Genomic DNA, 71,399 nt, shown 5'->3' on the forward strand with positions numbered 1-71,399 from the left:
CGCTCGAACTCCCCTTCTCCTTCCCCTTTGAACGCCGGCCACGCAGGCTACAGTTTGGGAGGCGTTTGATGCATAAAATGTCGTGTTTAAAGCATTGTAGCCCGCCGACAGAATGTTATGCAAAAAATACGAAAGTTATTCAAGTTCGATTCAAGTACATACAAGATCATTCAAGCGGCGTATTACGGTAAATTTTAATTAAGCTGCCTCAAATTGTAAGTACTGTCTAAATATTACTTTGCGTAGCTTTCACCTGCATGAAATTATTGATGCCTTGCTGGAGGACTGCAGTCATCATAACGTATTTTTCCTTGCTCGCTTAATCCGAAAAAGAGACAATTTATTCGACCTGTAAAGTATATAAGCAAACGATTTTCCTATTTTGACGTCTTTATTCTTTGACCTTCTGAAAATGGAAAAACGAATAAGGGCCGGAATTTTGAACATTTTGCAACATTAACGGTAAACGGACCGTTTAAATTTAGGGACTGGTGGGATGGGGGTGGGTCAACAGTTTTTGAGCCCTCGAAAAGGGGTGGGTTATGTAATTTTGAACTACACGTAGGGGGTGGGGCATCTTATTTATTAACTAACTTTAAATTTATCAGTATATAAAACTGATAAATTTCTCCAAATGAACATTTTTAAATGAATTTCTAGCCATTTCAGAAGGCCCAAATATAAAAATTTCCCAGGGGGAGCAAACCCCCTGACCCCCCTAGATGGCTTTTGATCATAACATCAGGTTTGCCTGTTTTTCTTCGACCTGCATAGAACCACGCTCAGCTTTTAGCCTTTTAATACCAGTAAATTCAAACTCTTTGCAAATATGGATGATGGACAGTGGTTTAAGTTTCTGTTAACAATTTCCGTATAAAAATATGAACTCTTAAATAGTTGTTTATGAATTAATATTGCATACACAGTTTCAGTTTTCGCATATGTTTTTGTCTGGACAAAAATACGGAGCCTTGGTATTAACTGAAAAGTTCGAGAAATAATGGTGTTTTTTAAGTTTACTTTAAGCTGCCTAGTTACATATGAAACTCCCTTCAAAACTCACGAAATGTTATTTCTGCATGTATAATTTTCAAAGTTTCCAGGGGAGGCATGCCCCCTGGATCCCCAGTAGGTTACATCTTCGGCGTTCACGTTTCAGATCTTTGGCGCTCCGAAGAACCGTCGTTTTAAATCATGCGTATAGGCCTGCTAAGAACTGGAAAAGTAGCATGCATCTAGAGGAATCATTTTAAGGCGATAACGTCAGTCCATCGCCTTATATAATAGACGGTCGCTTCTGCATGCATTGCGTGCCGTGTATGATACTCTGATCGACAACAACGTGCTAGAATTGCAGAAGATTTCAGGAATACAACCCCGGCGACTGATTCACGTCCAAGTGCGTATTGACAGTGTCAATAGTATGATAACTCATTGGCTCATTGTGACAATTACATTGCGGATCTAGTGGTGGTAATAGAACGAAGAACGCTCGGGGATCGCAAAACGGCCCGTTCGCCATATAACGCGAATGCTTAAAAGGACTTTTATCATCACCCTTACCTGGTGAAAAAAAGTAATCAACCTGGTGGATATTTGACTTCCCTGGTCGATTTTGGTTAAAAACCTGGTGGAAAATCAGATGTCACCAGGTCTGTTACAGAGGGGTGTTAAATACCAAAAGGCAACACACGTATGGAACGTAACACAGTAAAAATACTAAAACAATATACAAAATAGTGACTGAAAACAGATTTTCTGTATTTGTTGATGTCAATGGCGTTTTGATAAGTTTGCACTTGACTTTGATGTTCGCGTATGATTTTAAAAACTTTGAAATAAGCAAAGACAGTGAGAACAAAACAAAGTGCTGCCCCAGAAACTAGAGTTACAATAAATGCACTGAAGAAATCCTTCGTAAAATACCAATTATACATGTGACCAGCGAAGAACGCAATCAACAATATAATAGACGCGATATAAATAATAACGAGTCGACGCACTGTAAGAAGAGATCTTCGGCTCATATGCAGACATCTTTCTACAGCTATTATTGTCATGACCAAACCTGTTAGTGTGGAAAGGTAGTATGCAACACTTGCTGTGATAGCACCAGAAATGCAGAACATCTTGCTGTTTCCAGCTAATCTCGTCAACTGGTATATAACAAAAAATGGTTGACATAACAATCCACTGCAAAAGTCTGTAAAGGCCAAACCAGCAAGAAGAATATAAGATGGAGTCCTTAGAGACGGGTTCTTCCAAATTGCCGCCATGATCAAAGTGTTTCCCACCACTGTCATCGGTGCTAGAAGTGAGGCGAAAACACAGGTTGTTAGAGTTACCTGATAGTAAACTGAGCTGCTTTTACTGTCGTTTAAGAGAAAAAGAAACGAACACCAGCTGTCCTGTAAACGAGAGAAATTGAAGGCCATTATTGTTTAGAGTAACTCTGAAACCTCGAACTGCTTCACTGAACAGGACGTGCACAGTAAATCGTGGCTTTTCCACTGCTATGGTCCTTGCTAATTCCCTTACGCCTGCAATTCCGTGAACAATATTGTGTGATATTTACTGAATTTATAAAAGTCTCTGCATATCGAATTGGTTGTAGATCAGTATGCCAATTAATTGAACTGTTTGGCGTTGAAAAGGTAGCCAAGCTAAACTAGAAATCACAAATAGGACAAAACAACTTGGGGGATCTTTGTAGTAACACAGTGGATTTTGGCTTTTATACTTTTTGATGGTCGATCCATGCTAATTCCCACGGCTATGAGTATTCTTTCTAGGCAATTCTTAGAACGCTATCTTATGGTGCCTGATTTTTAAAATTTTGTATATTTATTCGATGTGGGTCTGTTTTGCAACTGAACTGTGTGGTGTTGAAAATGGATCTTCTGGTCAATGAGCTAAACTTTTAAAAAATCATACAACTATTACAAATAGCTAGAAACAGCTTAGGGTAGCGGCTTTAATCATAAGATCGACTTCATATCATTGTTTTGTTTCAGTGACATTGTTTTATTAATTTTTTAACTATTTATCTTTCCTTATTTTTTTTCTTACGAAATGGTCCTCAATCCAGGAGGGTCGAGTGAGTTTTTGTTATTTCCCAGTAGAACTATTGACAATATTTTTTACGGACATTAGGCAAAAAACATAAGGCTTTCAGGCTTCGACATGTAGGCTGAATATTCGTTTGCTGTATTACAAACAGAAATTGATTCTGTTGAGAAAATTGCTATTGAAGAAGATCACACTGGCAAAAAGAAAATGACTCATTTCGAACACTGCAGGTTAAACAGGTAAATTGATTTTTGAAGCCCATGGGAAACACGAATATCAAGAAACATTGTGACTCTTCAGGAATCACTCCATGTTTTTATGCTATAAAAAATCAAGGATTCTAACGACATCTCTGCACGGGCGTGTACAAAATGCATAAAGTAACAACTAGACGCACTGGAAAAATATATTCTTTACAACTTTGGAATGAATTGACAATTGTGATCTTCTTTCGGTGCAACTGGCTGAAAAGCAAGGAAAACTTGCCAAAGGTTTGTCTCCTTATTTAATTACGGAAATTGTTTCCCATGAGAAAATTGCTACTGAAAAGGAGCTCGATCTATTAATAAAATTACTCATACAACTCGGATTAATATTAATCCGCGGATTATAATAATCTTATTATAGTAATAGATTATTATAATCCAGTAATAGATTAAGGCACGGCAAAAAATTGGAAGGATTGGATTATTATTTACATTATAATCCGGATTAATATTAATCTCTATTATAATCCTGATAAAATTCCGTGAATGTTCGGATCACAGCAAATCAAAAGATATGACTGAAGTCTGATGACTGATAAGGCCGCCTTAGATAGTTAAATAATGTCAATCTTCGGAAGCTTTGGACTAGAAATGAGTTGTTGAGATTTATTATTAAGTTTAATATTAATCCGATTAATATTAATCTTACATAAGATTAATATTAATCCTAATGGATTAAGGCACGGCTCAAATCTCAGTAATAGTCTAATCTATTACTGGATTATAATAATCTATTACTGGATTATAATAATCTATTACTAGATTATAATAATCATTAGGATTAATATTAATCCGATTAATATTAATCCGAGTTGTCCTGTAAAGACAAACAAACGTCAACTTTATAGCCATCCTCCAGGAATGACTCGTATTTTTTATTAAAACCTACATGTTATAAAACTGATGGTTTGTTACAAGGGTCTCTCTTCACGAGTCGTAATAAGATTCAGTTGAAGATCTAGTGCTAAGAGCTTTGCTTATGAAGAAAATTCTAGTATTTTGGAGAATTAATGAATAAATTGGTTTTATTTTAGACATTTTCCTGATGGTTGTCGACTAAAAGGAATCATTCCCGATCATGTTGCAGCAATGGCTTTAAACATTCGTTTTTACAAAGACCAATTTGTACAGGAAAACTAAATAAAACAGATTAATTTAATCTAGCGGAAACGTTTCATTACAGATCAAACTATATCAAACTATACTTATCTACAAATGAAATCGTAAAAGGATATTGTTTTTCTCATTGGGCTTGCCAAGCGATGGCTTAAATAGAATTAATAAAAATTACAAGTTTGCTAATAATTTTGAATGAGGTGAGGGGCGCGGGGGCAAAAAATTGCAAAGAAAAGGGGGGTGGGCTTATATAAAACAGTGACTATCTATCAAATCCTCCCCACCCCACAACAAATGAGCGGTCCCTTACACGAACCAACCCTTCGGTGGTCTGTTCAAGATAATTTGGTCCTTTTAAAAAAAACTAAAAGCTAGTTTTCTCTTCCCTTTTCTATACTCTAACACGTAAAATCCCTTCCCTATTTTGTAGCAACGTTTAGATTCCCCTTCTTTTTCTTTACAACATAAATTCCTTGCGATACTTCTTACACTATTTCTAATTTCCTTGATCCTTCGATAGTAAAGCAAGGAATTCATAAACGACGAAGAAAACACAACGGCCGCGCAAGCATTAAAGGCAGCTGACGATGATTTATCTCTAAATTTGTCCATACTGCCTACTACCAAAAGGGAACGTAACTCAGTAAAAATACTGCAAGAATATACAGAATTGTAAATACAGATTTTTGGTACTTTTTGATATCAATGGCGTTTTGATTTGTTTGCACTTGACTTTGATGTCCACGTATGATTTGAAAAACTTTGAAATAAGCGAAGAAACTGATGAAAATACAAAGTGTTTCCCCTATCATTAAAATGACAATAAATGCACCAAAGAATCTTTTCGTAATACCAGTTGTATATCTGACAAGCGAAAAACGCAATAAGCAAAAGTACAAATGTGATATAATTAAATAATAACGACCCGACGCACTGTAAGAAGAGATCTTCGGCTCATAAACAGTGTTGAGGACCTCGCATGCAAAAACGAATCATTCTACCACGTTTAAAATACTCAAATAATTTTTAGCCATCTCTAAATAACTGTTGAAATGATTTTGGTAATTATTGCGTTGTTCTTTGGCAAGATAATTCAGAGCGACTTTCACGATCGACCGAGCAGCATCTTGATTTTGTGGCAGAAGTTTTTGCTCATTAAAAGGTAGTTTATAGACTCTTGGTTTTAGGCCATCGTAACTTGATTAAAAATATAACACAAACAGCGGTGATAAACATTATGAAAAATCGCATTTTTATAAACTTGACGTTTCGTATGCTAAGCTACATACATTTTCAAAAGTATGACCGTTAAAATTTTGGCAATTATTTATATATTGTTATAAAAGGGGTCTTGAACCGAGACTGAGACAATTGATCTTCAGCAGTCACTTAATATAGTTTGTTTCCCATAGAAGTCTTTTAATTTCGAGGAAATAAAGAAAATCGTTTTTGGTGGTCGAAAACACAAATTTCCCAAATTTCAAACCCGAAATTAGCTATTATGAACACTTCTCGCGTTCGCTTACAAAACCACACAGAGAAAACTGGACACTTCGTATCAACATTAAAACTCCTTTTCTTTTGCTAGAATGTAATTTCATAGGTTTAGAGCAATCTTTGAACTAAAAAATTGAACTGATGAGGAATACTTTTCACGATAACAAAAATTTGAATTTAATAGAAATTTTCAATGGCAGTATTTAGCATGTGGTATAACTCCAATTTTTTTAAATTCTCACTCAAACAGGCATATAGATATTCATAATAAACGTACCTGAGAATTGGCTTGGGTTTTTGGAAGGATTCTCTCCTAGGGCCTGTTTACATGGAGGGAGGGTGCCCCGGCTCACTAGAAGGGGTGAAACATAGCCCGCCTGGAGAATTCACAGCCCTTCTACCCGAGTTGAGGCAGCGTCATTAATTGAAGTGTGTCACAGCGTGGGAAAACCATGTAGCAATTTGCATCGAAGTAATTATGGCAACCAAGAAAGTTTTTGTCAATAGAAAAGAACCCGATAAAGGAAAATGGCTAGGGATGAAGATGCAAATGGGATTTTGGCACTTAAGAGCTGCTTTGTTGTATTTTGGAGCCAAGAAATGTTTAGCTGTTAGACAGGCTATATTGGTCGGTATCATAACATTTTGTGGGACTTCGATGCACTGCCTTCAACAACGCAAGAAGCCGGCGTAGCAGGCGTTGAAAGGGGAGGTAGGGGGAGTTGGAAAGAGGGAGAGAAAGAGGGGAAAAACGGAGGGGGACACTTGAGAAATGAAGCGGGAGATTTTCTTTCGGCTCAATCTTTAAAATTGCGTGAAGGACCAAAAGACAGACAGATGGCGTTAATATACGCCCTCGCCAATCAGGCATACTCCATTATACAAATGAATTGAACATTTTGTATTTATTTATTGCTCAAGACATTCCATTATTTGGGTAACATAATGAATTATGTACCTCAATAATATAGCTGAAATAAGAAAGACCCAATTCTGGACCCCAAGGCGAAATCTCACTAATTCACTGTTTTTTTAGCAACCAAAATGGGATACCCATATAAAATTCTTTGTACTTTTGGGTACAAAGATCAAAAGTTTAATGAAAAGACAAACGCAAATTTTATTAAAAGCTTAAAAGGTGTTTATATACGGTCGTAGATCTATGCATGAGCCGGAACGAGGAAGGAAATTTACAGCGAAATCTCAACGCTAGCCAAATACCTCGTTTCCACGGATCTGTAAATATTACATCCTTTTTATTAGACGCACTTTTCCCTTAACATCAGTTGTCAAATGCTAATGACAGTCAGACTAATTCCTGATACAAGATATCTTATTACTTTTTCTGTATTGTTTTTTTTCGGCATATTTTAAGTATCTTAACTGCCCTACAACATTAAAATTATTACGATTCCTTTCCGTTTTCGTTACAGAATAACTTCCTTACCATATGCCTTACACTATCTCTAATTTCCTTTATCCTCCAATAATAAAGCAAGGGATTTACAAATGACGAAGAAAACACAACGGCAGCGCAAGCATTGAAGGCCGTAGAGGACGATTTTCCGTAATCTTGTAAAACAAAGAACACGAGTGTGCAACACAAATAAGGAAGGTAACTCAACACAAAAACTGCAAGAATATACAAAATTGTGAAGATAGACTTTTTGTATTTTTGCATGTTAATAGAGTTTTCATTTGTTTGCACTTGACGTTGATGGTGATGCACGATTCGAAAAACTTTAAAATAAGAAAGAGCCATAACAACGACACATATTGCTGCTGCGAACAAGAAGAGAGTGATCAATGCATTTAAGATTTCCTGTCTTTCGTGCCAGTACATGCGAGCAGATATCCCGAAAACTAGCAAAATTGCAACCGTTATAAAAAGGGTAGCAACTCGATGCACTGTAAGAAGAGTTCTTCGGCTCATATGCAGCCATCTTTCTACAGCTACCATCGTTAACAGGACGACTGTCAAGGAAGAAAAATAAAGTGCGACGTTTTCAGTGACCACTCCAGTAATGCAGAACATTTCGAAGTTCCCTGTTAAGTCAGCAAACCGGTACATAACAAAAAACGGCTGACTTAGAAATCCAGTGCAAAAGTCTGTAAAGGCCAAACCAGCAAGAAGAATATAAGATGGAGTCCTGAGAGACGGGTTCTTCCAAATTGCTGCCATAATCAAAGCGTTTCCCGCTACCGTAAACGGTGCTAGAAGTGAGGTGACAACACAGGTTGTAAGATTTACCTGATAGTAAACTGAGGTGCTTTTACTGGCGTTTGAGAAAAATAAAAAGAAACACCCGCCGTGCGGTAAACGAGAGGAATTGAAGGACATCGCTTTAACACATTGAACCGTTTTAAACCAGCTTCAAATATGATAAACTGGGCTCAGTTCCTCGGAATAAACTTTGTCGTAGAAAAGAGAAAGACGTTCTTGAAGACTATCAAAAAAAAATTTATACCGCGGACATCTGCTCTCCGGTACAAAGAAAATGAACTCCTCCCACTGTCAGAATAGTTCTATTGAAGTGTTTTTAATTTACAGTCGGTCAGTTGGACCCCAACTTTATTCTACATGCTGCAGTGTAAGTACATTTTACAGAATCAAAATAATTTATTAAGTTCGACAGAAACAAAAACATTTGAAATAATTTTGTTTGGGTGTAAACTTTTGTTTGAAATTATTGAATGAAGTGTCCGGTGGAAAACCAATAAATACAATCACTGGCAGCTTGTGTAAAAGATAAGTCTGTCGCCTTCCAACCGTTGCTCCGAGACAATCGTTTTCATTAAACAGATATCTTAATTATTACAGTGAATAACCTTGTTTATCCAGTTCACAACGAAATTAAAATTGCTATTTATTGAAACGTTCACATCTCCAATGGCGAGAGCCAACAAGGTCCGTCTTCTAAATTTTGAGATAATTAAGTTCGAAGTTCATCAAAATCTTGAAAGGAAATGATAATGATTATACTAAGTTAATTTAAATTTTTTTGTCTTCATTAAAGCAAAGAGAAAGATGGACCTACGGTGCATGGCAAAGCCAGTGAAAAGGCGTCCCGTTATCGAGGAAAATGTTATGTAAATTGAAAATACCCCAAAAGAAGTAAACCTTCTCGAAATTGTTACGATTCCTTCCTGTTTTCTATGTTTATAACAATACTTTCTCGAGGCTACTTCAAACATATTACAATGTCATTTTCTTCATGGCCTGGCAGTGAAGCAACGAAAAGAAAACAGTCAACGGAAAACAAAAACACCACGGCCATGGAAGAAGAGAAGTCATGATAATAAGTTTGTATAACGTTTGAACACTACACAAAAAGTTAACTTTTTGATACAACAGTTCGTGCGATTGGTCTTTCTGTGTTAACTGGATGGAAACTATCCCAAGGTTGGGTTATGTCTACTTAGAGAAGACAGAGCGTGTGAAGGGATGGTTAGGGTCGATAAATAAGTTCCTCTGCTTTTTCTTTATTAATTTTACTAGTATTTTTACGATGTTAAGATTATTACGATCCCCCTCCGTTTTCGTTACAGAATAACTTCCTTACCATGCTTCTTACACTACTCTCTAATTTCCTTTATCCTCCAATAGTAAAGCAAGGGATTCAAAAACGACGAAGAATACACAAAGGCCGTGCAAACATTGAAGGCCGCCTTGACCGATTTTCCGTAATCTCGTAAAACAAGGAAGACTAGCATGCAAAACAAAAACGGAATGTAACTCAATACAAAAACTGTAAGAATATACAGAATTGTGAAGAAAGACTTTTTGTACTTTTCCATGTTAATAGCATTTTCATTTGTTTGCACTTGACATTGATGGTGACGTATGATTCGAAAAACTTTATAATAAGAAAAAGCTGTAACAACTACACATACTGCTGCTCCGAACAAGAAGAGAGACACCAATACACTTAAGTTTTCTTTCCTTCCGTCCCAATACATGCGAGCAGCTATCCCGAAGAGTAAAACTAGGAAAATTGCAAACGTGATATAAAGAATAACAACTCGATGCACTGTAAGAAGAGATCTTCGGCTCATATGCAGCCATCTTTCCACAGCTATCATTGTCATGACGATGACTGTTAGAGAGGAAAAGTAGAATCCAACGTATTGTGTGATAAGACCAGCAATGCAAAATATCTTTCTATTTCCAGCTAATCTTGCCACTCGGGAAATAACAAAAAATGGTTGAGTTAGTAACCCAGTGCAAAAGTCTGTGAAGGCCAAACCAGCAAGAAGAACATAAGATGGAGTCCTGAGAGACGGATTCTTCCAAATTGTCGACAAAATCAAAGTATTTCCCACCACTGCCAACGGCGCTAGAAGTGATGTGACAAGACAGGTTGTAAAGCTTACCGAATAGTAAACAGAGGTGCTTCTACTGGCGTTTGGAAAAAATAGAAACGAACACCAGCTGACAGGTAAACGAGTGGAATTGAAGGCCATCACTTAAACACAGTGAAGCGTTTTTATACAGCTTCACACAGGTTAAACTAAACTTAGTTTCTCGGAATGAACTTTTTCGTAAAAAGACAAGTACCTTCTCGATGACTATTGTAAAAATTTATCACGGGCTTCTGCTGTCTGGTCCAAAGATAAACAATGATAAATAACTCCTCCCGCTATTAGAATACTTCTATTGAAGTGTTTTTAATTAAAAGTCGATCAATTGGATGTCATCTTTTTGCCCCACACACTGTAGTGTATTAAGTACATTTTCAGAATAAAAATAATTCATAAAGTTTGACAGAAACAAAAACATTTGAAATTATTCTGTTTAGGTGTACAATTATTTGAAATTATTGAAAGTATCATGAAGAACCAGTTAAAATGCAATCGCTTATAGCTTTCGTAAGATAAGTTTGTTACCTTCCGTTGCTTTGGGATAACCATTTTCATTAAACTGATATCCTAATTATTACAGTGAATAAACTTGCTTATCCAATTCAAAACGAAATTAAAATTGCTGGTTATTAAGAAAGCTCACATCTCCAACGGCGAGAGCCAACAAGGTCCGTCTTCTAAATTTTAAATTAATAAAGTTTTAAGTTCATCAAAATCTTCATAAAAAATGATTTTGATTACCTTCAGTAAATTTAAATTTATTTTGCATAAGCACAAGACAAAATACACATACGGTGTGGTCAGTAGCTATTGCAAAGCCAGCTAAAAGTCAGTGGTTGTTGAGGAAATGTTTTATAAATTGAAAATATCCCCAAATAAGCAAATCTTCTCAAATTTGTTACGATTCCTTCTCGGTTTGTTTATAACGTATATATTTCACGAGGATACTTGGTACTTTCAGCAGTAAAGCGAGGAATTGAAAACGACGAAGATAAACCGAAAAAAAAGACCAACACAACGGCCATGGAAGAAGAAAAGGCCACTAAGGGTGATATTGCACTATCTTGTATAACACTTCAATAATAAAGATGAGATGTTCAACATGACACGAGCTTGGGACAAAGAAAAATTCTGAGTCCCCGACGGGAATCGAACCCATGGCCTCCCAGATACCGGTTGGGCGCTCTAACCAACTGAGCTACGAGAGACCCGCTGTGGAGGAATGTCGAACCTTCATGCTATGAATGCCTTTGCTTTCGCTCAAACAGTAGTGTATTTCTGATGAGAAAATCTCTCAGCTGAAAAAACAAATGACCAGATTCTGGACCCTCAAGGCGAAAACTGATAATAAAATAGGTTAATTAATTATTTTTTAGCAACACAAGAAGAAACGCGTATAAGTTTCTTTGTACAGTTCAGATAGCATACAGACCTATACCGAATTAAAAATACACAGACTTTTTAGAAATTAAATATCATTAGATAGAGTTCCAAGAATTGGCAGAAAAGAGTAGTTATAGGGGAATTAGCAAGGATCATAAAAAATTGTAAAAGCCGAAATCCACTATGCACGTCCTTTTCAGTGGAGCTGTTCAGTGGAACTCTCGGTAATGGCCGTTAATTCCTCTCGTTTACTGGACTTACTGGACAGCTGGTGGTCGTTTCTATTTTTCTCAAACGACAGTAAAAGTACCTCAGGACACCGTCTCTCAGGACACCATCTTATGTTCTTCTTGCTGGTTTGGCCTTGACATACTTTTGCACTGGATTACTATGACAACCATTTTATGTTATGTACCGATTGGCTGACTTTAAAGGTAACATAATGATGTTCTGCATTGCTGGTGTTATCACAACAAGCGTTGGTCACTACTTGTCCTCACTAACAGTCATCGTCATGACAATAATAGCAGTAGAAAGATGGCTGCATATGAGCCGAAGATCTCTTCTTACAGTGCGTCGAGTCGTTATTATTTATATTACGTTACACTAATTGCGTTTTTCACGTGTCACATGTACATTTCAGTACTACAATGAAATTCCCAAGGAAAAATTATACGTAAACGCACACGTAGCATCCCATCCAGGGGGGAGTAGCAATACTCCTAGTCGCTTAATGCTACGGAAACCGGGATAAGCTCCGGCCTGTATGGGCCACTAGGCTCGAAGCAGACTTTACCTTACCTACCTACTTCACTTTCAAGAGCGATCAAGCACAGTGACATTTATTTCCAGCTTAAATAAACTCCTCATCTTGAAGTTCTTTCCTGACGGAGCCGTATTTTTTAGCATTTCTTTTAGTTTTTGCCAAACTTTCTGTTTTTTCCTGCAGGATTTACGTGGAATCGCTTCCATCGACACGGCGCTACTTGCCAAAATTTTACTTGAACTCTTATAACACAAATTTTGATTGGTTCATTTGTTGTCAAATGCGTGTTTTGAGAACATCTATTTTAATCAAGAAGTTAATATACCAAATCCTCTTCATTAGTCGAATTATTTTTGAGAAATATTTTATAAAAGCAATAGAGGACTTTAATTTTTTTCCGTGTTTACATAGCCTCATCTAAACACTCGGGTGGTTGGAAGAATTCTCTAAAGTTATGCAAACCTTCGACTGCGTCTCGGGTTTGCCCAACTGTTTCTAATTCTCCCAACTCCCCTCGTGTTTAGACGAGGCTATCTTAACACAGAAAAAAAGTCCTCTATTAAATTGCTGACCGCGAGACTCAGTAATCTTTTCCAATTAGACAGTGGCTTATATAATTTTAGAAAACGTGAATTTGTTCAGCCCCCATTCTCTTCGGTAACATTTGGCAAACACTCTCTTCGATACCTAGGGCCCAAACTATGGAATGCTCTCACACCTAGACTAAGAAATTTACCCTCTTTAAAACAATTCAAATGTGTTATACGTGGTCGGGACCTCACTGCGATGGCTGCTAATATCAGTGACTGTCGGGGATGCAAACTATGTCAAGAATGACTGGCAGCCAACATTACATGACATAATTTTTACTTTTAACATAATTTTAATTTTTTATATTTTAATATAGTTAAAGAAACAGAATTTTAATATATTTGTACTTAGGTTTTTTTTAAATGTATATAAATATTTTCTATTTTATATATATTAATTACGTTTTTTTAGTTAGGCAGGTTAGGTGTCTACAATTAGTAGAGGGGACTTTTCCCCTCAGCTACTACAGATTTGACACGTCAATAAAGTTGTTATTGTTATTATTATTATTATTATTATTATTGCATAAACATAACATAACATCCTAACATAACATAATAACATAACAAAACATAACACAACATAACTTTATTTTCCTCACACATTTTGTAAGCAAAGCTCATAGCTATACAGGCTCAAGCAGAAAAACTGTTATAATACCTGTATTTTTACAGCATACAGCTTCTAATGTTTAAAATCTGACAGCTGTATCTTCTTTGCTATTGATTTGCATCGAAAGAAATTAAAAAAACAACAACAAACAAACAAAGAGTTTCTATGTCCCCTCCTGGGATAGCCCCTTCAATAAGAGAAAGAATCAAATGCGAAATATTTAAACGACCCTCCGACTTAAAGCCAACCCAAGTTGCTTTGAGCTGTTTATGATGTTTATATGATTTTTCAGTTCAGCCTGGTCTAAAAAGCGATTCGCAATGAATTAAAAAGACATAAACAAGTTACTTACGAAAAAAATCATTACAAGACAGTGTTCACAGAATTCCCAGAGACGAGTAGGAACAAAGCAAAAAGCAAGTGCTATTAAAAGATGGAAAAAGCACGATTTCACTGCTCGTGTCCTCTCCGTGACGCTGTTCGATGTTTCAAAGGCAATGGCCTGCATTCTTCTCGTTTATCGGACAGCTGGTGTTTGTTTCTATTTGATCTATTTGATTCAGACGCCAGTAAAAGCAACTCAGTTGACTATCAGGTAACTCTTACAGCCTGTGTTCTCACCTCACTTCTAGCACCAATGGCAGTAATAGCAAATGCCTTCGTTATGGCGGCAATTTGGAAGAACCCGTCTCTCAGGACTCCATCTTATGTTCTACTTGCTGGTTTGGCCTTCACAGACTTTTGCACTGGATTAATAAGTCAGCCGTTTTCCGTTATGTACTTATTGGCGGAATTAGCTGGGAATGGAAAGATTTTCTGCATTGCTGGTGTTATCACGCAAAGCGTTGGATACTACCTCTCCTCACTTACTGTCATCGTCATGACATTAATAGCTGTAGAAAGATGGCTTCACATGAGACGGAGATCTCTTCTTACAGTGCGTCGAGTCGTTATTATTTATATCACTTTTATAGTTTTGCTTATTGCGTTTTTCGCTGGTCACATGTACAACTGGTATTATACGAATAGATTCTTTAGCGTATTTATTGTCATTTTCATTATAGCGGCAGCAATTTGTTTTTTTATCACGTTCTTCGCTTATTTCAAAGTTTTCAAAATAATACGTGAACATCAAAATCAAGTGCAAACAAATCAAAACGCTATTGATATCGAAAAATTCAAAAAATCTGTAATTACAATTTTGTATATTCTTGCAATATTTTTACTGAGTTACGTTCCCTTCGTGTGCTGCCTGTTGGTAGTTAGCATAATGGACGAATTCGGAAATAAGTCATCGACAGCGGCCTTCAATGCTTGCGCTGCCGTTGCGTTTTCTTCGTCGATTGTGAATCCCTTGCTTTATTATCGGAGGATAAAGGAAATTAGAGACAGTGTAAGAAGTATCATAAGGGGCTTGTGTTGTAAAGAAAGGAGGGAGGAGGGAGGGATCATAAATAGGATTTTAATGTTGTAACAGTTGTTAGAGACTCTCTTGGTTGAGGAATGATGACCATCAAATTTCCTCTAAAAATATCCATGCAGTCATGAGAATAAAGCAGCTACACACAAATGGGAATTGCATTTAGAAATACTTAATTGAAATTTCACAAAGTAATCAGTGGAAGCCAGGGTTTTAGGCTACCATAACGAGAAGCAATTGTCGTTTCCCCTGGAAGCTCGAGCAATCGGGATACTACTGTATCTGGTTATATGAAGAAGATCCCTTGACCCGTAATAAAAGAGCACCTTTTGCTGGATTAAATTAGTTTTTATTTATTTTTCCTTTAAAATGAGTTCTTAACTCAACAGTATTTTAACCTTCATTCCAAATAAATATGGTTTGTAATAAAGCGTTCTCAAGAAAGCCTTAAAATGTTTGCCAAAATGTGCTGAAAAAAATTATTAATCTCGAAAGTGCAAGAATATTATTCATGGGCAAAGATCATACCAGTTCATGCAGAGAGACCCCTACAATTCCTTTTTCTGTAACAATAATAATTATTTAGCTTTTAATTAAACTATGACTCATTCCTGCACGGAAAAAATGATTTTTTGACGTTTGCTTGTTTCTTTGGGCTCTAATCTAATTTACCATTTGCTGTATTTAATTAGTTATTATTTAGCTTTCCTCTATGTCGCGTTTAAGCGCAATATCATGTTTGTTCAAAGGATTGTCACAAGGTGGTTTGTAATAGAGCCTTTTCGTGGCAGCCAAAAAAAATCCAGTTCATGCAGAGATGGACAGAGAGGCCCTTATGATAGCCAATATTATAACATTTAGCTTTTAATTAAAATGAGTCACTCATGGAAGATTGAGAAGTTTTGATGTTTGTTTGTCGCCATGTGCTCCAGCCCAGAGTGTCCACAATGACTCTTTTTACAAGTGTGCTCTTTTACAATAGCAATTGTTTCACCAGCTAGTAATCAAATGAAATTAAAATAAACAGGAAATGTGAAAATGTTGTACATTGCCATAGTGGCCACAGAAAGCAATGCCCGCTATTTTTCCTCTCTAACAGCCTTCGTTATTACAATAATAGTCAATCAATCAATCAATCAATCAATCAATCAATCAATCAATCAATCAATCAATCAATCAATCAATCAATCAATCAATCAAAACCTTTATTTATACACGATGGGATAAAAAAAGCTACATAGCTTGTGAGGTCGTGTGTAAATAAAACATTAAAACTAGTAGATAAAAAAACATTAAAACTATATTAAGGTAAAAAAGGTAAAAAGCTGAGCTAAAAATAGATAAATTGCTAAAATTGTTACAATGATAGAAAGATAAAAAGCGCTAAGATCTCTTACAATAAAGATTGTTAAAATTGGTTTTTTCAATTATATTCGACTTGTTGGTCATTGTCACAAAACTCCTGAGGGACACCGCCTCGTGACACTCTCCTGGTAAAAGGTTTCAGAGCACTGCCCCTCTGTAAGATGTTGAAAGTTTCATTATATTAGTATTAAATGATGGGGGAATTAGTCAATGTTTTTTTCTAAAATTGTACGAGTGTTGAAACTTGGTTACAAGTCGAGCCATGCAAGAGGGGGAGTCATTATGGTAGATCTTATAGATAAGTTTCAGAATCGAAAGTTTGTACGTGTTTCTTAAAGTGTCCCATTTAGCGCGGTCAAGGACTTGACCGAGTTGTAGACAGATGGCTGCATATGACCCTTTCTTACAGTGCATCGAGTCGTTATTTTATATTTTATATATGACATAATATAAAATATACACTGGGCTACAAAGTCAGCCGTTTTTCGTTAAGTATCGATCGGCGGGATAAGGTGAGAACGGGAAGATACTCTTGTGGCTGGTGTTATCACACAATACGTTGGATACTACTTTTTCTCTCTAACAGTCATCGTCATGACAATAAAAGCTGTAGAAAGATGGCTACATATCAGCCAATGATCTCTTTTAACAGTGCGTCGAGTTATTATTATTTATATCACGTTTGCAGTTTTGCTTATTGCGTTTTTCGCTTGTAAAGTGTACAACTGGTATTATGCTAACGAAATCGTCGGTGCATTTCTTTTCCTTTTTTTGTTAGGGGCAACAGATCAAAACGCCATTGACATCGAAAAATACAAGAAATCTGTATTTACGCCAATTCTGTATATTAATGCAATATTTTTACTTAGTGACGTTCCTTACGTGTGTTGTCTAATGGTAGTTATCATTACGGACGAATTCGGAAGTAAAGCATCGACAGCGGCCTTTAATGCTTGCGCCGGGGTTGTCTTTTCTTCGTCGTTTGTAACTCCTTTGCTTTACTTTTGGGGGACTAGGGAAATAAGACAATGTGTAAGAGGTGTGATAAGGAACTTCTCTTGTCAGAAAAACGGAGAGAATTCATAATGATATTTAGTTTGTAACACTCGTCAGTTACTTTAGAAAAACAAAGAGTGGTCAAAGATTGATCGCCATCAAATTTTTGCTCAAAATATCCGTACAACATGACTCACACAGTTATGAGAAGTTAGCGACTGAAATTGCATTAAGAAAAAAAGAAACTTTGATAATTACATTTTACAACGTAATAGTTTGTAGCCAACTGCCACTTTAGATTAAACTAGGAGAAATTTTTTAACGCTTTTGCTTTTCGAAAACTGGTTTTCTGAGCGTTTTTTCTGTGAAACTTAATTCACTTAGCACGTCCTTTCCAGTGAATCCGTTCATGATCAAGGCCTTAGAGTAATTAATGACAATGACTTTAAATTCCTCAAGTTTACCGGGCAGATGGTGTTTGTTTCAATTTCATTTAAATGTCAGTAAAAGCCCCTTAGTTTACTATCAGACAACTCTTCAAGCTGTGCTCTCATTTTGTGCTCTCATTTTGACGGCAGTTTGGAAGAACCCGTCTCTCAGGACTCCATCTTATCTTGTGAGGAAGGAAGGTGAGGGGGGGGGGGGGGTATTCCTTTTTTCAGCTGATTGCTTGGGAGATTCCGAAAGTTTGTATGAACCCTGGGGGAATATAAAAAAACGAGCCGCTGAAAAATATCCTCTGCCCCCCCCCCCCCTCTGTAGCATACATAATGAATGCAGCCTAAATAGAGCCTTTTTACGACGTAATCAGGGAAAGCCAGGGTTTAAGGCTACCACAACGAGAAAGACGATTCTTGTATTATTCCATTACTTACTAATTATGTTGTTATGTGAAGATTATTGTTTGACTCGTTATAATAAAGAACCTTTTTGCTAGATTCAATTAATTTTTATTTAGTTTGTCTATACAAGTAATTTATTATCTCATTTGATCTTGCATGGTCAACCGGGGAGAGGGGAGGGGGGGGGGGGGGCGGTATACCGATATACCTGAAAACATGCACTCAAAATACCCAAAATTTCACCTCAAATCATGCAAATTACCTAAATTTGGAAACGCAATGTATACTCTATACCCATTAACTACTGTATTCCAATCCTGTATACTGTATACCCCCAAAAACCCTGGCCGACCCTGATCTCTTTTAGGGACATTGTCATAAGTCATAAGTGTGTAATATGGGGTTTCCACGACAGCCACAAAATGTTCTGCTACAAAGTACTGAAAAAAATAATTTCATTAATCTCGAAAGTTCTAGTAAATACTTCATAAGCAAGGCTCATAGAAGTAGATTTTTAATTCAACTTTTTACCGGTTCATGCAGAGAGACCCTTATTGTCCCTTTTTGTAACATTTAGCTTAAAATTAAAACGTGAGTCCCCGTGGGCTCCAAACCAATTTTCCATTTGCCGGATTTAATTAATTATCATTTCGCTGTATGTCGCGTTTAACCTCACAGAATTTTTATTTCAAAGGTTTCTCACAAGGTGATTTGTAATATTTCATATCAGGCAAAAACTCTCGTGCTAAAAACTAAAAAAACAAAATCAGTTTATGAATTTTGGAAAAGGTAGCATTCCCTTCAAGAGAAAACCGTGATGCTTTATTCCACGTTCTACCAGCTCATGCAGGGATCGACAGAGATGCCCTTATACATGTAATACGCAATACCATAACATTGAGCTTTTAATTAAAACGATATACTCCTGGAAGAAGAGGAGGATTTTTGATGTTTGTTCGTCGCCATGGGCTCCAAACCAACATCAGAACAACATATTTCTGTAAGATAGTGAGCCAACACAATTTAAACAAAAATCTTACTCTCACGTTAATCGGTCTATAGCTTTTCCAAGCCTGACAGCTGTATTATCTTTGCTTTTGTTTCAAAGAAAAAAAAAGAGAATTGTAAAGCGTTCCTATGGTAGAAAATCACAAACTAATTTCCTCTCCTGAGTCAAGAACCCCTTTCCTTGGGAAAAACGTGAATCAAATTAAACGAGCACAATGAGATTAAGAAGATTTAATGGCTAAAGCTCCCCCAAGTTGTTTTGTGCTAGTTGTGTTGTTTGTATGATTTTGTTCAGCCTGCTTGCATTTCGAAAACCAAACAGTTGAGTTGCATGGCGTGCTGACCCATACAGTTCTACAAATTAAAAACCTTGTTAATTTCGGACAAAACTACCAAATGAGGCCGGAATAAGTTCTAATAAGAAAGTCAACAAAATCATAAAGAAGTGGAGAATCCAAAACTCAGTGCAAAAAGCTTTGCCTTTGATGCCGTTCAAGATTACAAATGACCGTAAATTCCTCGATTTTACAGGACAGTGAGTGCTTCCTTATATTTCAGGCTGCAAACGCAAGTAAAAGCAGCTTAGTTTACTATCAGGTAACTATTACAATCAGTGTTGTCACCTCACTTCTAGCACCGATGACAGTGGTGGGAAATGCTTTGATTATGGCGGCAATTTGGAAGAACCCGTCTCTCGGGACTCCATCTTATGTTCTTCTTGCTGGTTTGGCCTTCACAGACTTTTGCACTGGCTTACTGAGTCAGCCATTTTTTGTTGTGTACAACTTGGCGGGTTTTACAGAAAATATAAGCATGTTCTGCATTGCTACAGTGGTCGCACAAAGCGTTGCCTGCTATTTCTCCACTCTAACAGCCTTTGTTATGACAATAATAGCTGTAGAAAGATGGCTGCATATGAGCCGAAGATCTCTTCTTACAGTGCACCGAGTCGTTATTTTATTTATTACGTTTGTAGTTTTCCTTATTCCGTTTGTCGCTTGTTACATTTACAGCCGGTTTAATACAAATCACACGAATTACTCAGTCTGGCGTGCAGTTATTGTTATTTTCTTGTTGGCAGCAGCACTATGTTTTATTCTCAATGTCTTTGCTTATTTTAAGGTTTTTCGAATCATACGTCACCATCAAAGTCAAGTACAAACAAATCAAAATGCCATTGATATAAAAAAATACCAAAAGTCTGTATTCACAATTTTGTATATTCTTGCCATATCTGTAACGAGTTACGTTCCCTTCGTATGTTCCGTTCTAGGTGGTGTGATTACGGGTGCAGATTTCAGAACCGCGTCATACTTAGCCGTGAGAAACGCTTGCGTTGCCTTACTGTTTTCATCGTCGTTTTTCAATCCCTTGCTTTACTATTGGAGGATAAAGGAAATTAGAGACAGTGTAAGAAATATGGTTAGGAAGGCATGTTGCAAAGAGAATGTAGAGGAATCATGATAAATTAAAATATTGCAATAATTGCTAGATAATTGAAAAAATCTATGGTTCAGTGATGACTATCTGATCTTTTTCTAACTATCAGTACAAATTGAGCTTCACAGACATCAGTGCGAGTTTGGCTACTGATCACAAAAACAAATTGCTTTTAGAAATAATAGAAACGTTGTACGTAACGTTTTGAAATAATCTTTGGAAGACAGGTTGTGGCTAGCGCTAAGAGGAGATAAACTTTTGTTTAAAGATTTAATTTCCTACTTGTAATGATACTGTGAGATGAATAAAGATTGTTTGATCTATAATCAAAGTTGTTTGCTGGTTTTATTTTTTATACATATTTCTCTGTACAGATCACAACTCCTTAATTAAAATATTGACTTCTTTATCTAGCAGAAATGGGCTACAAAGTCAGCCGTTTTTCGTTAGGTATCAATTGGCGGGATAAGGTGAGAATGGAAAGATACTCTTGTGGCTGGTGTTATCACACAATACGTTGGATACTACTTTTCCTCTCTAACAGTCATCGTCATGACAATAAAAGCTGTAGAAAGATGGCTACATATCAGCCAATGATCTCTTTTAACAGTGCGTCGAGTTATTATTATTTATATCACGTTTATAGTTTTGCTTAATGCGTTTTTCGCTTGTAACGTGTACAACTGGTATTGTGCTAACGAATTCGTCGGTGCATTTCTTTTCCTTTTTATGTTAGGGGCATCACTTCGCTTTTTAATCACTGTCTTCACTTATTTCACAGACTTTCAAATCATACGTGAAAATCCAAGTCAAGTGCAAACAAATCAAAACGCCATTGACATAAAAAAATACAAGAAATCTGTATTTACAATTCTGTATATTAATGCAATAGTTTTACTTAGTTATGTTCCATACGTGTGTTGTCTAATGGTAGTTATCATTACGGACAAATTCGGAAGTAAAGCATAGACAGCGGCCTTTAATGCTTGCGCCGGGGTTGTCTTTTCTTCGTCGTTTGTAACTCCTTTGCTTTACTTTTGGGGGACTAGGGAAATAAGTCAAAGTGTAAGAGGTGTGATAAGGAACTTCTCTTGTCAGAAAAACGGAGAGAATTCATAATGATTTTAGTTTGTAACACTCGTCAGTTACTTTAGAAAAACAAAGAGTGGTCAAAGATTGATCGCCATCAAATTTTTGCTCAAAATATCCGTACAACATGACTCGCACAGTTATGAGAAGTTAGCAACTGAAATTGCATTTAGAAAAAAAGAAACTTCGTAGTTAAATTTTACAACGTAATAATTTGAAGCCAACTGCCACTTTAGATTAAACTAGGAGAAATTTTTTAACGCTTTTGCTTTTAGAAAACTGGTTTTCTGAGCGTTTTTTCTGCGAAACTTAATTCACTTAGCACGTCCTTTCCAGTGAATCCGTTCAAGGCCTCAGAGTAATTCACGGCAATGACCTTAAATTCCTCAAGTTTACCGGGCAGATGGTGTTTGTTTCAATTTTATTTAAATGTCAGTAAAGCCCCTCAGTTTACTATCAGACAACTCTTCGAGCTGTGTTGTCACCTCACTTCTATGGCAGTGGTGGGAAATGCTCTCATTTTGACGGCAGTTTGGAAGAACCCGTCTCTCAGGACTCCATCTTATGTTCTTCTTGCTGGTTTGGCCTTCACAGACTTTTGCACTGGGTTACTTAGTCAGCCATTTTTCGTTATTTACCAATTGGCGGTATTAGCTGGGAACAGAAAAGTGACCTGCTTTGGTGGCGTTATCACACAAGGCGTTGCATACTTCTCTTCCTCTCTAACAGTCATCTTCATGACAATAATAGCTGTAGAAAGATGGCTGCATATGAGCCGAAGATCTGTTTTTACAGTGCGTTAAGTTAGTTGATATTATATTTATAGTATTTTTCGCTGGCCACATGTACAATTGGTATTATTGTCATTTTCATTATAGCGGCAGCACTTTGTTTTCTTATCGCTGTCTTTGCTTATTTCAAATTTTTTAAATCATACGTGAATATTAAAATCAAGTGCAAGTAAATCAAAATGGAATTGACATCGAAAAATACAAAAAAATATGTATTCACAATTTTGTATATTCTTGCATTTTTTTTACTGAGTTGTGTTCCCTTCGTGTGCTGCATGTTGGTAGTTATCGTTATGGACAAATTTGGAACGAAAGCTTTGACAGCGGCCTTCAATGCTTGCTCGGCCATTGCGTTTTTTTCGTCGTTTGTGAATCCCTTGCTTTACTATCAAAGGATAAAGGAAATTAGAGATAGTGTAAGAATTATTGTAAGGAGCTTGTGTTGTAAAGAAAACTGAGAGGAATCATAAAAATGCTAATCTTGTAACATTTGTTAGATACGTTTAAAACAAAGTGTGGTCGAGGATTGATGAGCATCAAATTTCTACTCAAAATATCAATGCAACGTGAGTCACACAGTCATGAGAATAAAGCAACTAGTCACAAATAGAAATTTCATTTAGATTGGTAATACCAAATAGAACCTTTTACGAAGTAATAAGTGAAAGCCAGGGCTATAGGCTAGCACAACAAGAAAGACGATTGTTTTAATATTCCATTACCTTCTAATTACGTTGTTATACGAAGACGATCGTTTGACCTGTAATAATAATAAAAAAATATTTGCTGGATCCAAAACTTTTTTCCTGTCCAAGTAATTTCTTATCTCAACAGAATTTTGACTTTTTTCAAAGACATTGTCACAACATGATTTGTAATAAAGCGTTTTCACGACAGCCACAAAATTTCCCGCTAAAAAACACTGAAAAATTGATTTCATTAATCTCGAAAGTGCTAAAATATTCTCCATGAGCAAAGCTCATAGAAATAAATTTTTAATTCAAGTTTTTGCCGGTTCATGCGGAGACCCTAATTATACGTTTTTGTAACATTTAGCTTTTAATTAAAAAGTGAGTAATTCCTGCAAGAGAAAAATAACTTTTTGATGTTTGTTTGTCCCCGTGGGCTCCAAACCAATTACCATTTGCCGCGTTTAATTCATTATTGTTTAATTTTTTCTGTATGTCGCGTTTGCCCGCAACAGAATGATTATTTTTGGCTTGTAATAGAGCATTTTCATGGCAGTCAGAAACCTCGGCTAAAAGGAAAAAAATCAATTCCTCAATTTCGGAAAAGGCAGCATTCCCTTGAAGAGAAAAGCCCATATGAGACTTGATCTATAAAACAACTTTCTTCCAGCTCATGCAGAGATCGACAGAGAGTATAACATTTAGCTTTTAATTAAATGTGTCGCTCCTGAAAGGTTGAGAATTTTTGATGTTGTTTGTCGCCATGGGCACCAAACCAATTAAATCAGCTGTTTAGCCTTTAGTGTCCAAAAGACTATTTTTTTACGAGTGCGCTCTTCTAAAATAACAATTTCTCACCAGAATCCAGATATTTTTGTTAGATAGTGAGCAACCACATTGTTAACAAAAATCTTTGTCTCAAGTTATTCGGTCTACAGCTGTTTTTTCTTTGTTATTGATTTTTATCGAAAAATAATAGAAGAAAATCAGTGTAAAGGGTTCCTATGGGATAAAATCACAAACTAATTTTCCCCTCCTGAGTTAAGACTCCTTTCATTAAGGGAACAAATTAAACGAGCACAATGAGATTAAGTACATTTAATGACTTAAGCTCCCCCAAGTTGTTTTGTGCTAGTTGTGATTTTTGTATGATTTCGTTCAGCCTGCTTACATTTCGAACACCAAACAGTTGAGTTGGCGTACTGATCCATACAGTTTTACAACTTAAGATCCTTGTAAATTTCAGACAAGACTATCATATCATTGTTTTTTTAATGGAGAGGAAGGAGTGCGAATAAGAAAGACAGCAAAATCATAAAGAAGTGGAGAACCCAAAACTCAGTGCAAAAAGCTTTGCCTTGAAGCTGTTCAAGATTTCAGATGGCTGTTTCCGACTCATCTACTTTACAGGACAGTGAGTGTTTCCTTTTATTTCAGACTGCAAACACAAGTAAAAGCACCTCAGTTTTCTACCAGGTAACTCTTACATCCTGTGTTGTCACCTCACTTCTAGCACCGATGACAGTGGTGGGAAACGCTTTGATTATGGCGACAATTTGGAAGAACCCGTCTCTCAGGACTCCGTCTTATGTTCTTCTTGCTGGTTTGGCCTTCACAGACTTTTGCACTGGGTTATTGAGTCAGCCATTTTTTGTTATTTACCAATTGGCGGGTTTAACAGGAAACATAGAACTGTTCTGCATTGCTACAGTGGTCACTCAAAGCGTTGCTTTCTATTTCTCCCCTCTAACAGCCTTCGTTATGACAATAATAGCTGTAGAAAGATGGCTGCATATGAGCCGAAGATCTCCTCTTACAGTGCGTCGAGTCGTTATTTTATATATCACGTTTGTAATTTTTCCTATCCCGTTTGTAGCTTGTTACATTTACAATCGGTATAATACAAATCAGACGAATTACTCTGTTTTGCGTGTAGTTATTGTTATTTTCTTGTTGGTAGCAGCACTTTGTTTTATTCTCAATGTCTTTGCTTATTTTAAGGTTTTTCGAATCATACGTCACCATCAAAGTCAAGTGCAAACAAATCAAAATACCATTGATGTCAAAAAATACCAAAAGTCTGTATTCACAATTTTGTATATTCTTGCAATATTTTTAATGAGTTACGTTCCCTACGTGTGTTCCGTTCTAGTTAATGAGATTATGGGCGCGGATTGGAGCTCGGAATCAAACTTAGCTGTGGCAAATGCTTGCGCTGCCTTACTGTTTTCATCGTAGTTTTTCAATTCCTTGCTTTACTATTGGAGGATAAAGGAAATAAGAGATAGTGCAAAAAATATGGTTAGGAAGGTATTTTGCAAAGAGAACGTAGTGGAATCATCATAAATCAGTTTTCATATTGCTAGATAATTGAAACATCTATGGTTTAATGATGACTATCTGAACCTTTTTTAAACATCAGTACAAATTGAGCTCACAGACATGCGAATTTAATTAGGTACTGATCACAAAAACAAACTGCATTTAGAAATGATAGAAAATTATGTACATAACGTTTAGAAATAATATTTGGGAGTCAGGTTGTGGCTAGCGCTAAGAGGAGGCCGGACAATTTTTGTTTTAAGATATAATTTCCTATTTGTAAAGATACTGTGAGATGAATAAAGATTGTTTGATCTGTAATCAGAGTTGTTTGCTGGTCTTATTTTTTATATATATATTTATCTTTACAGATCACACACCATAAACTAAAACGTTGAAATTTTCATACAACAGGAATTCTCTAATTTCCACCATGAAGAAGGAAAGTGACCTTTACATGAATATCACGTAATACACAAACACAATGATTTTTTCTCTCTTAAAAATGATGTAATTTCCATCTCCCTTACAATACACTTCCATAACATGCAGATTTTTTATTTAAACTAGGAGTGATTTGAAAAAGATTTTTCTTTCAGAAAACTGGGTTTCTGAGAGCCTTTTATGTATGTGCTACTTAAACAAAGAATACAAAATAACATAACAACTTAAGAAACACTTCCTATATTCTACCTTGAGAGATTCAAAGCCCAGGAGTGCTCTCGTTCCTTTTTATTGATGATTATTCTTTTATAAAATCCACTTTAAAAATGATATTAGTATAAGACCATAAGGCCGATTAAATCAATAAAATTAAACTCCCCCAAGGTGTTTTGTGTTCTTTGTTATCTTTGCATGATGCTTAGTTCAGCCTGATAAAATTACCTACACCCGACGCTTCGGTTGGCTGACGGATCCACGGCGAATTAAAATGCACACATACGTACCTTTCAGAATTTATTTTAATATCAAGTCAGTTTGTTCACTCAAAACATTGCAAGGGAAGAGTAGGACTAAGGCAATTAGCAAGAACCATTAAAAAGTGGGAAAGCCAGAATTCAATTGATACGTACGTGTTTTTCAGTGGAAGTCGTTCGAAGTTTCAATGGCCTTCATTTCCTCTCGTTTAGAGGACAGCTGGTGTTTGTTTCTATTTCATTCAAACATCAGTAAAAGCAGCCCAGTTTACTATCAGAAAACTCTTATAAGCTGTGTTGTCACCTCATTTCTAGCACCGATAGCAGTGGTGGGAAATGTTTTGATTATGGCAGCAATTTGGAGGAACCCGTCTCTCAGGACTCCATCTTATGTTCTTCTTGCTGGTTTGGCCTTCACAGACTTCTGCACTGGGTTACTGAGTCAGCCGTTTTTCGTTATGTACCGGTTTGCTGACTTAACCGGGAACAGAAAGATGATCTGCATTGCTGGTGTTATCACACAAATAGTTGCATACTACTTTTCCTCTCTGACAGTCATCGTCATGACAATAATGGCTGTAGAAAGATGGCTGCATATGAGCCGAAGATCTCTTCTTACAGTGCGTCGAGTCGTCATTATTTATATCACGGTTGTAGTTTTGCTTATTGTGTTTTTCGCTTGTCGTGTGTACAACTTGTATACGAAGAGAACGTCCAATGCATTTTTTGTCCTTTTTATTTTAGGGGCAACACTTTGTATTTTTATCACTTCCTTCGCTTATTTCAAAGTTTTTCAAATCATACGTGAGCATCAAAGTCAAGTGCAAACAAATCAAAACGCTATTGACATCCAAAAATATAAAAAATCCGTATTCACAATTCTGTTTATTCTTGCAATATTTTTCTGAGTTATGTTCCCTTCGTGTGTTCCGTTTTGGTATTTAGCATTATGAACCTAATCGTAAATGAATTTTCAGCAGCGACCTTCAATGCTTGCGTGACCGTTGTGTTTTCTTCGTCGTTTGTGAATCCTTTGCTTTACTATTGGAGGATAAAGGAAATTAGAGATAGTGTAAAAAGTATCATAAAGAAGTTATGCTGTAAAGAGAATTCATAATAATGTTTATTTTGTTATGCTTTTTAGCTACTTTAAGAAACAAGAAGAGGTCGAGGAATGATGACCATCATATATTTACTCAAAATATCAGCACAACATGAGCCACATTTATGTTTATGAAAAGTTAGCAACTGATCGGAAATAGAAATTATACTGAGAAATTAAAAAAAATGTAATATACTTTTACATGGTGCAAACCATGCTTATTGGCTAGTGCAATAAAGAATACGTTTCTTTTAATGTTTCATTTCTTATTGCTTTTAGTGATACTGTAAGATGAGTGTAATACAAAAAAATAGCAGGATTTATTTATTATTATTTACCTTTCTGGCACACGTCACTTTGTCTAACAGTTTTGATTTTAAGAGTAATATTGGAAGATGTATTGTAATTAACGATTACAAAGTAATATATTGTAGAAGCAACAGAAGTTTACTGGCTAGTGAAATAATATATTTTACTACTTATAAACAGGTTGCCTTAAAATGTGTTTCTTCTTGTTAACACTTTATCAGATCTTCTGTATATTATTATAACCTGTTTTTAATTCTTCAAGTTTTTCTAGTGAGGGGACCAGTTCTTGTAAGGTTTTCAGACAAGTTATTATTTTTTCCTATAGTTGTCAGACCGTCTGACTCTGATTACAATCGTAAATAAAACGATAAATAAGTCGTTGACCTTCAATAAAGAAAAATGACTTTGTGGATGTAATAAACTTTTATCGTAGTGTAATTCTCCTGTACGCGTCACTTTTTCTGTAGACAATTATTACTTCATAGACAATGTTGCAAGATGGTTACAAATGTAAAACTTTTAAGGGCAGCAATAAATCAAATAAATTGAGTTTTTTCAGTATTTCTTCGAAAAGCAAAACAATTCATCTTGAGCAAAGCTCGAAGCAAAAGTTCCTCAATTTAGCTTTATGTAGAAAGACACCATCATAACGACCGATTTTGTTATTTGCACGCAGTTTTCGGTAAGACAAGCAGTGAATCCTGAAAAGTTGAAATGGTGTTTGATGTTCGTTTGCCTCTAGGGGCTTCAAAAGCAATTTAACTTTTTAACGTCTTCGATTTTTTTTTCGGTGTTTTAAATTAGTTCTTTCCTACCAATTTGCTTTTTTTTTTCAATAGCAATTTTCTCCTTAACAAGTTTTTAACAAAATTCCGGGATGTCTCAAGTTATCCTACAGTTCGAAACTTATCACCTGTAATTTCTTTCCAATAAAATTGTACAGTACTGTAAATTGAAAAGTGTGGTGTGGCATGTACACTTAAGGGTTTCTATGCCAGATAATTACAAAGTTACCTAAGATCCCTTTCATTAGCGATACAATTGAATGCGAAATTATTTAAACTAGCCCACTAAAGCAAATAAAATGAAGTAAAGTTAAAGTAACTAAAAAGCTGCCCCAAATTGTTTTGTCCTATTTGTGATGTTCAAATGATTATTAGTTCAGCTTGGTACCTTGTCAACGCAAAACAGTTCAGTTGGAAAGAAAACACCTTCAGTTCAACTTTGCAGAGACCATAATGGCAGCGCGTTTTTATATCATTATTGAGCTTTTAATCAAAATATAACAAATATTTCTGTAGGGACACAAAGCTTTTTGCTGTGAGCTTGTCTCTTCGCCTGTGAGAACAAACTATTTAATTTGAAGTGTCTGAAATGAGTGATTTTAAAGATAGCAAAGAACATTTTTTGTGGATAGCGTTGCCTTTGTTCAACAGTTTTAAAACCTGGCAGCTGCTTCTTTCCTTGCCATTAACTTTAATTTCAATAATGTAGCAGCTGTTAAATAATTAAAAATACAATCTGTTGTTCAATTGTGACTATAAAAACAATTAAAATTTCAACACAAATTATTTAATTTAGAATAATGACCCACGCTTGAGAACCTAGTATGTGCTACCTAAATGTAAGAGAGAAACTGTAACAAGAAATATGCCTATATTCTACATCGAGAGTTTCAAAGCACAGCAGCGATCCCTGTCTTTTTTAATTCCTTTATCGAGAGAACAACAGATCATATGGAAGAAAGTTAAAACCATATTTATCTAATCTGCTTTTACCCACTCGAAGAAATATTGAACAAGTAATCATCTTCTATAAAATTGAATTTGAAAACAAATGATAGTATTGTGCCCTTACTCCCATGTAATTAAAACAATTTAACTCCCCCAAGGTGTTTTGTGTTATTTTAAGTTCAGCTTGGTTTACATACTGATCCACGACGAATTAAAAGGATAAAATTTCGAACTTAATTTTTATACTGTAGTGTCTGCGGAATTGCAAAGGAAGAGTAGACATAACGGAATAAACGAGGAATATAAAAATTGGAAAAGCCAAATTCACTGTGTACGTCAATAGCCGTGAAGCTGTTCGAGGTTTCAGAGTAACACCCGGCAATGTCCTTAAATTCCTCTCGTTTACCGGACAGCTGGTGTTTTTTTCTTCCTCCTCCAAATGCCAGTAAAAGCACCTCAGCTTTCTACCAGGTAACTCTTACAACCTGTGTTGCCACCTCACTTCTAGCACCGATGGCAGTTGTAGCAAATGCTCTCATTTTGGTAGCAATTTGGAGGAACCCGCCCCTGAGGACTCCATCTTATGTTCTTCTTGCTGGTTTGGCCTTCACAGACTTATGTACTGGCTTACTAAGTCAACCCCTTTTCGCTATATACCAATTGGCGGTATTAGCTGGGAACAGAAAGATGACCTGCATTGCTGGTGCTATCACACATATCGTTGGATACTACTTTTCCTCTCTAACAGTTATCGGCATGACGATAATAGCCGTAGAAAGATGGCTGCATATGAGCCGAAGATCTCTTCTTACAGTGCGTCGAGTAATAATTATATATATCACGTTTATGATTTTGTTAATTTCGTTAATCGCGTACCACGTGTACAATTGGTATTATACGAAAGCTTTCTTCAGTGCATTTATTGTAACTCTAGTTTCTGGGGCAAAACTTTGTTTTGTTCTCACTGTCTTCGCTTATTTCAAAGTTTTTAAAATTATACGTGAACATCAAAGTCAAGTGCAAGCAAATCAAAACGCCATTGGCATCGAAAAATACAAAAAATCTGTTTTCACTATTCTGTATATTATTGCAATATTTTTATTGAGTTACCTTCCCTTCGTCTGTTGTCTTTTGGCATTAAGCATTATGGAAAATTTCGGAACTAAATTATCGGCAGCAGCCTTAAATGCTTGCACGGCCGTTGTGTTTTCATCTTCTTTTGTGAATCCCTTGCTTTACTATTGGAGGATAAAGGAAATTAGAGATAGTGTAAGGCCTATGGTTAGGAAGTTATCTTGCAAAGAAAACGGGGAGAATTCGTAACAATTTTAATATTGCAACTCTTGTGAGATACTTTAAAATTAAACAGTGGTTGAGGAATGATGACCATCAAATTTCAGTTTAAGATATAAATTCACAAGGAATGAAACAGTCATGAGACTTTATCAAGTAAACAGAAAAAACAGAAATAGAAATTGTATTTAACGACATTATTGTACACCAGTGTTATTTCCCTTTAAGAAGTAGCCAGTGGGAGTTAGGGTTTCTAGCTACCAAAATAAGAAATACAACGACTTTGTTAATATTCCATTACCTAATAAACACTATTATACGAAGAAAATCGTTTTACCCCTAATAATAAAACCCTTTTTGCCAGGTGTAATTAGTTTTATTTTTCCTGTACAAGTTACTTTTCATCCCAACCGAAGTTTGATCTTTTTTCCAAAGGCACTGTCATCAGATGGTTTGTAAGAAAGCTTTTTCAATAGGGCCATAACATTTCCTGCTAAATTTTTTGCTGACAAATTGTTTCAATTAATCTGGAAAGTGCATGACGAGGGTTCTCGGTGGCGGAGGGGTGCAGGGCGGGAAGGTTAAGGGGTCTAAATCTTATTTCCCAGCCCAACAATCTTAGTCCCATTCCCATTTGGTTTGTGATTCCCAGTGCCAGTGACCCAAATCCAACTCTCCCAGTGAATAGATTGGCAAATCCCAGTTCCTATTTCACCCCTTCAGGTACCTCTGATTTTTCTTTATGAGCAAAGCTCGTAACAGTAAATTTTAAATTTAACTTTCTCCCGGCGCATGCAGAGCGACCCTTATCATACCAGTGTTTGTAGCATTGAGCTTTTTATTAAAAGAGGAGTCATTTCTTGGAGGGAAAAATAATGTTTGGATCTTTTTATGTCGTTGTGAGCTCCAAATTAAACCAATGTACTATTTGTCGTATTCACTTATAATTATCCATATGTTTTCCTGTATGCTCCTTTTTGCATCAGCAAAATTTTTATTTTAAACGATTGTTACAAAGTGGTTTGTAATAGAACGTTTTTTATGGCAGTCATAAAATCTCGTGCTAAAGGGGAAAAAGATAAATTCATTGATTTTGGAGAGGGCAGCATTCCTTCAAGAGAAAAGCTCTCATAGGTCTTGATGTTTAATTCAAGTTTTTACCAATTCATGCAGAGATCGACAGCGAGGCCCTTATAATACCAATATTAAACCATTTAGCTTTTAATTGAAATGAGTCACTCCTGGAAGGTTAAAAATTTTTGAAGTTTGTTTGTCGCCATGGGCTCAATTTAACTGTTTAAACCAGAGTGTCCAAAATGACATATTTTGATGCGCTCTTTTTTTAAAGGCAAATTTTCACAAGAATAAACCAAACGCATTTTCTCCGTCTTAAGTTACAGTATTCGGTCTATAGCTGTTCGAACCCTGACAGCTGCATTTTCTTTGCTATTGATTTATTTCGAAAAAAGAACAATAGACAAAATTGTAAAGAGTTCCCATAGTAGAAAATCACAAAGTAATTTTCCCCTGCTGAGTTAAAACCTCTTCAGGAAAGTATGATTTTTAATTCTCTTCTAGGCAAGATTTTCTTTTTATTAATTAAAATGAATAAAAAGAGAACGAGGGTACTACTAGGCTTTGAAACCTTATATTTAAGTTGCAGAAAAAAATTCTCATAAACCTAGTTTGCTGAAAACAAAAAATCTTTAGAAATAACTCCCAGTTTAATTAAAGTGGCATGTTATTGGTGAGATATTCCAGGATTTGCACATCCAAGATGAACTTCAAACAGAGACTCCGATGTTTTTCTTCACGACTTCTTCAGCAAGGCTTCAAATCAGCATTGTTTCTTAAATCGTTTAATAAATTCTTAAAACGCCACGGCGCATTAATTGAAAAATATTGCGCTGTGATAAGAGAGGTAAGATCGGCAGTTCATCGTTAAAAACCATAGAAGTATTCTTTGCTTGTTGGTAGTTTTTATATCTTTTTAATAATCCTAGTTTCTCTGTTCACGCATCGTTTCATCTCACTATTATGTAGGTGCGCGCGCTAGTCTTGTGCTTGTGATATCATGCGCGCGCTTTGCTTAATTTATTTGACGTGTGCGCTTAGTTCGTAATTTAATGGTTTACATTTATTTACGTTATTTTCCTTATTATTATTTTGTCTTGTCTGTAACTGTGTTCACATCGTGGTTGGCTCCTCCTAAAATGTTCTGCAATTGGTATAGGATTTGATGGAGCCGAAACCAATTGTGGAATTGTACGCATTTTAGGCATCCTACTGATGAACGGTTACGGCAATTATATATTTTCAGGAGCGCCATTACGTTCATGGTCTGTCCCCCTAGGATAGTAATGAGATATATTGGAAAGGTCGCTCTGCCTTCTTCGTTATTGAAATTGCAGCATTTCTATGAGATAAAGAAATCCCTTTTTCAGTTTATTGTGTGGGTGTGTGTGATCTACATAAGAAAAATAAAAAAATAAAACCAGCAAACAATAGGCCATTTCCGAGTTACCCTTTGCCTCTGTTTCAAGACGAGTCTACGAGCAAAACCATTCAAATGAAAATGAGTTTGATTTGCATGAAAATGGACCTGAAGGTAAAACTCATTTTCATATGAATGGTTTCGCACGTAGACTCGTTTTGAAATGGAGGCAAATGGTAACTCGTAAATGGCCTATTCTCTTTATAGATAAAACAATCGTTGTTCATTCCACAGTATCAATATAAATAAGAGATAAAACCTTTAACAATTGTGCACGAATTCGCGGTGTTAGACTTCGGCCTCGGCTCATAACACTTACCTCGCCCTTGAGTACTAGTCTGTATATCACGACAAACCGAATCCAATATAATTATTATAATACTGTAAGATAAATGAAGATCATTTGACTCGTAACGAAACTTATTAGCTGCACTTAATTATTTATTATATAGTTTTCATGTGCAAGTGACCTTGTCTAATAACAATTCTGATTTAAAAGGCGTGTTTGGAAGATATTTTGAATTAAAGATAAAAAGAAATAAATTAATTTATTTCTTTATTTTTCCAACTGGTAGAACTTCCAACATAAATAAGCTCAAAACACAACACGTTCAGTTCAACTTTGCGCCAGCATGTACAGAGAGATCTTTATGTTTGTGCGTTTTTATATCACGATGAAGCTTTTAATAAAATATTACAGATATTTCTGTAGGGTCACAAGATTTCTTGCTGTGTGCTTGTCTCTTCGCATCTTGGAAAAAAGTATTTAATTTCGAGTGCCTAAAATGAGTAATTTGAAGGTAATAATGAACATTTTTGCGAAAAGCATTGCCTTTGTTCGGCAGTTTCAATCCTCGCAGCAGTTTCTTTCCTTGCCATTGATTTCAATTTTAACATTCTAACACTTGTTAGGTAATTAAAAATATAATATGTGGTTCAATAGTGATATTTTTATCTTACCTCAAAATATCAGAACAACGCATGGTTAGAGTCATGAGTACTAAGCTACTGATCACAAAACCGAATTGCTTTTACAAATAATAGAAACGTGCATGTTTGAGTGGTTTTTATCGGTAGCTTAGCCTGTTAAAATTTTGGCACAAAATAATTCAGTTGCCATACTGACCTACACTTGAGAACCTTGTAAGTGCTTCCTAAAATATAGGAAAGAAAAATTAACAAGAAATAGTACTAGTATGTAGTCGGCTACATCGAGAGTTTCAAAGCCCAGCAGGGTTCTCTGTCTTTTTTTATTCCTTTTCATCGAGAGAACAAATCTTATGGCAGACAGGTAAAAACCATATTAATCTAATAAGTGTTTTACCCGCTTGAAGAACATTAAGCAAATCGTCTTTTATAAAATCCAATAAGTAGTATGCCATTAGAACGATATAATCAATTGAATGTGACTCCCCCAGGGTATTTTGTGCTATTTGTTATGTTTGTACGATTTTTTCGTTCAGTTTGGTTAAACTCTGACCACAAAATACTTCAGTTCACGTATTTTACTCGCCCACAACAAATTGAAAAGGCACAACATTTAAGAGCTTTGTTTTATACTATAGCAAGGACAATAATATAGTGGAAAAGTTACGATTTACTGTGCACGTCCTTCTCAGTGAAGCTGTTCGAGATTTCAGAGTCACTCTCCGCGATGGCCTTCAATTCCTCTCGTTTACCAGACAGCTGGTGTCGAATTCTATTTGTTCCAAATGCAAGTAAAAGCACCTCAGTTTACTATCAGGTAAATCTTACAGTTTCTGTTGTCACCTCACTTCTAGCACCGACGGCAGTGGTGGGAAATGCTTTGATTATGGCTGCAATTTGGAAGAAACCGTCTATGAGGACTCCATCTTATGTTCTTCTTGCTGGTTTGGCCTTCACAGACTTTTGCACTGGGTTACTAAGTCAGCCATTTTTTGTTATTTACCGAGTGGCGGAATTAACAGGAAACATAAAGTTGTTTTGTAATATTGGTGTTATCGCAGAAATCGTTGGTAGCTACTTTTCCTCTCTAACAGTCATCGTCATGACAATAATAGCTGTAGAGAGATGGCTGCATATGAGCCGAAGATCTCTTCTTACAGTGCGTCGAGTCGTTATTATTTATATAATGTTTGTAGTTTTGCTAATTGTGTTTTTTTCTTGTGGCCTGTACGGTAGGTATTATATGAGCGAACTCGTTAGTGTAACTTTTGTTATTTTCCTTTTAGGGGCAGTACTTTGCTTCGTTCTCCATATCTTCGCTTATTTCAAAGTTTTTCAAATCGTACGTGAACATCAAAGTCAAGTACAAACAAATCAAAACGCCATTGACCTAAAAAGATACAAAAAATCTTTATTTACAATTCTGTATATTCTTGCAATATTTTTTCTGAGTTACGTTCCCTTGGTGTGTTGTCTATTGGTAGTTTTCATTATGGAGAAATTCGAAAATGAATCATCGTCAGCGGCCATAAATGCTTGCGTGGCCGTTGTGTATTCTTCGTCGTTTGTGAATCCATTGCTTTACTATTGGAGGATAAAGGAAATTAGAGATAGTGCGAGAGGCATAGTAACTAACTTTTGTTGTACACCAAACGGAGAGGAATCATAACATTTTAATATCGCAACACTTGTCAGATACTAACAAACAGTGGTTAAGGAATGATGACCAACACATTACTACTCAAAATACCAGTGCAACAGAAATCAAACAGTCATGAGAATCAAACTAAGCAACTAATCAAAATAGAAATTACATTTAGAAATACTAAATAAAACCACTGTAATAAATGTTACCTTTACGAAGTTATCAGTGGAAGCCAAGATTTCTGACTACCACAAATGTAAATACACCTAATATGTTAATATTCCATTTCTTACTAATATAATTATACTGTTATTTAAAAAAGAGTTGACCCGCAATAATAATAAGCTATTTGCCGAATGTAATTAGTTTTATTTGATCTTGTTATCAAAAGCATAGTCACAAGATTGATTGTAATAAAGCGTTTTCACGACAGACATAAGGTTTCCTGCTAAAAAGTACTAAAAAACTGATTTGATTAATCTCAAACGTGTAAGAAGGGGGCCCAGGAAGGGAGGGGAGGGGAGGGGATATTTGTCTGATTTAATTAATTTTAATTTTGATTTTAAAGGCATTGTCACAAGATGGTTTCTAATTATGCGACAGCCATATTGATTTCGTTAATTTCAGAAATGCAAGAATTTCCTTCACAGGCAAAGCTTATAGCACCAGTTCTTCATTTCAACCTTCCACTCGCTCATGCTGAGAGACCCTTATAATACCCAATGTCCATAACATGTGGTTTATAATTAAAATATGAGTCATTTCTGGATTAAAGGTATTTTATTGATCTGTGTTTGTCCCTACAGACTTCCAAACTAATTAAACAGTTTAGCCAAGAGTGTGCAAAAAGCGCAATTTTCTACCAGGGTGCCTTCTTTCAATACTAAATGTTTAATCAGAATCAATTCCTGTTTGTAAGTGAACAAAAAAATTGTTAACAAAAATTCGAAACCTGACAGCTGTATCTTCTTGCTATTGACTTGCATCGAAAAAATAGAATAGTTGTAAGGAGTTCATGTGGCGGGATATCACAGACTTATTTTTTACTCGTGAGATAGGGCCCCTTTAATTAGAAAAAAAACATTAAGAACACTTCTCTGGGAAAGTGATTCAAAACACCCCTTTATTTTTGTGTGGAAGTAGGTTACCTTGGGGGATGAACAAAAACAAGCATATCCGAGCATATCCGAGCATATACTCCTGGCCATGAATGGCCAGGAGTGAGCAGGAATATTGATATCAGCAAAGAACACAGAAGCTTCAGAAGCTTCAGCCGCCTTCTCTGCATTGAAACTGTTCTAAATTTTTCGTCGTAAAGAATGGCCGTCAATTCCTGTCGTTTACCCGACAGCTGGTGTTTGTATCACCCATTTATAACACCAGTGAAACTGCTTCAGTGTACTATCAGGTTACTCTTACAACTTTTGTAATCACCTCACTTCTCGCACGGATGGCACTGGCGGGAAATGCTTTGATCATGGTGGCAATTTGGAAGAACCCCGTCTCTAAGACTCCATCTTATGTTCTTCTTGCTGGTTGCTGGTTGTTAGTCAGCCGTTTTTTGTTATGTTCAAATTTGGAGAATTAGCAGGAAACAGAAAGATGTCCTGCATTGATGCTGTTATCACAAAAAGTGTTTCTGACCACTTTTCTACTCTAACAGTCATCTACATGACAATAATAGCCCTAGAAAGATGACTGCATATGAGCCGAAGATTCATTCTTACAGTGCGTCGAGTCGTTATTATTTATATCACATTTGTAGTTTTACCAATTTCGTTTTCAGCCTGTTACTTGTACAGGCGATATAATGCGAACGAGTCAGTCAGGCGTGCAGTTATTGTTTTTTCTTGCTGGTAGCAGCACTTTGTTTTGTTCTAACTATCTTAAAGTTTTCCGAATCATACGTCACCACCAAAGTCAAGTGCAAACAAATCAAAATGCCGTTGATATAAAAAAATACAAAAGGTCTGTATTCACAATTCTGTATATTCTTGCAATATTTTTACTTTGTTACGTTCCCCACGTGTGTTGCGTTCTAATAGCCGGTGTGATTATGGGCGCGGATGGCAGATCCGAATCAGTGTTTGCCGTGGCAAACGTTACTGTTGCCGTTGTGTTTTCTTCGGCGCTTATGAATCCCTTGCTTTACTATTGGAGGATTAAGGAAATAAGAGACAGTGCAAGAGAAGTGGTTAGGAAATTTTGTTGTAAAGAAAACGTAGAGGAATCACGATAAATTTTAATATTGTAACACTTGTTAAATAAATAATAATAATGATAATAATAATAAGGATGACAACCTGTGCTTATACAAACGGTCATAACTTTTAAAACATACATGTGATTTTGCCCATCTTAGCCGAAAAAGGACTACACTATTCGGCTGTGTAGAGTACAGTTATCACCTAGGTCCCGAAATTGAAATATTTGCTTCTAAATCAAGGTCACTTTTCAATCTTCGCTCGATGCCGATCAGTAGTGGTCATTATATCCTTGATTTCGCATGTCCAGATAAATCAAAAGAAAACTTGATACTTTCTGAGAAAACTAGAAATGTTTATGAACAAATTGACACAAAGATTGTCAGTGTTCGATGCGAATGAAATATTTGGCAGCGGCTCGAAAAATGTCCATTGTTCTCCGGTAGGGGCTACATATTTAATGGCTCCTAACACGGCCAGAAAAATCATTTTGAATCAAACCAAATCTGTTTTAGTTCTAGCGTCGGTAAAGTCTCTCAGTTGCTAAAGTTTCAGGCAAAATTATTTTTTAATGCGAATTTGAGTGGGTGTTTTTCAGAAAGACGGCCTCTTAAGTTCCCCCAAGTTGTTTCGAGCCATTTGTGATGTTTGTATGATTTTCAGTGAAGCTAAGCTGGCTAAGTTACCTTTTTAACACCAAAAAGTTTTGTTGCCACACAAAGCCACACCGAATGAAATACAAATCCTTTTAGAAATCAGATAAACAAGAAATTGTTTACAGAATATTCTTGGAAGAGAAGAAAATTAGCAAAAACCATAAAATATTATGTTGTTAAGGGAACGAAGTAGCCTGCGAACGCAGAAGAATTCTCGGCTGTCGTTTCTCTCCGCCGAAGAGAAACGACAGCCAGAAATACGTCTGCGTTTGCAGGCTAGAAACGAAGAGAAATCATGATAATTTTAATATTGTAACACTTATTAAACATACATTGGTTCAGGAATGTAGACCATCAAGTTTATTCTCAAGGTATCTGTATATGTACAACAAGCAGTCAAACGGTCATGAACTAACCACAAATGAAATTGCATTTAAGAATGTTAAATAGAACCCTTGTATTTACATTTTAAGAAGAAATCAGTGGAAGCCAGGTTTTTGGCCTACCAAATTGAGGAATACAATGATCCTTTAGATATTCTCTTTCTTACTTAGTATAGTTATACTGTTATATGAAGATTTGATTCTTTAGATATTCTCTTACTGTTATATGAAGAAGATCGTTTGTCCGGCCGTAACAATAAAAACCAATTTGCTGAATGAGCTAAGTTTTATTAAGTTTTCCTGTACAAGTGACTTTTCATCCCAAGAGAAAGGCATTGTCACAAGATATCGCAAAGGCATTGTCACAAGATCTGTCTGTAATAAAGCGTTTTCACGACAGCCATAAAATGTCCTGGTAAAAACAACAAAAAACTATTTTACCTATCTCGGAAATGCTGGAATTTTCTTTATGATTAGCAAAATCCTAAAGCACTTGACCTTTATTTCAACTTTCTTCAAGAGAGGTCCTTATAATAAGCAATTTTTTTATGTATAACAAATTGCATTTAATAAAACTGAGGGATTTTTTCTCCGGTTTCACTTGGAAACCAGTTTAACTGTTTAGTCTTGACTTTCCTAAATAACTAACGTCTTACCAGTGTAATTTCGAATATCAGTTTTCTGACAAGAATGAATCTGTTTGAAAATAAGCAAACAAATTTTAAACACGGAGCGTTGTCGTTATTTTACAAATAAACAAATTGACAGCTGTTTTTTCTTGCTATTGATTTGCACACACAAAAAAGATTTGTTAGGAGTTTCTCTGACACAAAATTGCAAACTTATTTTCCCCTGAGTTTAGAACCCCTTAGAAAAGTGTAGGCGAAATAATAATAATACACGATGAATGAAACAAAGACAATGATATTAGGCTGATTTAATAAGAAAAGCCCCCACCCCCTGAAAGCGTTCAGTCACGTTTTTAATTTCCCATACATTTGTCCATATTTTTTTTCTGCAAATTGACGTGGTTTGCGGGAAAAGTTATAATGTAACTACAACAGTTTAAAGTCACTAAAATGTCCCACCCTCTATATGCAAATCAAAACCAAGAACTACATGTACCAACCCCATTTCTACTTCGCCCCCCCCCCCCTTCCTTACTTATTGACCAGTCCCTTAAAGACCATCTTTGATCATTATATATTTTAAAAAAATATTTAGAATGGCTAAAATCATATGTACTGTTATTTAAGAGTGTATCCATAAGAGGACCAGGCAACAGGTGATACAGCTCATATCACCGATTTCGCCCAAACTTAGCATAAATGTTGGGTAGGTGACTATTTACTGTGACAAAACATCAGCTCAAAATATTTTATTCCCTTCAAGTTATGGCACCTTTTGCAAAAATGGCCATTTTTCACTAATTTATGCATATTTAATTAGCTGATTTGATTGACCAGTTCCACAAGAAAAAAAGACTTCTGAAAATAAATTTCACTCATTATATTCTGTGGTTATTAGGCTTTAAGTACAATAATTCACTTCAACCGTATTTGATTTCTTCTCCTCAAACGGTTTTTGAAGTACACATTCACTTTGAAATAGCCTTTAACTAGTGCCCAATATCCCCATGAGCAACAACATATACATTATTCTAAGGGTAATCCATCAAACTCATAATCTGGGGACTCATTTCTATAGTATGAGGAACTACACACGTGACTAACGATTTCTGCTATTTCATCAAAATTCACCGAAACACAGAAGCCATTTATTTGCCAATGCAAAAACGGTAAGCAATCAAGAAATTAAGTACAACAAAATATTGCGAAGATGGCAGTTAGGGATTTTTCGGAGCGTTTTCAGAGCCTATAATTCGGAATGTTGTGATAGTAAATGTAAAAATAGCAGCGAAAGATTTTCTTCAAAAGCCGCTCAACAACATTTAGGCACATCAAAGTTAAGAAACAAGAAAGTAATACTACATACATGCCCTTATGACACACAGATGCTTTCTTTTGAAAATTTGTTCTTCCTCGCTGCACTTCGATCCGATCGATCTCAATTGACATGTACTGTTGCTTTGAGGCGCGATGAACTTAGCCAATACATCGTGGTTCATCCTTCGTGAAAGGTGTAAACAGGTTGTCAATAAAGTCATTCAAAGAGCTGTTCAAAGTTTACGGAAGGGCACTTGTCTCAGCCAGTTTGAATGAAATAAATTTAACTGGAAAATAAACAGCCGCCATGTTGTATTTGTACCTTTGAGCCTGCCGTTTCAGTCAGCGGTAAAGCCGTACACTTAGGCAAGTACGTAGTGTAGTCATATATAGTTGTTTGACTAAATCCTATATAGGGATGTTCATAGAGGGGATACATAGCCTAGCCCTACACAGCTATACATGCCTATACATAGCCCAACACAGCTATACACAGCTATACACACGCGTGTTCATTTGCTTTTCCTTCGCAAATTTTTTTTCGTCGGAATAAGTAGCGGATGGTGTTATCTACCCTCTGAACAACCGGGGCTTGATCTTAGCCTTATAAGTAGTGCGTTTCTTGTAAAAGTGAGAATTTTTTTCAACTTCTCCATTGAATTTTTTTGATAAATAGTTGAAAGAAATCACTGATGCAGTGTAATTATGCGATGCATGGTTTTGAGCTCTAATTAGCTCTGAAATGTCGGAAACATAAATACAGAGAGTTCCATAAGTTTGTTTTTTTTTTTTTTTTTTTTCTTGGGGGGGGGGGGAGGCAGAAGAAATGGCGGTCAGTTGTCAGCCTGGCCTGTGTACATCTATTCCTTCTTTAAATCGTCTATATTAAACATTTGCAGCAGGAGATAGTACCCACCCCGGGATCCCACAGTTCTCCATCTGTCCATTTACCGATAAACGTCATTACTGCAGTTTTATTAATTTTTTTAGAAAAGGGCTATGGGGACAAATTTCCTCCGAATGCCCACATGCAAGTGACGAATTGCGGCCAAATATAATTTTCTCATCACCGACTCAATTAATGGCATGTGAGTTACAAAGACGCGAATAGATTTTGTGAGAGCTTAAACCCCGCATTAAAACTAAACAAATTTATTGTAAGACTAGGACTACGCAAGACGGCAAAACTTATTAGCTAATGTTTCAACCACCACAGGTAGCCTTCTCCAAGCTTGCTCGGGACCGTACGGTCGAATATTGGCCCTCGGTCTTTTTGTACGGACCTCGCTGCGCTCGATCCGTACTGTTAAGACCTCGGGCCAAATCGCCCAGTACGCCCTCCGCGGGTTAATAAGAGATTTATTTCAGACTGGAAACTTTGTGTATTAAGAATTGCTACCCGGTAGATGTCGTGGAAAACAATATGCGGCAAAACTTTTACGCGCGCCAAAGGAGTTAAAATTATTTCTGTGTTGAAGGTCATTTCATTTTCAAAGCAATAAAAACTCCGAAAAATTTTTACAAAAAAAAATCTTGCAAAAAATCTTGCGCTAAATCGCGCGGGAATTAGTGCGGGATCATCTGGGACAAAACCCGGTCCGATACTTGGAAAATATCGGCCCTCGCGGGACCGGAAATAAAGTAATCTGATTGGCTGATTTAGTTATTGGCCCTCGGACCGCCTTAGTCGTGTAATAAATGTATATATTTGCTGCGTCATATAGACTGCGTCCCTAAAGGCATTTCGTACGTGAATTCTTTGTTCAGTTCAGCACAGACGCTCCCCCAACTAAAGCACTTGCGCAAGAAACGATTACAAAACCTACCTCGCTATCCACCGTATAGTGATTTATCCCGTGGTAAACGTTATTCTCCAATTTTGCTGAGTTATTCATTTTTTCCCATTTATGCCCCGGGGTAGGGGAATTTGGTCAAAAAATGTAATCGTTATGCGCGGTATTAATCACTATCCCGCCAGGGGAGGGGAATTTGAACAAGCAATAAAAAAATACAAATGTCTGGAAAGTAACTGGGAGACGTTGAAATTTTGATCCATTTAACTGTGTAGCGTCTTTTATGCTAAAAATAATTGTTTATGTTCCAAAATGACGCTAAATGGCGGTATAAAACTGCTCCGACGTTTCGGCAATACTGCCTTCTTCAGGGTGCCACCCCCAAAAAGGCAGTATTGCCGAGACGTCGGAGCAGTTTTATACCGCCATTTAGCGCAGGAACATAAACAATTATTTTGATTTGGTTGCCGTGCATGCCGACCGTTAGCCTGCGTAGCAGGCGTCTGTGTAGTTTTTAGCGCGCGTAAAAGAGTGCCCGATCGCGAGAAGGCCACGCGAGGTAAAAATCGAGGAGACGCCGTCTTCTCGATTTTTCCTCGCGTGGCGCCTCGCGCCTTTCGCGTTCCTCCCATGCGCGCGCTAGAAACTAACGACGCCTGCCACGCAGGCTAGCCGACCGTTGAACAGAAAAATCAAGAACTCTGTCTCGGTGAAAGTCAAATGGAAAGTATTTTTTCTGGAAAATCTCTCGGAGATTGACGGAACGAGAAATTTTCTTACCATTTGTAAGGTTTCCCAGTTCTAGTTTCCCATGCATCAGGTCTCCCATCAACGGAAAGAAATAACAGGAAACTGAGCTACAAATGGTAAGCGACATCATCGGTTAGTTTGTAATTTTGGAAAGAAGCCTTTCCATTTTTCAGTGGTCATTCCAACCGGTTCTCTCCAACAAATGGTAAGCACCCTAGAGTTCGTTCAGCATCACATGCGGTAAACACGTCAACTGTAGCGGAGGAAAGTTTTCCCTACGAAAGAAAATATCTCATTTCATCACAAACGCATCCAACGAACATGGGGAGGAAAAGAAATGATCGCGCGTGTGGTGTGGTCACGCGTGAGCCCAGTGAACAGCCGTACTGATGAAACGGCAGGCTCAAAGGTAGAAATTCAACATGGCGGCTTTTATTTTCCAGTTAAATTTATTTCATGCAAACTGGCTGAGACAAGTGTCCTTCCGTAAACTTTGAACAGCTCTTTGAATGACTTTATTGACAACCTGCTTACACCTTTCACGAAGGATGAACCACGATGGATTGACTAAGTTCAGCGCGCCTCAAAGCAAAGTACATAAGAGATCGATCAAAGAATGAAGTGCAGCGAGGAAGAACAAATTCTTCAAAAGAAAATCTTGTGTCGATAATATCTTGTATTACTTTCTTTTCTTACTCTATCTAAATTAATGAGCAGCGTAAAAAAATCTCGCCATTTTACTTTACTACACATGCATGCTCTACGCTCCGAAAATTCCCTAACTGCCTCGCAGATTTTTATTCTGTGCAAATGAGGAATAATTTGTAATTTTGATGAAATAGCAAGAAATCGTTAAGTCACGTTGTTTAGTTCCTCAATACTAATAAAATATTGTAGTCCCCAGATTTTGTTGCATTTTTGTAAAGTTTAATGATGGACTTCATTACCCATGTAAGAATAATGTATATAAGTTGTTGCTCATGGGAGATATTGGGCACTAGTTAAAGGCTATTTCCAACAGTACGAAATGTGTACCTTCCAAAAGACGTTTAGGAGAAGAAATAAATTGACGTTAAATAATTATTTACTTAAAGCCTAATAACCAAGAATATAGTGCAGTGAATTTTATTTTCAGAAGTCTTTTTTTCTTGTGGAACTGGTCAATCAAAGTCAGCTAATTAAATATGCATAAATTAGTGAAAAATGGCCATTTTTGCAAAAGGTGCCATAACTTGAAGGGAATAAAATATTTTGAGTTGATGTTTTGCCACAGTAAATAGCTCACCATACCCAACATTTACGCTAAGTTTGGGCGAAATCGGTGATATGAGCTGTATCACCTGTTGCATTTCTGCCCTGTTCTCTCACGGGCACACTCTTAATACCATGTTATACTGATCCTTTTTTCACCCTATGCACTTACCAACAGCATTTTTATCGAAGTCTACAGTACTAATGTTGTGTCAAAGTTTCATACAATAGCCAGAAGGCAAGACTTGAAAGTGAATTTTCTATAACCACCGGCGTGTGGGAAGAAATTTGCTTTTGGGAGGCCAGGCTGAATGTAATTTTTCAACGAAACTACAAGTTGAGACGGGGGTGGGGAGCATGCTCTCCCAGAAAATTTCTTGGAAACGCTATTTTCAGCATCCTCCCTGATATATTTCGTCAAAAAAGTTGATCTCATCAAGTGTAAAATGACAGGTGTTTTCAGGAGCCTAGTGCTTAATAGGAACTTTCCTTCTGCACGATTTTTTTTCTTTGCCTTCCCCTTTGCACGAATTTTTTTTCTATGCATTTTCCCTTCATGAATTTCTTTTGGATTTCCCCCACCCCCTAGGCATAAAAAGATTGTGCTCGGCAACGTTTGAGCAACTTTTAGCATTTTGAGCAACTTTTTGTAGTACCAGCAGCCTAGGGCAACTTTTGCCTTCCTTGGCAACTTTTGAGCAACAAATTGATATAAAACCGATCCAAACCATAAAAGGTCGTTTTATTTCGAAGAATTTTATTAAAACTGGTTTTATCAAAATTAATTTATTAAAACTAAGGATAAAATAAAATATCACTTGCTTTAAGCCCACGAGATCTGGACAGCGGCTATCTATCTAACGGGTTTTTAAATCCAGCGGTTATTCGCTGCAACATAGAGCCTGCCGCCGGCCATCTTGGTATTTGCTGAAGTGCGAGTCACTTATTCACTATTTTCCAATTGCCCATAATGCACTTTGTTTGCCCCCCAAATTTTGCATAAACTATTATTTTGGAAATATACAGTCCTCCCAAGAGAATTTGAAAACAATAGTTTATGCAAAATTTGGGGGGCAAACAAAGTGTATTATGGGCAATTGGAAAATAGAGAATGGCATCGCAATCAGGTGAAATTTCTGAATAATGCATTTAATGATCAACGAGACAATGCCTTAGAGGACTACCTAGAGGCTTCAGTCATGATTCAGAACACTCGAAACTGCCATTAGCAAAATAATTTTATACGCAGCGGTAGCACATATAGGAATTCCGCGACAAAATTCGTTTGAACCCAGGGACAAAAAGGATAATCAGAAACCTTTCTCAACAAGCATAAACCACAAAAAAATTAACCAAGATTCAAAACATTTTAACGGTCCATTAGCAAAATAATTTTAAACGCAGCGGTAGCACAAGTCGGAACTGCGCGACAAAAATAAATTTGAACCCAGGGACAAAAATATAATCATCAGAAACCTTCCGCAACTTGTGCATCTCGTAAAGAATATTTGCTTCCCAAAATATTTAGGGAAATATAAATACCTTCCGGAAATATTTCAAATCGTTCTTTATTTTTTTTACTATTAATTTAGGATGGATTAACTGAATTTTTTTTCTTTTATCAAAAATTATGTGATCTCCCATCATACATAATACATCACACGGTCTTAGTTATAAACCTAACTACTAGCAAAAGTTTTAGCTCTGGTATAGGTCAAAATATTATAGGTTTGCAGTCATCTTAGAGGAATCGGCATAAACTGTTAAATGTTAAAAATGTTAAACTGTTAAACTTAACTTCGCGTTTACATTTACTAAACTTTTCTCACTGGTGGCTTAGCATGATAGGTAAATTGGATGCGAAATGGATGCGTGATGGAAGGCACATCTTTGTCCACGTTTGTAGTTTATCATTCATAATCAGCGCGTTCGATTTGAAGGCACTTTTGCACATTATAAGAAATGAATTAAGCTAATTTAATGAATTAAATTAATTTAATGAATTAAGCAAAGTCTACGTCCTTGACGTGATGGAAGGCACATCTTTGTCCACGTTTGTAATTTATCATTCATAATCAGCGCGTTCGATTTGAAGCCACTTTTGCACATTATAAGAAATGAATTAAGCTAATTTTTCACGCTATTTGGACACTGCCAATTAGATATTGCTCCTTTACATCGATCCACACAGCGAGTCTTTAAAAACAGTTAAGCTGCCTGATTGTGCCTTTAACTGCTTGTTTTACCTCCCTGATTTTCCAACAGTACAGGATAGGGTTTAGAGATGAGTTTAAGAAAACTAGAGTTGTTGCAGCGAACAAGGGAACATGTTCTTTTGCACTCTGTTTCGGATATAGCGCAGCGACAATGCCCCACGGAACATAGCAGGCAACGAATGCCAACTGCACACACATGATGCTGGAAACTGTCTTTTTGTATCTTGCTATGTTTAGTGGAATCCCATCTCCTCTCTGTTGTCCGTGGTAGACATTGTTTTGTACTTGGGCTTGTTGATGTCGTAGTTTGAGGTGAATCTTCGTGTAACAGAAAATTGAAGTTACCAGACAAATTACTAAGACAACAAAGACTCCCATATCAGCAATATCTCTTCTCCACAACCAGAGCGATGCACCTGTAACAGCAATTGGCCAAAAACAAGTGATGACTACTCGAACTCGCCTTAATGTCACGACGTGTCTGTATCTCAGTGCCAGCAACAGTGCGAGAAGTCTGTCCACACTAATTGCTGTCGATGTCAAGCCAGATACTGCACATAAAATATAACCTGAAACTGCATAAACTTTGTAAACATAATACAAAACATTCACGTTTATCTTTATCGTAAGAGACATAATGAGAGTAGCATAGAGTGGCTGTATAATAATACCAACGCAAAGATCGGTGACCGCCAGACATCGAAAGAAAAGTTTTGTCGGAGGATGAATAGAAGAGACATTCTTCAGAGCTATAAGAATCAGAGCATTGCCTACAGCAGCGGTGATGGAAAGAAGAATGTTCAAAGCTGAAAAAAATTCAGCTATGCCTGCTGGTGGTGCGTTGATTGTTTGATTCAGTTTGCTTGTGTAGTTTTCCTCTCCAGTAAAATTCGCCATTGTTCTTGGGTGGTCAGAAAATTAAGCTTGCCTTGAAGAGTGTTTGGAGTTGAGGAAGGTCTGAAGCTTTAACCAAAAAACATCAGCTTTCTGCTTTATTATTTGAGATGACGATTTCATATGTCACTGATAACACGCCCACTTGTGCTGACTAAGTGTATCAAACATAGTCGATGTTTTATAATATAGTGGAAAAATAACTCAGCTCTGCTCTGCTAAAATTTCCAAAATCTCTGTGAAAAGTTAAAGGTAAAGTGTCTTGTCTCAATTTTGTTGTTGCAAAGTCCGGTAGAGTGGACATTAGTCAATAATTTATTCTCTCTGAACACTTCTGTTTACAAGTGCAGGTGATCTAAAACGGAAATTTAACTTTCCCGTAAACACGAACCTTATAAATGTCTTTCTTAGAAAAATGTTTCGTCTGTACAAGTTAATTACGGCTGTGGCTGCTGGCTAAAATGTCAGGGGCCGCCGACATATTCACTTTTTACCTCAACTGGACGTTTAGGACAAAACGTTCTGCTATTTATTCAAGCGATTATGCAACGTTTGATGGCTAATTAGAGCGTGTTTTTGCATCCTGTGTTGACGTTAAGATGCTACCGACGGGTGGTTTGAAGGCAAACGGCAAATATTTGTATACACCTCCAAGACTTGACAATTTATAAATAAATTATGCGAGACTTCACCAGCCCACAGTTTATTATTTCAGAAACCTGCAGTGAAAAAAAAAACACTGGTTTTTATCCGAATACTTCACAGCAATGAGTTCTAATACCAGCTGGATTATGAAACGCATTTTTACCACCAATTCGACAATTATCATTTATTTTTTCCATTTATTCATAATAAGTAACGGAATCGAATATGTCACTGTTGTTGTGAAACCTAACCTTATGTCTGTTTAGACACTGGTCTAAACTTGCGTCTACATCAACGTTTTTCATCCGTGGCTTAGCACGATAGCTAAATTATAAAAGTTAAAACAAAAGCAAACAAACCAACTGCTTTACAGCTTCTTCCATCCCAAATGGATGCGTATTGGTAGACGAATATTTGTCTACAGTTATGCAGTTTATCGGTCGAAATCTAGCGCAGTCTAAATCTTTAACAGTTCGATTTGAAGGCGATTTTAAACATTGTAAAAAAGAATTTTCTTTTTTACGGTACTTAAAACTGCGAATTGTATTTTTAAAGTTTTGTCGAGCTATGCAGTTAGCCATTTAAAAATTGTACAGCTGCTTGATTGTGTCTTTAACTGCTTGTTCCACTTCCCCGATGTTCCAACAGTACAGGATCGGGTTTAGAGATGAGTTGGAGATGTGTAGAGTTAATGTAGCCATCCAAGCCACATCATGTTTTGTTTCACGTGCATATAGGGCAGCAATGATGCCCCAAAAGGAGAATAACAAGCAGCTAATGCCATCTGCACCCACGCAATACTGGAAACTGTCTTTTTGTGGGACATTGTTTTGTACTTGGGCTTGTTGGTGTCGTAGTTTAAAGTGGATCTTCGTGTAACAGAAAATCGAAGTTAGCAGGCAAAGTATTAAGAAAACAGAGGCTTCCTTAATGCCGATATCTCCTATCCACACCGAATCCATCCAACTGAATTAACCGAAAACAAGTTATGCTACACGAACTTGCCTTAATGTTACGATATGTCTGTATCTCAGTCCCAGCAATAAGGCGAGAAGTCTGTCCACACTAATTGCTGTCGATGTGAGGACAGATACGTCGCACAATATATCGCTTGAAACTCCATAAATGTTGTAAACGTAGTACAGCACATTAACGTTCTTGTTTTTTATACGAGACATAACGCGGGTAGCATATCATAGTGGATGTACAATAAGATCAATGCAAAGATCAGTGACCGCCAGACATCGAAAGAAAAGTTTTGTCGGAGGATGAATAGAAAAGACATTCTTCAGAGCTATATGGATCAGAGCATTGCCCACAGCAGCGGTGATGGAAAGAAAAATGTTCAAACTTGAAATAAATTCACCTACGCTGCTGGTGGTGCCTGAGTGCTTTGGTTCAGTTTGCTTCTCCAGTAAAGTTTGCCATTGTTCTTGGGTGGTCAGAAAATTAAGCTTGCTTCGTAGAGCGCTGAAAGTTGAGAATAATACGAAACTTTAAACTTAGAATATAAACCTGCAGCTTTGTTAGTAAGATGACGATTTTATGTCGAACGTTGATAACACGCCCCCTTACTTTCTAAATGCCTACTTTCGTATTTGCTTTCTAAATATATTTACTTACCTGACCCATTAGTTATCCTAAAAGGCCGAGCTCTAATTACATTACCAGTTTCGTAAAAGTTTGAGTTAAAAACTGATAGATCTGCCACATGCTAAGATATTACATCGCTTACAAGTTACAAAAATGAAATTGTGCTATTTTTCCAAGCTGTTAGAGTTTACCTGAAGACTGAATGAAATAGCATCGGTCAAATATCGTTTTAAAAATGGGCGCATTTCTAGGTCTTCCGTTTTTTAGGCGCAGAGCCTTTTAGTGGTAATTAAATCTAGCAATTTAAACAAAACCTATTTTATATGGCAAAAATTAATGCCCATTCACAAGGACTTAAATTTGCTCTTTTATCAAATACTTTCATTTACCGTAAATAAACTGTCTTGTTATTTCTGAGTTGAACTTTGCTTCTCTTTCAAATAAATTAACGACTTTTTCGTGAAAAACCATTGATATAAAAAATAAGTTTGGTTTAAATAAAAATTAGCCTTATTTCTAGGCTTTCTCGGCTAAGGGAGAGCTGAGGAAGTCTGCGCTCTTTTCCATGGGCGAATAATAAACGCTAAATTATCCAACAAATCGTGCGCTTTTCTAGGTTAAGTTTTGCTTCAACTTGTACTATAACATGTATTCACGTCGTGTTTTCTTTTTCTCAAATCCCTCCTTTAAAGAAGTCCAATCGTTTGACAAGATATTTCAACGGTTAACTGACTATTCCGGCGCTATTGCTGAGAGATGTTGAGTCATCATAAGACCCGAACATGTGCCAAAAATAGACCTTTACGACAAAAAATTAATAAGAAATAAAAAACAGTTTTCATTGACTTTCAAACAATGCAGTTGACTGACATAAATCAATGTATTAAAATTAAAATTAGAAATATATTATTTAAAAATAATAAAAGTAAATGGACTAGGGCAGTAATTTTATAATTGTGAGCAATTTTCGAGGTTAGGAAGTCTTCGATAACTTCATATCATTGAAATTGTCAGCGGTTTAACCAGCAAGAAAGAACCCATTTACTTCGCGAATTTTGCGATTCCAAAAATATCGCGAAATTGAAGTGACGCGAACAATAAGTGTCGCGAACATAACATGAGGCGAAAATTAAGTGACTCACATGTCAATAATCAAGAAAAAATAAGTTTAGTACCACTGAAGGAAGAAATTTACAATGTAAATGGATTTTGTCGTCAATTGACTCAAGAACAATAGCTCATGGCCTACAAACATGGCTTACTCGGTGGGTTGCTATTGCCGCGATTTAGTGCCGCCCTTGCACTTTCTTAATTTTGACGTTATTGTTCCTTTGATGAAGACGTTTTATTTAATTCAAGGGCATGTTAAATAATATTGCCAAGGGAATGTTAATTGTATCTTACTCAAAAACGCGATTAAAGTAATTCAAAATACAGAATTTTCGCAAAATCGCGAAATTTAAGTGTCGCGAAATATGCGCACCTCGAAATCGTGAAATTAACGTGTCGCGAACATTTCATGTAATAAGGTATATGCGCCTAATTGACACGCAAATGGCATAGGGAGGTTGCTAAGCACGAAAGAAATGTTATAAAAGAATCTGAGTGACCAATCACAGCAAAGTTAAACAACACAATGAACCAATGAGAGTTGAAAGCCAACACACGCAACCGGCTCCAAGCGCGGGAAAAGCACGTGACCAAGGCGTGATTGGCTTTGGTCTTGCATATCATTGGTTGAGCAGGTGGCGCGAATTCTTTTGCGTTCGTGATTGCACCGATCATGTTCCATATTTCACTGTCTGCTTATGTTTGATGTTATTAACAACGCCTCAAGTGGCAAAAAACACGAAAAAAATGAACGGGTCTATGTAAAGAGCTGACCGGATGGCGGCGGATGGCAGATGATAAAAGGCGGATGAGAAAATGCAGATACTAATTAAAAAAGAAAAGAAAAATAAAGAAATAACTTATTTTAATAAATCAATAATTTAATCAATTAAATAACTAATTGATAAATTTTAAGTTAATAATTGAACTGTGATTTGGTACTGTCATCCAGCTGCAGAGAAGGGCTTAAATCCGGCGTGGGGGTGGGGGGCATACTGGGGCTTATAGACGGATGTATTTTCTTTTTTCCAGGTAGATGAGCCTTTAACCAGGGGGCTTATAAGCGCACGCGCGGGGGGGGGGTGGGGTCATGGTACACATCTTAGTTATCCGAAAGTAGCCCATCAGGGGTAGCGACAGGAATTCTTTAAAACTTGCGTGACTACGTGACAGTCTGATCATTTGTTATGCAAGACATCTTTAGTCTATCTTTAGAATATCGCGTCCCTGATTTCAACATGGCGTCGGTGTTTGCCACGATTTACGATTCTCTTAGCATTGGAAATGTTCTTCTGTTGTTGCTTCTGCTGCTGATGTTACATTACCTGATGGTGATCTACGAGTTCAGGAACATGCCGCCGGGTCCACGCTTAACGACTATCCCTGTTTTAGGGAATGCGTTTTCCCTCGACCTCAAAGCGGAGAAGCTTACTGATGCATTCAAAAGGTCAGTGATTAGTTCACTGCGAAGGAACACCAGTAGTAAGAGTGTGATTTCTGGCAATTTAGTTTTGTATTGAGTAAGAGTGACAAAAGTGTATTATGAACTAGAATAAGGACTGCTTTTTAAGGCGACAAGTATCTTCAGTACCTTTTTGCTTTTTGCTAAAAAGCATAATTTTAGCTGCTGCAGTGCAGTTAATCCAGTGAATTGAAATCCTTCAAGATGCATTCATGATCGGTGAAATTGCAGCGTTTTTATAAAAGAAAATCGGACTGTAAGCGGTGCAATCGGATATCAGGACTGGTATCGTTTCTAAAGCGACCACTGAAAGAAGAAAACGGTATGATATGAAAAGTGTGGCTGAATTGATTGTTTTCGATCAGGTCAAATTCGCTATAGGCGTAATTTGCATTTAGTACAGTGTGCATCGATCAGTGGTGAACCATTTCAAAATATTTGCCACTCTTTTTACAGTGTAATGATTATATTTCTGTTCTGTTTCCTTCAATTTTTTCTCGCGATTTTTAGCGTTTTTGCAGCTAAAAGATTTGTTGCGCATTGTAATTTATCCCGGCGATATCAATCAATGAAAATCAATGATTGATTGCAATCAATATAATCAATGGAAATCAATAATAATCCATTGATTATTATTGATTGGTTCTACCAATCAATAAAAATCGATACTCACTCACCAAATCGTCTTAATTGCTATTGATTATTATTGATTTTCATAGATAATCAATAACAGATCATGCAACTTTATGGCGCATGGTAGCATGGACGTGCGACGTCAATCACAGGCATATTTACGCTTCCAGAATTATTCAATTGCACACGTTTTTCCTTGCATTCCCACTGGGACTGAATTAAGATAGTAGAAATTAACAGTAAATAACATGTTCTTGTTTCGAGACAATCAAACGTTTCAGTTCGCTTTTTAAAATAGTAAACTGTAGTAAACATTTGAAACACTTGATTTGTAATAACATGAAGCTCACAGGAAATAAAGTTTACTGAATGGTTTGTTAATTCATATGGTGCATTTTATTCCAAATAAATAACAAATTTCATAATCAATAAAAATCAATGATAATCAATAAAAATCAATACTCACTCAACTTTTAGGCATTGATTTTTATTGATTTCCAATACCAATCAATTAATTGTTATTGATTATTATTGATTATCATTGATGTTATTGATTATTGATTTTCATTGATTGATATCGCCGGGAATTTATTCGTAATCGCTTCAAATAGGAGTGTCATGTTTACATTGTAAATGCAAACCTGAAAATGGATCCATTTAGCTTCATATGTTAATTGCTCATGTCAGATCATGTACATGTTGTATGTTCTTTAGAGGACTCTTCCCGTTACTTATCGAAAACTGTTCTTTCATACAAGGTTGTGAATGGAATGAATGCTCCGAAGTTTTAATAATAATAATAATTTTAATGGAATGGTTTTGAACCCCGGTAAAATTGTTTGTTTTGATTGTTTGATGTTTTTGTTCGCTTTTCTGTGCGTGACCGTGCACAAAACACAAAAGGTCTTGACATGTATGTGTCCGAGCAATTTTTAAACCAGCGAAAACGTGACGGCTACGTAATTCAACCAAAGTGGTCAAGTGCGAAACAAAAGATTGTGTGCGCAGTCGCGGACCTTCTAACATAAATTTAGGCATCTGTGGTCCTTTCAAATTTACCGCACTTCAAAACTATTTCCCTCTATCAACCACAAGGGACCCATTCAGGCCGTGTGCCTGTTTGTATGTTCGAAATGTAAAGAAACGTATTATATCGAAAGGGACTTATTGTCGTAAAAATATTGCGAGTTATGTCATATTAAAGGAGCTATGTCACGCAATGTTAGGCAATTTCGGCACTGACCATCTGGTAATATAATTAACTGAAATATCATAATAACAGCTTAAAACTGTAGAATACAACTAAAAGAAACACAGAAAGTCCAAAAAGGGCCATGGATGGGCAAAATTCAAGAATATTAAAACGAATCATCCTTGTTTGTTATGTGGCCGTGATTTTGCCAATAATGACTTTTTCTCTGCCAGTTTGAAGTTTACAGCTCTTAATTAACAAAAATAAATAGAATTACCTAATATGCCGTGACCTAGCCCCTATAAAGCTCAGAGTAAACGTTTATCACGGCTATCTCAATTATTTATTTTGTTGTCGCCGCGGGTCAAATTTGAAGGGAGTTCGCTTGTGGAAACAGTCATTTCTTTATATTTCGAACAGTCAGACGACTTGTATCGACCACTGTGTATCAAGTAAGGTTTAAAGTACCTGAAGGGTTAAACTTTGTTTTGTAATGGAACTAATTCATTTTACTTACCATAAGAAGGGAAGATTTTAGAAATAAAATATGACTTACATTGTTCTTTTGCCGTTTTTTTTACGATAAGTACTTTCATATTCCGCCTACCGTAATGATTCGATTTAGCGCCCGGGGCGCTTATTTACTTTTTGCATTTCAAAGGAAGGCGCTTATTCGAGACAGGGCGCTTATTTCATTTTTTGAGAAACAACCAAATGTTCAAAACAAAACTTAAAATGTTAAAATAACTAACAATAACAGAAACTGTATCAGCCAAAAATTGTTGAAAGTTCAGTTACTTTAAAAATAATTGTTTATTTTAGCAGGAAATATATACATGTACGGTATGGTGAATGTTCACGAGTATATTTATTCGACGTCGATGACTTCAGTAGGGGCAGTTATTTACAATAGGGGAACTTATTAGAAAAGGGGCGCTTATAAGAATGGGGGTGCTTATTAGAATGGGGGCGCTTATTTTAATAGGGGCGCTTATTGACAAAAACACATTCGAAGGGGGGCGCTTATTCGGAAGGGGGCGCTTATTGGAAGGAGGGCGCTAAATCGAATCATTACGGTAATTTAAAGCCTGGAAAGAAATTTCCAATGCTCCTCGCTCGAAGCTTGAAACATACAGTGAAAATTTACCTTGTTGTAAAAGATGAGTGCATATATGTTATTTACGTCGTTGACTAGTAAGTCTTAGTAATAACAATAAGTTTTATTAATAAATTGATTAGAAGAGGAGTGCTTCAAAAACTAACGTTTATTTGTGCTCTTTCTACAGTCTTAGGAAAAACTACGGCCGAGTTTTCTCCATCAAACTTGGAAGCTACAAGTTCGTGATGGCTTCGACATCAGAGGCCGTTAAGGAGATGCTTGTAAAGAAATCTGCTGATTACGCTGGAAGACCGCAAACATATTTTTTCCAGACACTTACACTAGGTTGGTTATTTAGTTGCGTATAGTTTAAGATCGAGGTCTATCTAGCAACGAGGCCATAGGGCCATTTATAGTGCCTGCAACCCCAGCCTTCGAACGTAGACGTATTTCCGGTCGTTGCTTCGGGGGAGACAAGAGACAGCCGGAAATACATCTGCTTTCGCAGGCTACTACAACCCAGCTGAGAATTGGTTAAAATTTTAACTGTCAGCTGAGAAATGACGCGTTGTTTAACTGTTGGCAGAGATATGACACCTGAAAAGTTCACTGATAGCTGAGAAATGGACTGAAATTTTAACTGATAGCTGAGAAATCACCAAAAATGTAACTGATAACTCAGAATCTAGCACCCCCATGCAGACCCTCTCTCTGTACTTTGTGTATTTTTATATTTTTTTCAGAAATCCAAAATTTACCAGATTGAGATTGTATCTTGGCACATATCCGTTCAAAAACTTACCGCGAGCCAAACTGCTCCATAAACAAAATGAATCTAAATTTAATGCCGAAAACGTGGCCCAGTGGCAAGGTCTTCATTATCACTGAAATCTGTCAAGCATTGTAGGGTTACGTGTTTCAATACTGGCCTTGCTTTCAAACTCAAACTAATTCTCCATTTTGAATTACAGGAGGCAAAGATATCGTGTTTGGCAACTATGGCCCTGCCTGGAAGTTTCATCGGAAGCTCTTCACCACAGCCTTGCGCCAGTACCTCTCGGACATTCCACTCATAGAAAGGCGAGTCTCAACACAGGCAGAGAAACTGGTGCAGTTCATGGAAGAACAGGATGGGAAGCCTTTTGATCCTGCAGACTGCTTGCAGCGTGCGGTTGCTGATGTTATTTGTGGCATCACGTTTGGAGAAGGCTACGATACAACCAACCCTGATTTGAACAGACTTTTGGAGCTAAACGTACAGCAGGTAGCAGAATTTGAAGATGCGCAGCTAGTCACCGTTTTAGACTTCTTTTCTTTCGCAAAGTACCTACCAATCAAGGCTTATGATCGTTTTCTCAAGTCCTCTTTTGAAATTTACGATATCATTCGCAAATTCTTAAAAGAGCGAGAAGAAAGCTTTGATCCAGAAGAATCTGTTCAAGATTTGATTTCGGGTCTTCTTCACGCCAAACATGTAGCTGAACGTGAGAGTGATGAGGTGCGAGAAGCTTTTCTCTCTGATGACTATTTCGTCAACACCATCGAAGACATGTTTGCTGCCGGCTACGAAACAACAAGTACCACGATGAAATGGGTGATAGCCTTCTTGGTCAACAATCCGAAGTACCAAGAAGATATTCAACGCGAGTTAGATGAAGTAGTTGGTGGACAGAATCCTGGTTTGGAAGACCGAGCCAATATGCCTTTCATTCACGCGACCATCATGGAAACGCTGCGAGTTGGAAACGTGGTGCCTCTTGCAGTGCCGCACATCACGCTCGCTGATACGACACTCTGTGGCTATCGCGTTCCCAAAGATACCATCGTGTTTCCAGACACTGAATCTGTTCATCTGGATCCCAAGTGCTGGGAAAACCCCACCGTGTTTAACCCGTACCGCCATATTGACGAGAATGGCAAGTTGATCACCAACCAAGGCAACTTCTACCCATTTGGAGCTGGACGCCGGGTCTGCGCTGGTGAGCCGCTGGCTAAAGTTGAGCTGTTCTTGTTTCTCTCCTGGATGCTCCAGAAGTTTACTTTCGTCGCTGAAGAAGATGGTAGTCCTCCAAGCTTGAAGGGAATGTATAGTGGAACCCAGTTTCCTGTCCCTTACAAGATACGTGCAATCCAACGGAAGTGACTTACAAGGGATTGTAAAACTGTCCCTTGTGGTTTTCGACAAATGAGAAAAGCTTGAAGTATATTATACAGTAGTGTTTTCAGTAGCTTAAGCGGAACTTTTATAGATGGAGATACACGTAGAGTATATGTACTTGCTAATGAAAGGCTTCATAAAAAGTCATAGAAGCGTCAAGCTTCAGCTTGGCACAGATTGACGCGTAAAAATTTGGCCATTATTACCAACGCCTAACAAACCTAGTTGAGAACTAGCCTCAAACCAGAAAAACAACAATAGAATCTTCTTTTACATTTTAAAGGGTCATAAAGGACTGTATTGAGTCTAATTCGTTTCTGACGAGTCCTTTCTAAGGTACTGTTTCCAGTGTACGCACAGGCAGCCCAACCGTCGTTGGTGACTACAATTGTGACACATATCAAAAGTTGTCGTCTAGTTTGACAAACAATCTTTAAGCTGTCTTAAATTTACACCAGACGAACAAATGGTTGTTTTGTTAAAAAAATAAACGGCACGAATGCATGCATGAATGCAGATGCGATGACGTTTCCTGACGTTTTACGACGTTCCATAAAGTTGCAACTTTATTGAGGTTCAATATTTTTATTTGCTTAAAATACAATGCAATCTTCCAATGTTTTACATATATACAACGTGATGCAATAAGTAAAAGAAATGGCTTTCGTCATTTAGCAATAGAAAGGCCTAGTGATAGTTTCCATATACATCACGTGACATTTTCGTGAGCGTTAGGGTCACAAATCAAATAAACAGTGCTTTGTTATAAATATTATTGATCTGTGCAAAGATATCCCACCTTTTCGATCTTTTTCAAAGAACTACTATTGGTTGACCTTCTGGAACAGGCTTCCTCGGGCTTAAAAGTTAAGACAATATTGAACATCTTGTCGATCGTGTACAATTTTTACAAAAACACTTTAGGACTGATGTAAAGATGATGATGACTCGTGTGAGCTTTGATTCATCCACTACCTAGTAAAGTACAACACTCACTCCAGGCCTGAAACCTCCGTTTAACAGCTTATCCTTACGAAATGATCTTCTATCGAACGAAAGAAATGTAACACATACATAATTTCTTTTTTCCTTTTTATTACATGATTATCATTGTTATAAGTTTCGCTTTAGTTTAGTTGTACGCTTTTGCAATACTGTATTTACTTATAGTCATGTAAATAAAGCCTGTTGTTGTTGTTGTTGTTGTTGATGATCCTTAAATAGGGTGTCATTTTTTGCCCCTGTTGACATTGTGCTCCCGGTGTGATCCTTTAATAGGGTACCCAAATTGCATCAGCTAAAATTGAGGTGCGTAAACATCCAACAAAACGAAAAAATTATGCTCTAAACTGAACTATCCAGGCCCCTTTCCGTTCAAAATCGTATGTTTGTCTGTCTTGATTATTATTAAAGACGACCAAAAAAGACGACTTGTCCATCTAGTTTTCACACTAGACGAACAATTCGTCAGACGACTTGTCCGTCTAGAAGATGTGTCCTTTTTAGTGTGAAAACGGCCAATGACGATTTTTAGATCTTTTTACATGAAGTAGGATATAATGTATTGAGCCACAGCTTCCCTTTATGGAAGTACGTTTAGAAGCACTCCACTTTTCTTACGGTTATATTTTGTTCTACTATAGTTTGCTTGTGTTTAGTTCCACTCTGGTTGCTTGTGGTTAGTTCCACTCTGGTTTGTCTACGGTAAGTTCCACTCTAGTTTGCTGCGGTCAGCTTTTATTTGTTAGCAGGGCCAATAACAAACACTAATTTAGGTTGATTTAATTAAACTGAAAATTTAAATAACGTTTAAGTTATCAGAAAGTAAAGACCCATTAAATCAGTGACGATAGGAAAAGGAAAGAGAAGAGACTTGGCGGTTCTTTGCTTTATAGCCTTGCGTGACAGTCACATCATTATGCAAGACAGCTTGTGAATATCGCGTGGCAGCGTTAAACATGGCGTCTATTTTTGCCACGATTTACGATTCTCTTAGCTTAGGAAATGTTCTTTTGCTGTTTCTTCTGCTGCTGATGTTACATTACCTGATGGTGCTCTACGAGTTCAGGAACATGCCGCCTGGTCCGCGTTTAACGACTCTCCCTGTTTTAGGGAACGTGTTTTCACTCGACTCCAAGGCGGAGAAACTTACCGACGCTTTCAAAAGGTCAGCGAATAGTAGAGGTTCGATTTTGGTGTTGTGTTTAGTAGTTAATCTAAAGTGTCAAATGTGTAATAACTAGAATAATGGTTAGTTTTGAAGACAGCAAATATTTTTAGTATCTTTTTGCTGAAATACATTATGTTTTCCTCATAAACGCCATTCACAGTGCATTAAAATCCTTCAAGATGCACGATCGGCAAAAATCTCTTCGGCGTTTTGATGAAAGAAAATTGGACTAAGAAGTGATGCAATCGGTTGTTTCTATTGAAACTGTTGTCTACTCTCTCTGCAGTGAAACGAAAACAATAATAGTTCTTAACTTGGTACAAGTACGACAATCAGATGTATACGAGGAGGCATCTCGTTTATTGATCAGACATAAAAGGCCCTAGCATAGCTTATACAACTAATCAAACTTAAACATGGATCAGACGTAACAGAAGATTTACTCAAGTAAAGTTTCGAGATCGCAGGGGTTAGTGATCAAAAACGGAGATTCCGTCAAATGACAAGCATGATTACGTAACCTACACACCGAAACATCCATGGATGTCAATTTTGCATTTTTTGTGCGTGACGGGAATGAGTTACGTAACCTACACAACAACGAATCTATACCAGCACTATCACAAAAACAACGTGAAAAAAAATTATAAACGAGCACTGAAGGAAAAGAAAGGTGCTAAAATATGAATAGTGCAGGTAAGGAATATCGGATTATTTTTTATCAGGTCGGATTCACTATTGGCGTTATTTGCATTGAACTACTGTGAGCATGGAGTACCGTTGAACCATATCAAAGTTTATTTCTCATTGTTTAATTATTCATGTAAAATTATATTTTCATATTTTGTTGTGACTATAGAACCCCGCTATCTCAAACTCGCTTATCTTGAACAGTTACTCGACTTAATTACTCAAACATGTGATAAAATCGTTTTCGGAATTCGTACATGTTCGAACGGGTTCGTACGTGTACCTATACCGCGTGGGTTGAACACTGTAGTACTTAGACCTACTAACAAGGCGTTTTATGGACATTCAGCGTGTCGATCGTAACTGCGAGTCCTCACTTTCTTTGGGAATTAGGGTGGTGAAAGTACTTGCCAATTTTACTTGCATAACTAAGGGCCGAATCGCACTAGCGGACAAGTTTAAAATGTCATGACATTTCTGACAAAAACAAAATTGTCGCGACAAGTCAGAGACATCTTGAAGAGAACAAAAGGTGAAATTATTAGTACAATAGCTGTGCACGTGCCTCTGGCATCCCTGTACATTTCTCAGCATGGCCGTCTTGGGCAAACATCAAATATGCATTACCACGCGGTAAAAAATTCAAAACAATTCGTATTTAAAGTACGCGTGTTCTCATGCAGTATAATAATGAGTCGTCTCAAGATAACTTTTTCTTTTCTCATTCTTACATTAACCCGAAACACTCCACTTATAAATACGCTTTGCCTATCGCGGAAAGATTTTGCGGCTGAATTATGATAGTGAGAGCCACATCACTGTGCATACTATCCCAACAATTTTTGAGTGTGTGTTGTTTTTCGGTGCAATTTGGGCCAAACACAATAGCCAATCAACAACGTATTGTTATCTAGCATTACGAGGGGCATGGGAATGCGACATGTTATGAATTGTTCTGCCTTGAGGCAGGACATCGGCCCCTTTGATGATTTGTCCGTTTGACAAAATTTGCCCTTGTCCAACAAGTCGTTCGCACTTGTTTTTGCGAATGGCTGCGGTCACATCTACGACGTAACTAAAGTTTAACTATAGTTAGTCTCAAGTTACGTGACGTCATACCTAACTATAGTTAGTGCTTTCGGTCGTCTTTGCGGTCACACCAATGCAGTTAACTATAGTTAGTTCTGATTAGGTTGTGAATAATTTGGTATTTAAATTAGTTCATGACAGCCCTTGTTGTTTATTTGTATCCAATTGTTCCTCTATTTTTTCAATTTTGCACGGCATTTCGGCGTTGAAGAGAATACAATGAAGTAAGGATGCTAGAAACCGAAGAATTCGAGCTTAATTTTTGCTAACATTGATGATATGTAATTTCTTGGCATGTTGTTTTTCTTGTTTTCCTTCCCTTGACGCTTTGTTTTGCAAATTTATGTTCAACTCGCACGTGCGAAAAGAATTGTCGCATTCTGATTGGCTTTTCGTTTGCAAACTTAAGACTAACCCATGAACCTTGCTTGGGTATAACTATAGTTAGTGTGTATTGTTTTGGATCAGCGAGGCGTAAATTTTCTAACTATAGTTAGGGCGAACAGAGAAGCGGTCACATTACCGAAATAGCTAACTATAGTTAACGCCGTCCTAACTATAGTTAGCAGTCTAGATGTGACCGCAGCCAATGTTTGACAAAATGTATCGCGCGTGCAACGCGGACCAATCATAAGACAACTGCTTCTTTGTTTTCCTGAAATGTTGGACAAGTTCTAGGTCTCAAAAAACGCAATCGCACTTGTTTTCTGTAACAAGTGACGCGTCAATGATGAAATCTACCAATTGTTACAAAATTTGTCCGCTAGTGCGATTCGGCCCTAAGGAATATTTTAAAAATGAAGAATGATTTTCAAGGAAGATTTGAGAATTAATTTTAACAAAAAAATGACTAACATTGTCTTTTGCGGTTTGAACCGACTTGTGATAGTGCCGATGTTTTAGGGTTATTTCTTTCCAGCTTAACTTAAAGGATGGAAAGCAAGAAATAACTAACGTTCCTCGCTCGAAGCTTGAAAGTTTACTTCCTTGTAAAAAAAGGTGCTTATATATTATTAACGTCGCTGAGTAGAAAATCTTAGTAATAATAACAATAATAATTTGATTATAAATGGAGTGCTAAAAAACGTTTGTGCTCTTTCTACAGTCTTAGAGAAAACTACGGCCGAGTTTTCTCCATCAAACTTGGAAGCTACAAGGTCGTAATGGCTTCAACTCCTGAAGCCGTTAAAGAGATGCTTGTAAAGAAATCTGCCGATTATGCTGGAAGACAACAAACAGATTTTGTGAAGGCATTTAAACTAGGTGAGTTATTTTGTTGTGTATAATTAAAGAGTCTTCTTAGACTACGAGCAATCCCTATTTTTTCGCAGAGTCCGTCGAGCGTGAAGCGAAAAGTTTTTCGCAGAGTCCGTCGAGCGCGAAGCGAAAAAATAAATTACTCGCCTCGCCCCGCCACCTCCCCCCGCGCGGTGATTTATTTTTTCGCTTCACACTCGACGGACTCTGCGAAAAACAAGGGACTGCTCGTAGTCTAGAGTCTTCTAGTAACAAAGGGTCTTCTAGCAACAAAGCCAGAGGGTTGTTGTGTAGTGCCTACAGCTCATCCCCTCTGTACTTTTTGTGTTGATTTTCTTTCTTTCCTTTTTCAAAAAAAAGAACCGACTAACAACCAATACATAATTGTTCTGTGACGTATATCTCACTGCAGAGTCTCAAACTTCACCAGATTGAGATTGCATCTTAGCACATAATCATGTCAAAAACTCAGTTACAGTGGGCCAAACCACTCAAGCAACGAAAAATTCCAAATCTAATGCCCCGATTGTAGCCCAATGGCATTAGGGCCGATTTTACCGAAGCATGTCAAGTATTGGCCTTGAACTTTGGGTTTAACTTGGTTCTCAATTTTAAATTACAGGAGGCAAAGATATCGTGATGGGTAACTATGGGCCTGCCTGGAAGTTTCATCGAAAGCTGTTTACTGCAGCCTTGCGTCAATATCTCTCGGACATTCCGCTCATAGAAAGGAGAGTCTCAACACAGGCAGAGAAGCTGGTGCAGTTCATGGAAGAACAGGATGAGAAGCCTTTTGATCCTGCAGATTGCTTGCAGCGTGCCGTTGCTGATTTCATTTGTGGCATCACATTTGGAGAAGGCTACGACACGACGGTCGCAGATTTGCACAAACTTTTGAAACTTAACGTAGAAATTTTTGCAAATACTGATGCGCAGCTGGTCACCATTTTAGACATGTTTTCTTTTGGAAAGTACCTTCCCATTAAAGCTTATGATCGCCTCCTTCAGTCTGCACATGACATGTTTGAGATCATTCGAAAATTCTTAAAAGAGCGGAAAGAAAATTTTGATCCAGAAGAACCTGTTCAAGATTTGATCTCGGGTCTTCTTTACGCCAAACATGTAGCGGAACGTGAAGATGATGGGGTGCGAGAAGCTTTTCTCTCCGATGACTACTTCGTCAACACCATCGAAGATATGTTTGCTGGTGGCTATGAAACAACAAGTACCACGGTGAAATGGGCGATAGCCTTCTTGGTCAACTATCCAAAGTACCAAGAAGATATTCAACGCGAGTTACATGAAGTAGTTGGTGGTCGGAATCCTGGTTTGGAAGACCGAGCCAATATGCCCCTCATTCAAGCGACCATCATGGAAACGCTGCGAGTTGGAAACGTGGCGCCTCTTGCAGTGCCGCACTTCACGCTCGCCAATACAACTCTTTGTGGCTACCGCGTTCCCAAAGATACAATCGTGTTTGCAGACACAGAATCTGTTCATCTTGACCCTAAGTGCTGGGAAAACCCCACCGTGTTTAACCCGTACCGTCATATTGACGAGGATGGCAAGTTGATCACCAACCAGGGCAATTTTTATCCTTTTGGAGCGGGACGCCGGGTCTGCGCTGGTGAGCCTCTGGCAAAAGTTGAATTATTCTTGTTTCTCTCCTTGATGCTCCAAAAGTTCACCCTCGTGGCTGAAGAAGATGGTCGTCCTCCAAGCCTGAAGGGAATGTTTAGTGTAACTCAGTTTCCTTTTCCTTACAAGATACGTGCAATTCAACGGAAGTGACTTACAAGGGGTGGGAAGACTACTTCTTGTGGCTTTCGACTGTGTATGTGCTCGAATGTGTATTCTACATTAGTGTTTTCAGTAGCCTTGGCGGAACAATGCTAATGAAAGGAGTCATAGAGAGCCATAATTTTTCAGAAGTCCCAAATCTGTGCTTGGTTCAGTTCCACGCGTAAAAATTTGGCTATTAATAAGTTTCGCTAGACAACCCTACTAGGGTTTCCTGTCCATTACAAGATACGTCCTTTCAAACGGGTGTGGGTTGGCATTCGGTACAAGGGGTGGAGAAACTAACCGTTGTAGCTTTTGACAAATGTTTAGAAGCTTGAATGTATATTATAAACTAATATTGTCAGTAGCTGTTGAGGACCTGTTGTAGTCTGCGGGATACACTTACTTGGAAAGAAGGTTCTATAGAAGGGTGTAAAACTCTTTTTAGAGTCGAGAAGTCTCCGCTTTGTGCTTATAATCAGTTTTGTGCGTAGAAACTTCAATATTATTGAATAAAATCTACCATAATCATTTTAAATATTGTAACGAGTTTAGTTCGCTTTCTATGCCTATTGTTTGAGTAAAGATAGTCTTTACCAGTTTACGCTAAAAATGGCAATCACTGCACTTAGTTTACCAACTATCATGGTCTTTCTTAACCTTTATTATGCGTTGTCCTCTTTTGCTTTTGGCACACATTTTGGTATTTTCCAGCTTGGCAATTAATTAATAAATTATAATAATTACATTTAATTATTTAATTATAATTATTTGAATTTGCTGTAATTATCTTACTGATTAACAACTTGGTGACCAAGTTATTCACGCCCTATATGGCATCCACGAGCGCCATAGTAATGAATCCTATGAGCGTTTTATACCGAGCAATAACACTCTAGTAATAAAAAACAAAACAAAAGGGGAAAAAATTATTTTTTTTTTTTTTTGTTTTTTTTTTTTTTTTTTTTTTTTTTTTTTTTTTTTTTTTTTTTTAACTTAAATTGTTTTTTTTAAAAAGCCAAGTGAGAACGACCGCCGACATAAGCATAAGCACAAGCATAGGAACACGATGTTGAATAGCTACAAGGCTCAAATACTCAGAGGCGGGGGACTCTGGAACGAGTGCTTTAATTGGACAGACACGGCCAGACGTCGTAAATTTCCTCGTGCTAATGCAGCGTTTCGTTTTCACACGGCATAACACAAACACAAGCAGAAGCGCAAGCAGAAGTAAAGGAAAAATTTTGATCCTTGTGCTTGTGTTTTCACGGTGAAATAAAAGGTGTCATATTTGCGTTTGTGCTTGCGCTTTTGTTTGCGTCACTAAAAATATTTTTTGGATTTCTCCTGCTGATCTACAATCCACCTAATGTTACTCAAGTGAAGCTGCCTAGACGCTCGTTTGGAGCATGTGCAAAAAGCATATTTTGAGAGTTTTGAATGAGAAAAAAGGCAGGTCGGGCTTTTCGATTTATTTTTAGAGTTATTTGCGTCCTTTTATTCTCACTTTTATTCTCAGCCTCCGATTTGTGAGTATAAAAAGCTTCTGTCTAAAAGTCGAGGAAGGTGAACACTTTTAACGGGGCGACCTGGGGCTAGCAGGTTAACGCTGGTTATAAAATACAGTACCCGTGGTTTAATTTTTTTGTCAGTGCTTCACCTCACTTTCCCGCGCGGCAGCCAACACCATGAACGTGTTAAGATAAGAGGGTGAGGAGTGGTATGCGCAGAGATACAGGGTAGGGCCGGGCGTGGAGGGTGGGGAGGGCGCATAGAAGTCTCATGGAAGGTGGAATGGAAGATTGCGGAGAGGGAAAAGGTACAGCAAGTGAGTCCGCTATCCTTACTGGATAGGGAGGGGGGTGATGGGCGGTAGGGACTTAGGCTCAGAAGAGGGGAGAGTTGTTAGATTGGTACAAAACGGTAATGAAAGACTTAAAAAAGGAATCTTTACAACATTGCCATAAGCAAACGTCCGGACCAGGTAAGTGTAGTTCTCATTTTAAGGACGTCTATGCGGCGAGTTTATTTATAAGTGCTGTTGTTCTTAGCCATACGTTTTCAATAGAATTTTCAAAGTGAAGATAATTCGAAGATATTTTTTTTATTTTTTTTATGTATCACGTTTGAAATGTTACGCCATTGCTTGTAAAAAAAAAAAATCAACCAAAATTGTAAACGAACTCACAACTGACGATGTTCGTTGAACGATCGAAACATGCCTTGTTACAAACTAAAAGTTGTTGTACATTTTTTTAAAAATAGTAGTTTGTCTGCTTTTATCCAGACCATATTTTTTATGGCTCTAACATTCAAATCAAGTCAAGTCAAGAAGAACTCGCAACCTACATCACAAAACAAAATACACCTGGACAGTAGGAAAGGGCTAATACAAAATATAAATGAAAGGTAAAAGCTATATTCACTGATTTCTGTGGGTTAAAGCAACAGATATGATATTTAACGTGTGTAATAATGAGGTCGGGGCAAAGAAATTGACCTGGAAACTGATAAGGGCAGTTGGAATTGTAACGCAAATCGCGTGGCGAGTGTTAAACTGTGAATCACTCAACCTTTTTGAAAAAAAAAAGCCTGAAAGAGAAGAAGAGGGGGAGGGAGGAATAAGGGAGAGGAAAAAAGGGAAGAAGAGAGGACTGGAGAGAAGGGAAAGGGAAGCCTGCTCTCTCACTTAATGAACAGGAACGCTCTACTTTCTGATTAGTGAACGTGTTGATAGTTAATTAACAATTTCGTAATTTGAACACTAGAGAATTGGTGGGCGAGATGCAAAAAACCTGGTTCTATTAGCAAGCGTTCCCTCCCTTCTCCCCTTCGCGTTCTTCTCCTACCTCCCCCTTCCATTTTTACGCCTGCAAGAAAAAGAAGTTAAACTTTAACTTTAACTTAACTTTATTTTGCGCTCTCATACAAACTGATTGCAAACCTTTGCCCGAACTTCTTTGGGAAATTTCCCTCCGTTCCATTTCAGAAGAGCCTATTTTAATTATTGAGAGCATAAATTACTGCGATGTATGTGACTCTTGGCATCTTCGTGTAACAGTTCATCACAAAAACATACAGCAATAATAATAACAATTACAGCAATATCAATAAGATATTTGAAGAACACTCTACATGCTACACGCTACAATTGAAGACCTAGTGAGACTTTTCGCCATCTTTCAACAAGGGTTAATCACTTTAACTGATAAAAGTGTTTGAAGCACCTAAATAGTTCTCTTAATTGTAAAAGCCAGTGAACCTCTGATTGTTTCAAAATCTTAGATTCTGCTTAAACATCCTACAGTCTTAAAGTGAAGGAAGTTTTTAATATTAACAGTTTAAAAATTGAATTGAACATCCAAATTCAATATTTCCACCCCTACAACATTTTTACGCCTAAATTTTCAGATAATGCCAGTAGGTAGCCTGGCTGTTAGAGCATTTGATTTTATACAAGGCTTTCCGTCCGTCACTAGTGAGGTTGATTATGACGGTCAACCAATTTTATAACACAATTATTTTGTTTTTAGTTTGTTGCTAGTTCCTAACTAAAGTGTACGACATCATTTATAGTAGTGAAATTTCTACTGGTCGAACTGAGTCAAAAACAAACAATCAAACGGCTTATAGGCTCTCGTCGTCCTCGCCAAGCCCTTTTCATATATAGAGTTGTTAGAAGAGGCACAGAATGGCGACTAATCAAGGTTAAAGATGATGAAATGAGACGGGTAAATGACTTTAAAAAGACTCAGGAGAAGGGACGAGTACGAGGCCAGGTTACTATTAAAACCCAAACAACAATTGCTGTGTTTTCCCGTGTAGCAAACATAAAGGCCGGCCTGATAATCTCGGTTGTAAATATAAGTGTGTTTTCCCGACTTAGCCGAGTTTTCCCTAGGATTTTCCAGTCGTTTAAGAGAGGAAATGAGACGGGGGACCCGTCTTTCCGTTTCTAACAAGCATTTGGCGATTATCAAATTTTCCTTCCAAATTCCAGCCAATCCGACTACAACAATTTCTCTACAACTACTGAAAAACGTTATTTTCTCAAACAAACGCGCTTTTAAGCTTTTATCGCGAACGACAATGGGGTAATTTTCCCAGACATTGCCAGTCATATTAAAAACGTTCGATCACTTCCGCTTGATTGCGCGTATCTTGTAAGGAACAGGACACTGGGTACCACTGAACACTCCTTTCATGCTTGGTGGACGACCATCTTCTTCCGCGATGAAAGTGAACTTCTGGAGCATCCACGAAAGAAACAAGAACAGCTCAACTTTAGCCAGGGGCTCGCCAGCGCAGACCCGGCGTCCAGCTCCAAAAGGGTAGAAGTTGCCCTGGTTGGTGACCAACTTGCCATCCTCGTCAATATGGCGGTACGGGTTAAACACGGTGGGGTTTTCCCAGCACTTCGGATCCAGGTGAACAGATTCGGTGTCTGGAAACACGATGGTTTCTTTGGGAACACGGTAGCCACAGAGGGTCGTATCTGTAAGAGTGAAGTGAGGAAGTGCAAGAGGCACCACGTTTCCAACTCGTAGCGTTTCTATGATGGTCGCGTGAATGAGGGGAAGATTGGGTCGATCGTCCAAACGTGGATTCCGCCCACCAAGTACTTCATCTAACTGGCTTTGAATATCCTCTTGGTACTTTGGATAGTTGACCAAGAATGCTATCGCCCATTTCATTGTGGTACTTGTGGTTTCGTAGCCGGCAATAAACATGTCTTCAATAGTGTTGACCAGGTAATCATCAGACAGAAAAGCTTCTCGTACCTCATCCCTTCCGGATACAGCTTCGTGTTTGGCGTAAAGGAGACCTGAGATCAAATCTTGTACTGGTTGTTCTGGATCGAAACTTTTTTCTCGCTCTTTTAAGAATACGCGGATGATGTCGAAGATTCCAAAGATAGGCTTAAGAAAGCGATCATAAGCTTTAATAGGTAGGTACTTTGCAAATGGAAAAAAATCTAACATTGTCACCATCTGAGTATCGTCAGCATTTGCTACCAGTTCTACGTTAAGTTTCAAAAGTTTGTTCAAATCAGGGTTGGTTGTGTCGTAACCTTCTCCAAACGTGACACCACAAATGACATCAGCAACTGTACGTTGCAGGCAATCTGCAGGGTCAAAGGGTTTGCCATCTTGTTGTTCCATAAACTGCACCAGTTTATCTGCCTGTGTTGAGACTCGGCTTTCTATGAGAGGAATGTCAGACAGATATTGACGCAAGGCGGTTGTGAAGAGTTTGCGATGGAACTTCCAGGCAGGGCCATAGTTACCCAACACGATATCTTTACCTCCTGTTATTAACAAATGGTAGTACGGAGTCAGTTTAAGACCTGAAGCAGGATATAAGTAATGTTTTGACATTTGCCTCACGATATCTTTTTTAAATTTGATATTGTAAATGGTACCAACCTTCTTAAACAGGGACGACGGAGCCGGGGGGGCTGAGGGGGCTTTAGCCCCCCCACTTTTACAGAAAAAATAAAGAGTTAATAAGAGAAGAGTCTCTTAAGCCCCCTCACTTCAAGTCACTAGTCAGCCCCCCCAGTTGGAAAAATGCTCCGCCGTCCATGTTAAATCACTACAGCTTGTAAGCCACTGTTTCCACCCCCCCCCCCCCCTGTTATCCACTCCCACTTGATCCCTCCCCCATATCTCACGTACAATGTTGAGGTTTTCCTTAGACGTTTTATTGTGAAGCGCATCCCTGGGTTCAAACCATATACTTAATAGAAGAATGTAAGATTCCTTTTCAATTTGATTAGATCTACAAAATGTCTCTAGAAGCTTGGTATATCTACCAATGTTTAAAATGAGTTTGTTGGTACATACATATATACATACATTGACTTTATTTAACACTCGAATACATAGCTAGTATCTTCGAGTTAGGCCCGGTTCAGACGCCGTACTTTTCATGAGCCAAACTCAATTCGAATTTGGACCGACCCAAATTGACAAAAGTACGCCTCTTGATTCAGACGCCGTACTTTTTGGCCGTTCCGAGGCCGTTCCTAATATAGATCCAATAAAACCAATCAAAGTTTTCAAAATACATTATAATGATTTATGAATTAGGATCGGCACATGAAAAGTACGGCGTCTGAATCAAAGCCGTTCCAAAGGCGTTCCACAGGCGAAATTCTCGGCCAAGCCAGGCGGGAGGAACGGGTGAGCCGTTCCAAATTGAAATAGCCGTTCTAATTTGATTCAGACGCCGATCTTTTCATGTACTTAATTCAAGGAATTAGGTTCGGCTCATGAAAAGATCGGCGTCTGAATCAAATTAGAACGGCTATTTCATCTGTTGTATCTCCACTTCATAGTACAATTTAAATTAATAAATAAAAACGGGAATCGGATTTTTG

General features: G+C 37.3%; 8 protein-coding genes and 1 pseudogene across 8 annotated transcripts in view; 7 read left to right on the forward strand and 2 right to left on the reverse strand.

Annotated features, from left to right (window-relative positions):
• The first annotated feature begins 14,095 nt into the window (after positions 1 to 14,095).
• Positions 14,096 to 15,136, forward strand: LOC144657894 (histamine H2 receptor-like). The gene has a single exon (XM_078518245.1). The coding sequence runs from the start codon at positions 14,096 to 14,098 to the stop codon at positions 15,134 to 15,136; it is 1,041 nt and encodes a 346-aa protein (XP_078374371.1).
• A 4,497-nt stretch (positions 15,137 to 19,633) lies between these two features.
• On the forward strand, positions 19,634 to 21,027 carry LOC144658726 (high-affinity lysophosphatidic acid receptor-like). The gene has a single exon (XM_078519196.1). It carries the CDS (start codon positions 19,798 to 19,800, stop codon positions 20,755 to 20,757), a length of 960 nt encoding a protein of 319 aa, XP_078375322.1. The 5' UTR covers positions 19,634 to 19,797; the 3' UTR covers positions 20,758 to 21,027.
• Positions 21,028 to 26,616: 5,589 nt separating this feature from the next.
• Positions 26,617 to 27,806, forward strand: LOC144658718 (melanocortin receptor 4-like; annotated as a pseudogene).
• Positions 27,807 to 30,066: 2,260 nt separating this feature from the next.
• Positions 30,067 to 31,008, forward strand: LOC144657895 (adenosine receptor A3-like). The gene has a single exon (XM_078518246.1). The coding sequence runs from the start codon at positions 30,067 to 30,069 to the stop codon at positions 31,006 to 31,008; it is 942 nt and encodes a 313-aa protein (XP_078374372.1).
• Positions 31,009 to 35,126: 4,118 nt separating this feature from the next.
• LOC144656958 (putative G-protein coupled receptor 45) lies at positions 35,127 to 36,131 on the forward strand. Its single transcript, XM_078517219.1, has one exon. It carries the CDS (start codon positions 35,127 to 35,129, stop codon positions 36,066 to 36,068), a length of 942 nt encoding a protein of 313 aa, XP_078373345.1. The 3' UTR covers positions 36,069 to 36,131.
• Positions 36,132 to 47,086: 10,955 nt separating this feature from the next.
• Positions 47,087 to 48,357, reverse strand: LOC144658780 (adenosine receptor A3-like). Its single transcript, XM_078519244.1, has one exon. The coding sequence runs from the start codon at positions 48,138 to 48,140 to the stop codon at positions 47,226 to 47,228; it is 915 nt and encodes a 304-aa protein (XP_078375370.1). The 5' UTR covers positions 48,141 to 48,357; the 3' UTR covers positions 47,087 to 47,225.
• Positions 48,358 to 52,679: 4,322 nt separating this feature from the next.
• On the forward strand, positions 52,680 to 59,222 carry LOC144656718 (steroid 17-alpha-hydroxylase/17,20 lyase-like). The gene is made up of 3 exons (XM_078516957.1): positions 52,680 to 52,932; positions 56,059 to 56,216; positions 56,843 to 59,222. Exons 1-3 carry the CDS (start codon positions 52,724 to 52,726, stop codon positions 58,012 to 58,014), a joined length of 1,539 nt encoding a protein of 512 aa, XP_078373083.1. The 5' UTR covers positions 52,680 to 52,723; the 3' UTR covers positions 58,015 to 59,222.
• A 739-nt stretch (positions 59,223 to 59,961) lies between these two features.
• LOC144655944 (steroid 17-alpha-hydroxylase/17,20 lyase-like) lies at positions 59,962 to 65,799 on the forward strand. The gene is made up of 3 exons (XM_078516133.1): positions 59,962 to 60,196; positions 63,084 to 63,241; positions 63,858 to 65,799. Exons 1-3 carry the CDS (start codon positions 59,988 to 59,990, stop codon positions 65,024 to 65,026), a joined length of 1,536 nt encoding a protein of 511 aa, XP_078372259.1. The 5' UTR covers positions 59,962 to 59,987; the 3' UTR covers positions 65,027 to 65,799.
• Positions 65,800 to 67,909: 2,110 nt separating this feature from the next.
• The window catches only part of LOC144657064 (steroid 17-alpha-hydroxylase/17,20 lyase-like), a 5,999-nt gene continuing 2,509 nt past the window's right edge, over positions 67,910 to 71,399 (reverse strand). Inside the window, exon 3 of the mRNA XM_078517357.1 lies at positions 67,910 to 70,325. Coding sequence (XP_078373483.1) covers positions 69,154 to 70,325 — 1,172 coding nt within the window. The 3' untranslated portion in view covers positions 67,910 to 69,153. The remainder of the gene's footprint in view (positions 70,326 to 71,399) is intronic.

The sequence above is a fragment of the Oculina patagonica genome, chromosome 6 (genome assembly GCF_052425735.1).
Source record: "Oculina patagonica isolate OP01 chromosome 6, crgOcupat, whole genome shotgun sequence".
Taxonomy (NCBI): Eukaryota; Metazoa; Cnidaria; class Anthozoa; order Scleractinia; family Oculinidae; genus Oculina; species Oculina patagonica.

Excerpts from the sequence above, each read along its gene's own strand:
- LOC144657894 (XM_078518245.1), top strand. The coding sequence starts at position 14,096 with ATGGAAAAAGCACGATTTCACTGCTCGTGTCCTCTCCGTGACGCTGTT.
- LOC144658726 (XM_078519196.1), top strand. The coding sequence starts at position 19,798 with ATGACCGTAAATTCCTCGATTTTACAGGACAGTGAGTGCTTCCTTATA.
- LOC144657895 (XM_078518246.1), top strand. The coding sequence starts at position 30,067 with ATGTCCTTAAATTCCTCTCGTTTACCGGACAGCTGGTGTTTTTTTCTT.
- LOC144656958 (XM_078517219.1), top strand. The coding sequence starts at position 35,127 with ATGGCCTTCAATTCCTCTCGTTTACCAGACAGCTGGTGTCGAATTCTA.
- LOC144658780 (XM_078519244.1), bottom strand. The coding sequence starts at position 48,140 with ATGGCGAATTTTACTGGAGAGGAAAACTACACAAGCAAACTGAATCAA.
- LOC144656718 (XM_078516957.1), top strand. The coding sequence starts at position 52,724 with ATGGCGTCGGTGTTTGCCACGATTTACGATTCTCTTAGCATTGGAAAT. Across the intron at positions 52,933-56,058 it reads CTTACTGATGCATTCAAAAG|TCTTAGGAAAAACTACGGCC; the intron begins GTCAGTGATTAG and ends CTCTTTCTACAG. Across the intron at positions 56,217-56,842 it reads TTTCCAGACACTTACACTAG|GAGGCAAAGATATCGTGTTT; the intron begins GTTGGTTATTTA and ends TTTGAATTACAG.
- LOC144655944 (XM_078516133.1), top strand. The coding sequence starts at position 59,988 with ATGGCGTCTATTTTTGCCACGATTTACGATTCTCTTAGCTTAGGAAAT. Across the intron at positions 60,197-63,083 it reads CTTACCGACGCTTTCAAAAG|TCTTAGAGAAAACTACGGCC; the intron begins GTCAGCGAATAG and ends CTCTTTCTACAG. Across the intron at positions 63,242-63,857 it reads TGTGAAGGCATTTAAACTAG|GAGGCAAAGATATCGTGATG; the intron begins GTGAGTTATTTT and ends TTTAAATTACAG.